We start from the raw sequence: 71,734 nt of genomic DNA, 5'->3' as shown, positions 1-71,734 counted from the left end.
ACAAGGTTATTCAATATGAAGGACACTGTCGGATAAAATCCAACAAAGGAACCGATGGTCCACAAGGGATCTGATGTGAGCATCGGTACTCAACCAGAGGAAGAAAATGCAAGGAGATCTGATTATAGAAACAACTGACTAATTCAAAGTTCAAATTCAAAAGACTTATGGTTTCCAAACCAGGGGATCAGAAGCAACGCTCTGATCAAGGATGGATAAGTTGAGTAGGCTTAGGGGTAAAATTGACAACAATTTGATTGGTCGAGATCCAGCTCATGTTTAAAATGACGTCTGAGCCGAAAGGATGAATTCTAGGATCTGATCGAGGATTGCGAGCATTCGCAATATTTTGAACCAATGGACTCAAAATGATAGTGACAAAGGCTGCCAATAAGAGTACTATACTTATGGGATTAACCATAATGCAAGTAAGCAAGAATTTCAAGAGCAATAAGCTGCTAAGGATTTTCGGAAGATCGAATATTATTTCGAAGACCTTAGTGAACACATAAACAACCGGGGATGGGCGGATACTCGGTATGTGCAAGGAATAATCCGTAGGGGTGTCCATGTGGTTAATGAACTGCAAGGCATTAGGCACAAGTATTCTCGGAACAATAGAGAGAATTTTTAGGGTATCTTGTAATAACAAGATCCATGGGATTGAAAAGGCAAGTGTATGTACTTATCAGTAATGATATAACAGTGGTAGGGAATTGCAAAAGCAATGGGCACAAAGTCTCAAAAGAGTATCGGAGAGTAACTTCAAAATCTTCTGGTGCAGTAGGCGATCATTTGTGATAAGGGGCTCTCCGGGTGAAGTATTTACGAGAACCTAGAGTTAGAGTTAGCAAAACCATTTAACCCGAATAGAAGAGAAGTTAGAATCCCAGAGTATAGGTCCAGGAGTAAAAGATTCTAATACCACCCAGATGGCGACGTGGGCCCGTAAGCCGCACAGCCATGTTAGTAAAAAGTTTTTCAATGACTAGACTCGACTCCGGCCAAGGAATTGGAAAGGGGGATTCCTACAGGCAGTCGGCTCTGATACCAACTTGTGACGCCCCCGATTTGACCGTACACTAATCATACACGCAAATGTGTACGGTCAAGATCAAGGACTCACGGGAAGATATCACAACACAACTCTAGACACAAATTAAAATAATACAAGCTTTATATTACAAGCCAGGGGCCTCGAAGGCTCGAATACAAGAGCTCGATCAAAGATGAGTCAGTGGAAGCAACAATATCTGAGTACAGACATAAGTTAAACAAGTTTGCCTTAAGAAGGCTAGCACAAACGGGGATACAGATCGAAAGAGGCGCAGGCCTCCTGCCTGGGATCCTCCTAAACTACTCCTGGTCATCGTCAGCGGGCAGCACGTAGTAGTAGGCACCTCCGGTGTAGTAGGAGTCGTCGTCAAAGGTGGCGTCTGGCTCCTGGGCTCCAACATCTGGTTGCGACAACCAGGTAGAAGGGATAGGGGGAAAAGAGGGAGAAAGCAACCGTGAGTACTCATCCAAAGTACTCGCAAGCAAGGAGCTACACTACATATGCATGGGTAAAAGTGTAAAGCACCATATCGGTGGACTGAACTGCAGAAAGCCAGAATAAGAGGGGGATAGCTAATCCTGTCGAAGACTACGCTTCTGGCCACCTCCATCTTGCAGCATTTAGAAGAGAGTAGACTGAAGTCCTCCAAGTAGCATCGCATAGCATAACCCTAACCGATGATCCTCCCCTCGTCGCCCTGTGAGAGAGCGATCACCGGTTGTATCTGGCACTTGGAAGGGTGTGTTTTATTAAGTATACGGTTCTAGTTATCATAAGGTCAAGGTACAACTCCAAGTCGTCCTGTTACCGAAGATCACGGCTATTCGAATAGATTAACTTCCCTGCAGGGGTGCACCACATATCCCAACACGCTCGATCCCATTTGGCCGGACACACTTTCCTGGGTCATGCCCGGCCTCGGAAGATCAACACGTCGCAGCCCTACCTAGGCACAACAGAGAGGTCAGCACGCCGGTCTAAATCCTATGGCGCAGGGGTCTGGGCCCATCGCCCATTGCACACCTGCATGTTGCGTACGCGGCCGGAAGCAGAACTAGCCCCCTTAATACAAGAGCAGGCTTACGGTCCAATCCGGCGCGCGCCACTCAGTCGCTGACGTCACGAAGGCTTCGGCTGATACCACGACGTCGAGTGCCCATAACTGTCCCCGCGTAGATGGTTAGTGCGTATAGGCCAATAGCCAGACTCAGATCAAATACCAAGATCTCGTTAAACGTGTTAAGTATCCGCGAACACCGACCAGGGCCAGGCCCACCTCTCTCCTAGGTGGTCTCAACCTGCCCTGTCGCTCCGCCACAAAGTAACAGTCGGGGGCCGTCGGGAACCCAGGCCCACCTCTACCGGGATGGAGCCACCTGCCCCTTCAGCCCCCATCTCCAAACAGTATCACCGGTAATGTAACAGTGTAAAGTATATAGTATATGCCGTGATCACCTCCCGAAGTGATCACGGCCCAGTAGTATAGCATGGCAGACGGACAAGAGTGTAGGGCCACTGATGGAACACTAGCATCCTATACTAAGCATTTAGGATTGTAGTTAAGGTATCAACAGTTGTAACAACAATGACAGGCTATGCATCAGAATAGGATTAACGAAAAGCAGTAACATGCTACACTACTCTAATGCAAGTAGTATAGAGAAGAGTAGGCGATATCTGGTGTTCAAGGGGGGGGGCTTGCCTGGTTGCTCTGGCAAGAGAGAGGGGTCGTCAACACCGTAGTCGTACTGGGTAGCAGCGGCGTCGATCTCGATGTCTAGCGAGAGAAGAGGGGGAAGAAACAATAAATATAATGCAAACAAATGCATGATAATGCTTGACATGACAAAGCGTGATGCTAGGTGTGCCCTAACGCGGTACGAGGTGGTACCGGTGAAGGGGAGGAACATTCAGGAAAGTATCCCCGGTGTTTCGCGTTTTCAGACAAACGAACCGGAGGGGGGAAAGTTGTGTGTTTGCTATGCTAGGGATGCGTGGCGGACGAACGGGCTGCGTATCCAGATTCGTCTCGTCGTCCTGAGCAACTTTCATGTACAAAGTTTTTCCATCCGAGCTACGGTTTAAAATATATGATTTTCTAAAGATTTTATTAATTTCTGAAATTTATTTAATTATTTAAATTAATTCAAAATTGTGTTTATGACATCAGCATGATGTCATGCTGACGTCAGCAGTCAACAGGGTTGACTGGTCAACCTGACTAGTGGGTCCCACTGGTCAGTGACACATTTTAATTAAACAATTTAATTAACCTAATTAGTATTAATTAGGGGTGGGCCCCACTGTCATTCTCTGTTAGTTAGTTAATTAACAGTAGTTAATTAGGTTAATTAATCATTAGATTAATTAATCTTAGTTAGTTAATTTAATCAGAATTAATTAAGTTAATTAATTAATTAATTAATTAATTTTATTTTTATTATTACTTAATTTTTTATTTTTATTTAATTTTTTTAAAGAAAACGTTCTGGGCGCTGGGGGCCCCCTTGTCATTGACCCATAGGGGCCAGTCGGGCGCCGCTAGCGGGCGGGGGGGGGGGGCGTTGCGGGCGCCCGAGTACAGCGGGCTTAACGGGGCAGAAGCCCATGCGGGCACGCGGCATTAGGGGCGCCGGCGAGACCCCGACGCGGGTGGAGGGGCGGCCGTGGCCACGGCGGGGCCGCCGGTGGCGTAGGGAGCAGAGGCGGGGAGGCAGCAGCGGCGCCGGAGCTGCGGGCGTCTTGAGGGGGTGACGGGGACGACATCGGTGGAGCGGGTGCAGGCCGGTGGGGAAGGGCGCCAGCGAGGTCCAGGTGGCGTGGTCCGGACGAGGTCCACCTGCGACGCGGCGACGGGGAAGCCGGCTGCCGTCAGGGGGGAGAGCAAAGGTCGGGGGGTCGCGTTGGGGTGGCGGGCTCGGGTGCCCCCGATCCAAATGGGGGGGCGAGGAGCGAGGGGAGTGGGGAGGTTGGTCCTCGATCCAGATCGGATCGGGAGAGGGAGTGGCGACATGGGGCGATGGTTAGGGTTTGGGTGTCGTGGGGGGGTTATGGAGGCGTGGGGGTGGGCCGGCCTAGTCGGCATGATGGCCAGTTGGGCCAGTTGGCCCAGTGGGGGGGGGCTCCTTTCCTCTTTTTTTGTTAGTTTTGTTTTCTATTTTTTTTGTGTTTTCTTTTCTTTTATTTATTTTCCTTTTCTGTTTTGTTTAATTTAGGGCATTTAAGTATATTCTAAACATGTGCTTTCTTCACTATAATTACCTATGTAATATTTGGCACCGTCCGAACATTTTTGTTTTAATGTTTGAAAACTTTGTTGTTTGCCATATTTTGAATTTGAATTTTGAACCAGTTTCGAACTAACGTGAGATTATCAACACTAACCGAGGTGACGTGTCATCATTTCCAGAGGGTTACTGTAGCTTAATTACCCGGGAGTCACACATACTGTGATGAAGAAGAAGACTCTGACTGCCACTGGCTGACAGTCATCTCTGGATCCCAAGAATAAATAGATTGTCGTGGAGGCTCATCTTGTGGTTCCTGTTCCGGGGCTGGTGCAGGATTCTTGTAAGCTTGGACGGCAGCCCACGTAACGAGGTAGGGTCCTACAAAATTAAACAAAGAAGGAGCAGGCAGGGTAATAGTCTCAGGATGATGTTTGTTAAAGAACAATTGACATTTAAGCTCTCCTGCCCTATTCTTAACAATAAAATCATGTGCCACCATACTTTTATGATATAGATAAACACGGGGCAGCACATTTTCTTCCTTCTCAGCATGCCTAATAGGTATTTTAAAATGTGCAGCTAGGCGTGTGGCATAGACGCCTCCAAAGATGGGCCCTTTAGTACGGTTCATATTTAACCATCTAGCAATAATACCGCCCATACTAAAACTATATAAACTGTGGTGCAAAATAATTATATCAGGGATACTAAGATTTCCACTGTTTCCGCATCCAATTAAACAACGACTAGCAAATAATGCAAAGTAACGTAAAACAGGAAAATGTATGCTAGTGATTCGTGCATCGGAAACCTTTCTAGTTTCTCCTACAGTGATAGTATCAATAAACCTAGCCACATCATCGTGATGTGGTTCTTCTGTCTTGCCCTCAAAAGGGATTAAACAAATCCGACAGAAATCATAAAGTGACATCTCCTTATGCTCATCATATAAATGAAACTCCACCGTAGGTGGCGAGTTCCTAGAATGAAAATGAAAGTTTTGCACAAAAGTATTTGTGAGTAAGAGATACTGATCGCATTGGTCGTGGAGGAAAGCGGTGAGGCCTGCATTGTGAGCCAATTCATGAAAATCTTCATAGATACCGGCTGCTCTCAAGAAATCTTCAGAAGGCCATTCACACGCCCGAATCTCCGTGGTGCGCGGCAAATTATACTTAGGCTTCGGTCCCTTTTCCTTCGAGCTTTGGCTCGACGAGCCCCTCAAAAATATCCTCATTATTTTTCTGAAACAATCTGAAATTTTTAGTAACTTCAAACAAAAATGAACCAACTTTAATAAAACTAATAGCAACTACTCTTACAAGTGCCTAGAGCCTATAACAAGCATTAGAACTACTTAGAACCATATAAATTTGACATGCAAGCTCAAGAACATGGTCACCTATGCAGCACAAATTTGCAAAGAATAAAGCACTAGAACAAAAACTAATTGGACCAATAGAGGAGTCACATACCAAGGAACAATCTCCCCAAGCAGTTTTGCGAGAGGTGCTTTGAGCAAGGAGATCGAAAATCGCAGCAAAAGTGGATGGAACTCGTGCTTGAGTTGGTTTTTCGGGTTTGTGTGAGATAGAGGAAGAAGATGGGTGCTGGGATAAGTGGAGGAGGGCCACCGTGGGCCCACGAGGCACGGGGCACGCCCTATAGGGGGGGCGCCCACCACCCTCGTGGCCAGGTGGCAGCTCCTCCCGCGATAATTTTTGCACAGTAAATCCTCAAATATTCCCGAAAAAATCATATTAAATTGGCATGGCATTCTGAGGAATTTTATTTTCGGGATATTTTTATATTGCACGGATAAGTCAGGAAACAAACAGAAAATACTATTTTTACTTTATTTAATATAAATAACAGAAAGTAAAAGTGGGGTACAGAAGTTTGTGCTTCTAGTTTCATACATCTCATGCTCATCAAAAAGAATCCACTAACAAGGTTGATCAAGTCTTGTTAACAAACTCATTCCGATAATCATGAAACCGGAGTGATTTCGAATAACACTAAGTTACCTCAATGGGGATATGCACATCCTCAATAATAAGAATATCATATTTCTTTTTGACAGTAGGAAGAGGAAATTCAAAACCTCCAAATATAATCGATGGAATTTTTCCAATAGAGTTGATACTATGAACTTGAGGTTGTTTCCTCGGAAAGTGTACCGTATGCTCATTACCATTAACATGAAAAGTGACATTGCCTTTGTTGCAATCAATAACAGCCCCTGCAGTATTAAGAAAAGGTCTTCCAAGAATAATAGACATACTATCATCCTCGGGAATATCAAGAATAACAAAGTCCGTTAAAATAGTAACGTTTGCAACCACAACAGGCGCATCCTCACAGATACTGACAGGTATAGCAGTTGATTTATCAGCCATTTGCAAAGATATTTCAGTAGGTGTCAACTTATTCAAGTCAAGTCTACGACATAAAGAGAGAGGCATAACACTAACACCGGCTCCAAGATCACATAAAGCAGTTTTAATATAATTTCTTTTAATGGAGCAAGGTATAGTAGGTATTCCGGGGTCTCCAAGTTTCTTTGGTATTCCACCCTTAAAAGTATAATTAGCAAGCATGGTGGAAATTTCAGCTTCCAGTATCTTTCTTTTATTAGTAATGATATCCTTCATATATTTAGTATAAGGATTTGTTTTGAGCACATCAGTTAATCTCATACGCAAAAAGATAGGCCTAATCATTTCAGCAAAGCGCTCACAATCCTCGTCATCCTTTTTCTTGGATGGTTTCGGAGGAAAAGGCATGGGTTTCTGAACCCAAGGTTCCCTTTCTTTAACATGTTTCCTAGCAACAAAGTCTCTTTTATCATAACGTTGATTCTTTGATTGTGGGTTATCAAGATCAACAGCAGGTTCAGTTTCTACATCATTATCATTACTAGGTTGAGCATCATCATTAACATCATCATTAATATTTTTACTAGGTTCATGTTCATTACCAGATTGTGTTTCAGCATCAGACATAGAAATATCATTTGGATTATCAGGTGGTTCAGCAATAGGTTCACTAGAAGTTTGCACAGTTCTATCATTTTTCTTCTTCTTCTTTTCAGAAGAACTAGGAACATCAATATTATTTCTTTGAGAATCTTGCTCGATTCTCTTAGGGTGGCCTTCAGGATACAAAGGTTCCTGAGTCATTCTACCAGTTCTAGTAGCCACTCTAACAGCATAATCATTTTTCTTACTATTCATTTCATCAAGCACTTCTTTTTGAGCCTTAAGTACTTGTTCTACTTGAGTGGTAACCATAGAAGCATGTTTGCTAACAAGTTTACGTTCACCTTTGATATCAGCCATATAATCACCCAAGCGTCTAATCATATAAGCATTTTCTTTTAATTGTCTACCAAAATAAGCATTGAAGTCGTCTTGCTTAAACATAAAGTTATCAAACTCATCCAAGCACTGACTAGCAATTTTAGTAGGAGGAATTTCAGCTTTATCATATCTATAGAGAGAATTTACCTTTACTACCTGTGTCGGGATATCGGGATCAGGAGGTTCTACAGTAAATAAATAATTAAGATCATGTGTTTCTTCAACAGGCGGTGAATTAAGACCATGTATTTCTTTAGTAGGAGGTAAATTCTTAACGTCTTCAGCTTTAATACCTTTTTCTTTCATATATTTCTTTGCCTCTTGCATATCTTCGGGACTGAGAAATAGAACACCCCTCTTCTTCGGAGTTGGTTTAAGAATAGGCTCAGTAATTGGAGCAAGAGCTGGCTCAGGAGCTGGCTCAGGAGGTGCCCAATTATTTTCATTTGTCAACATATTATTCAATAGAATTTCAGCTTCATCCGGTGTTCTTTCCCTGAAAAGAGAACCAGCACAACTATCCAGGTAATCTCTGGAAGCATCGGTTAGTCCATTATAAAAGATATCAAGTATTTCAGGTTTCTTAAGAGGATGATCAGGCAAAGCATTAAGTAACTTGAGAAGCCTCCCCCAAGCTTGTGGGAGACTCCCTTCTTTAATTTGCACAAAGTTGTATATTTCCCTCAAAACAGCTTGTTTCTTATGAGCAGGGAAATATTTAGCAGAGAAGTAATAAATCATATCCCGGGGACTACGCACACAACCAGGATCAAGAGAATTAAACCATACCTTTAATGAGAACGGAAATATTTTGAGTATATAAAAGTAACGCGACCTCTCATCATTAGTGAACAGGGCAGCTATATCATTTAACTTAGTAAGATGTGCCACAACAGTTTCAGATTCATAGCCATAAAATGGATCGGATTCAACCAAAGTAATTATATCAGGATCAACAGAGAATTCATAATCCTTATCAGGAACACATATAGGTGAAGTAGCAAAAGCAGGGTCGGGTTTCATTTTTTCTCTAAGTGATTCTTTGTTCCATTTAATTAATAACCTCTTAAGCTCATATCTATCTCTGCAAGCTAAAATAGCGGCAGAAGATTCTATATCAAAAAGATAACTCTCAGGAATATCAGGCATATTTTCATCATCACTATCATCATCGTATTCAGATTCAATAATTTCTTTTTCTCTAGCCCTAGCAATTTGTTCATCAAGAAATCCACTAAGGGGCACAGTAGTATCAGGCATAGAAGCAGTTTCATCATAAGTATCATGCATAGCAGAAGTGGCATCATCAATAACATGCGACATATCAGAACGAATATCAGAAGCAGATGTAGGTGTCGCAAACTTACTCATAACAGAAGGTGAATCAAGTGCAGAGCTAGATGGCAGTTCCTTACCTCCCCTCGTAGTTGAGGGATAGATCTTGGTTTTTGGATCTCTCAAGTTCTTCATAGTGTCCAGCAGATATAAATCCCAAGTGACTCAAAGAATAGAGCTATGCTCCTCGGCAACGATGCCAGAAATTAGTCTTGATAACCCACAAGTATAGGGGATCGCAATAGCTTTCGAGGGTAGAGTATTCAACCCAAATTTATTGATTCGACACAAGGGGAGCCAAAGAATATTCTCAAGTATTAGCCGTTGAGTCGTCAATTCAACCACACCTGGAAACTTAGTATCTGCAGCAAAGTGTTTAGTAGCAAAGTAATATGATAGTGGTGGTAGCGGCAACAAAAGTAAAGACAGCAAAAGTAATGTTTTTGGTATTTTGTAGTGATTGTAACAGTAGCAGCGAAAAAGTAAATAAGTGAGAACCAGTATATGGAAAACTCGTAGGCACCGGATCAGTGATGGATAATTATGCCGGATGCGGTTCATCATGTAACAGTCATAACATAGGGTGACACAGAACTAGCTCCAATTCATCAATGTAATGTAGGCATGTATTCCGTATATAGTCATACGTGCTTATGGAAAAGAACTTGCATGACATCTTTTGTCCTACCCTCCCGTGGCAGCGGGGTCCTATTGGAAACTAAGGGATATTAAGGCCTCCTTTTAATAGAGAACCGGAACAAAGCATTAGCACATAGTGAATACATGAACTCTTCAAACTATGGTCATCACCGGGAGTGGTCCCGATTATTGTCACTTCGGGGTTGCCGGATCATAACACATAGTAGGTGACTATAGACTTGCAAGATTGGATCAAGAACTCACATATATTCATGAAAACATAATAGGTTCAGATATGAAATCATGGCACTCGGGCCCTAGTGACAAGCATTAAGCATAGCAAAGTCATAGCAACATCAATCTCAGAACATAATGGATACTAGGGATCAAACCCTAACAAAGCTAACTCGAGTACATGATAAATCTCATCCAACCCATCCCCGTCCAGCAAGCCTATGATGCAATTACTCACGCACGGCGGTGAGCATCATGAAATTGGTGATGGAGGATGGTTGATGATGACGACGGCGACGAATCCCCCTCTCCGGAGTCCCGAACGGACTCCAGATCAGCCCTCCCGAGAGGTTTTAGGGCTTGGCGGCGGCTCCGTATAGTAAAACGCGATGATTTCTTCTCTCTTATTTTTTCTCTCCGAAAGCAAATATATAGAGTTGGAGTTGGCGTCGAAGGGCATCCAGGGGGCCCATGAGGTAGGGGGCGCGCCCCCCACCCTCGTGAGAAGGGTGTGGGTCCCCAGGTCTTCATATTTGGCGAGGATTTTTTATTATTTTTTCTAAGATGTTCTGTGGAGTTTCAGGTCATTCCGAGAATATTTGTTTTCTGCACATAAAACAACACCATGGCAATTCTGCTGAAAACAGCGTCAGTCCGGGTTAGTTCCATTCAAATCATACAAGTTAGAGTCCAAAACAAGGGCAACAGTATTTGGAAAAGTAGATACGACAGAGACGTATCAGGCACCTCCACGATCTGCACGCGTTCGGCTCGGTGACGTCCCACGAACTCACGATCCAGTAGAGTGTCGAGGGAGAGCTTGGTCAGCACGACGGCGTGATGACAATGATGATGATGCTACCGGAATAGGGCTTCGCCTAAGTACCGCTATGATATGACCGAGGTGGATTATGGTGGAGGGGGTACCGCACACGGCTAAGAGATCAATGATCAACTTGTGTGTCTATGGGGTGCCCCCCTCCCCCGTATATAAAGGACTGGAGGAGGGGAGGGCCGGCCCTCTACTATGGCGCGCCCTGGGGAGTCCTACTCCACCGGGAGTAGGATTCCCCCCCCCCTCCATGTAGTAGGAGTAGGAGAGAAGGAAAGGGAAGAGAGAAGAGAAGGAAAGAGGGGGCGCCGCCCCTCCCCACTAGTCCAATTCAGACTAGGCCTTGGGGGCGCGCGGCCTGCCCTAGGCAGCCCCTCCCTCTCTCCACTAAAGCCCATTAGGGCCCATATACTCCGTGGGGGGGGGGTTCCCGCAACCCCCGGCACTCCGATTAATGCCCGAACTTACCTGGAACCATTCCGTTGTCCAAACATAGTCATCCAATATATCGATCTTTATGTCTCAACCATTTCGAGACTCCTCGTCATGTCCGTGATCATATCCGGGACTCCAAGCTACCTTCAGTATATCAAAACACATAAACTCATAATACCGATCGTCACCGAACGTTAACCGTGTGGACCCTACGGGTTCGAGAACTATGTAGACATGACCGAGACATGTCTCTGGTCAATAACCAATAGCGGAACCTAGATGTTCATATTGGCTCCCACATATTCTATGAAGATCTTTATCGGTCAAACCGCCTAACGATATACGTTGTTCCCTTTGTCATCGGTATGTTACTTGTCCGAGATTTGGCCGTCTATATCTCAATACCTAGTTCAATCTAGTTACCGCCAAGTCTCTTTAATCGTTCCGTAATGCATCATCCCGCAACTAACTCATTAGTCACATTGCTTGCAAGGCTTATATTGATGTGCATTACCGAGAGGGCCCAGAGATACCTCTTCGACAATCGGAGTGACAAATCCTAATCTCGATCTATGTCAACTCAACAAACACCATCAGAGACACCTATAGAGCACCTTTATAATTACCCAGTTACATGGTGACATTTGGTAGCACACAAAGTGTTCCTCCGGTATTTGGGAGTTGCATGATCTCATAGTCATAGGAACATGTATAAGTTATGGAGAAAGCAATAGCAACAAACTAAACGATCATCGTGCTAAGCTAATGGATGGGTCAAGTCAATCACATCATTCTCTAATGATGTGATCCCGTTAATCAAATGACAACTCATGTCTATGGTTAGGAAACATAACCATCATTGATTCAACGAGCTAGTCAAGTAGAGGCATACTAGTGACATTCTGTTTGTCTATGTATTCACACATGTACTAAGTTTCCAGTTAATACAATTCAAGCATGAGTAATAAACATTTATCATGATATAAGGAAATATAAATAACAACTTTATTATTGCCTCTAGGGCATATTTCCTTCAGTCTCCCACTTGCACTAGAGTCAATAATCTAGATTACATTGTAATGAGTCTAACACCCATGGAGTCTTGGTGTTGATCATGTTTTGCTCGTGAGAGAGGCTTAGTCAACGGATTTGCAACATTCAGATCTGTATGTATGTTGCAAATCTCTATGTCTCCCTCCTTGACTTGATCGTGGATGGAATTGAAGCGTCTCTTGATGTGCTTGGTTCTCTTGTGAAATCTGGATTCCTTTGCCAAAGCAATTGCACCAGTATTGTCACAAAAGATTTTCAGTGGACCCGATGCACTAGGTACTACACCTTGATCGGAAATGAACTCCTTCATCCAGAATCCTTCATTTGCTGCTTCCGAAGTAGCTATGTATTCCTCTTCACACGTAGATCCCGCCACGACACTTTGCTTGGAACTGCACCAACTGACAGCTCCACCATTTAATAAAAACATGTATCCGATTTGTGACTTAGAGTCATCCGGATCAGTGTCAAAGCTTGCATTGATGTAACCGTATACGACGAGCTCTTTGTCACCTCCATATACGAGAAACATATCCTTAGTCCTTTTTAGGTATTTCAGGATGTTCTTGACCGCTGTCCAGTGATCCACTCCTGGATTATTTCGGTACCTCCCTGCTAAACTGATAGCAAGGCACACATCAGGTCTGGTACATAGCATTGCATACATGATAGAGCCTATGGCTGAAGCATAGGGAAAACCTTTCATTTTCTCTCTATCTTCTGCAGTGGTCGGGCATTGAGTCTGACTCAACTTCACAACTTGTAACATAGGCAAGAACCCTTTCTTTGCCTGATCCATTTTGAACTTCTTAAAAACTTTATCAAGGTAAGTGCTTTGTGAAAGTCCAATTAAGCGTATTGATCTATCCCTATAGATCTTGATGCCCAATATATAAGCAGCTTCACTGAGGTCTTTCATTGAAAAATTCTTATTCAAGTATCCTTTTATGCAATTCAGAAATTCAGTATCATTTCCGATCAACAATATGTCATCTACCTATAATATCAGAAATGCTACATAGCTCTCACTCACTTTCTTGTAAATACATGCTTCTCCAAAAGTCCGTATAAAACCATATGCTTTGATCACACTATCAAAGCGTATATTCCAACTCCAAGAGGCTTGCACCCGTCCATAAATGGATCGCTGGAGCTTGTACACTTTGTTAGCACCTTTTGGATCGACAAAACCTTCTGGTTGAATCATATACAACTCTTCTTTAAGATATCCATTAAGGAATGCAGTTTTGACATGCATTTACCAAATTTCATAATCATAAAATGCGGCAATTGCTAACATGATTCGGGCGGACTTAAGCATCGCTACAGGTGAGAAGGTATCATCGTAGTCAACTCCTTGAACTTGTCGAAAACCTTTCGCAACAAGTCGAGCTTTGTAGATAGTAATATTACCATCAGTGTCAGTCTTCTTCTTGAAGATCCATTTATTCTCTATGGCCTGCCGATCAACGGGCAAGACAACCAAAGTCCATACTTCGTTCTCATACATGGATCCCATCTCAGATTTCATGGCCTCAAGCTATTTTGCAGAATCTGGGCTCATCACCGCTTCCTCATAGTTCGTAGGTTCGTCATGGTCAAGTAACATGACTTCCAAAACAGGATTACCATACCACTCTGGTGCGGATCTCACTCTGGTTGACCTACGTGGTTCGGTAGTAACTTGATCAGAAGTTTCATGATCATTATCATCAGCTTCCTCACTTACTGGTGTAGGAATCACTTGAACTATTTTCAGTGATGAACTATTTTCCAATAAGGGAGCAGGTACAATTACCTCATCAAGTTCTACTTTCCTCCCACTCACTTCTTTCGAGAGAAACTCCTTCTCTAGGAAAGATCCATTCTTAGCAACGAATATCTTGACTTCGGATCTATGATAGAAGGTGTACCCAACAGTCTCCTTTGGGTATCCTATGAAGACACATTTCTCCGACTTGGGTTCGAGCTTATCAGGTTGAAGCTTTTTCACATAAGCATCGCAGCCCCAAACTGTAAGAAACGACAACTTGGGTTTCTTGCCATACCACAGTTCATAAGGTGTCATCTCAACGGATTTAGATGGTGCCCTATTTAACGTGAATGCAACCGTCTCTAAAGCATAACCCCAAAATGATAGCGGCAAATCAGTAAGAGACATCATAGATCACACCATATCTAGTAAAGTACGATTACGACGTTCGGACACACCATTACGTTGTGGTGTTCCAAGTGGTGGGAGTTGTGAAACTATTCCGCATTGTTTCAAATGAAGACAAAACTCGTAACTCAAATATTCTCCTCCACGATCAGATCGTAGAAACTTTATTTTCTTGTTACGATGATTTTCCACTTCAATCTGAAATTCTTTGAACTTTTCAAATGTTTCAGACTTATGTTTCATTAAGTAGATATACCCATATCTGCTCAAATCATCTGTGAAGGTGAGAAAATAACAATATCCGCCGCGAGCCTCAATGTTCATTGGACCACATACATCAGTATGTATGATTTCCAATAACTCTGTTGCTCACTCCATTGTTCCGGAGAACGGAGTTTCAGTCATCTTGCCCATGAGGCATGGTTTGCAAGTACCAAGTGATTCATAATCAAGTGATTCCAGAAGTCCATCAGAATGGAGTTTCTTCATGCGCTTTACACCAATATGACCCAAACGGTGGTGCCACAAATAAGTTGCACTACCATTATCAAGTCTGCATCTTTTGGCTTCAATACTATGAACATGTGTATCACTACTAGTAAAAATAGAGCACTCATCAAGGGTGCATGACCATAAAAGATATTACTCATATAAATAGAACAACCATTATTCTCTGATTTAAATGAATAACCATCTCGCATCAAACAAGATCCGGATATAATGTTCATGCTCAACACTGGCACCAAACAATTATTTAGGTCTAAAACTAATCCCGAAGGTAGATGTAGAGGTAGCGTGCCGACGGCGATCACATCAACTTTGGAACCATTTCCCACGCGCATCGTCACCTCGTCCTTAGCCAATCTTCACTTAATCCATAGCCCCTATTTCGAGTTGCAAATGTTAGCAACTGAACCAGTATCAAATACCCAAGCACTACTGCAAGCATTAGTAAGGTACACATCAATAACATGTATATCAAATATACCTTTCACTTTGCCATCCTTCTTCTTCGCCAAATACTTGGGGCAGTTCCGCTTCCAGTGACCAGTCCCTTTGTAGTAGAAGCACTCAGTCTCAGGCTTAGGTCCAGACTTGGGTTTCTTCACTTGAGTAGCAACTGGCTTGCTGTTCGTCTTCAAGTTCCCTTTCTTCCCTTTACCCTTTTTTCGAAACTGATGGTCTTGTTGACCATCAAAACTTGATGCTCCTTCTTGATTTCTACCTCCGCGGCTTTTAGCATTGCAAAGAGCTCGGGAATCGTCTTATCCATTCCTTGCATATTATAGTTCATCATGAAGCTCTTGTAGCTTGGTGGCAGTGATTGAAGAACTCTGTCAATGACACTATCATCTGGAAGATTAACTCCCAGCTGAGTCAAGTGGTTGTGGTACCCAGACATTCTGAGTATATGTTCATTGACAGAACTATTCTCCTCCATCTTGCAGCTGTAGAACTTATTGGAGACTTCATATCTCTCAATCCGGGCATTTGCTTGAAATATTAACTTCAACTCCTGGAACATCTCATATGCTCCATGACGTTCAAAACGTCGTTGAAGTCTCGTTTCTAAGCCGTAAAGCATGGCACACTGAACTATCGAGTAGTCATCAGCTTTGCTCTGCCAGGTGTTCACAACATCTGGCGTTGCTCCTGCAGCGGGTTTGTCACCTAGCGGTGCTTCCAGAATGTAATTCTTCTGTGCAGCAATGAGGATAATCCTCAAGTTACGGACCCAGTCCGTGTGGTTGCTACCATCATCTTTCAACCTAGCTTTCTCTAGGAATGCATTAAAATTCAACAAAACAACAGCACAGGCCATCTATCTACAACAACATAGAGATGCAAAATACTATCAGGTACTAAGTTCATGATAAATTAAAGTTCAACTAATCAAATTACTTAAGAACTCCCACTTAGATAGACATCCCTCTAATCATCTAAGTGATCACGCGATCCATATCAACTAAACCATGTCCGATCATCACGTGAGATGGAGTAGTTTTCAATGGTGAACATCGCTATGTTGATCATATCTACTATATGATTCATGCTCGACATTTCGGTCTTAGTGTTCCGAGGCCATATTTGCATATGCTAGGCTCGTCAAGTTTAACCCGAGTATTTTGCATGTGCAAAACTGGCTTGCACCCGTTGTATCTGAACGTAGAGCTTATCACACCCGATCATCACGTGGTGTCTCGGCACGACGAACTGTAGCAACGGTGCATACTCAGGGAGAACACTTATACCTTAAAATTTAGTGAGAGATCATCTTATAATGCTACTGTCGAACTAAGTAAAATAAGATGCATAAAGGATAAACATCACATGCCATCAATATAAGTGATATGATATGGCCATCATCATCTTGTGCCTTTGATCTCCATCTCCAAAGCACTGTCATGATCACCATCGTCACCGGCTTGACACATTGATCTCCATCAAAACATCATTGTCGTCTCGCCAACTATTGCTTCTACAACTATCGCTACCACTTAGTGATAAAGTAAAGCAATTACATGGCAATTGCATTTCATACAATAAAACGACAACCATATGGCTCCTGCCAGTTGCCGATAACTGTGTTTACAAAACATGATCATCTCATACAATAAAATTTAGCATCATATCTTGACCATATCACATCACAACATGCCCTGCAAAAACAAGTTAGACATCCTCTACTTTGTTGTTGCAAGTTTTATGTGGCTGCTACGGGTTGAGCAAGAATCGTTCTTACCTACGCATCAAAAACCACAACACGGTATAGTGATTGCATTTTGATCTTCAGAAATAACCCTGTTCATTGAATCCGATTCATATAAAGTTGGAGAAACTCACACCCACTAGCCACCTATGTGCGAAGCACGTCGGTAGAACCAGTCTCGCGTAATGTCGGTCTAGGTCGCTTCATCCAACAATACCGCCGAATCAAGAAACAACTAGTGACGGCAAGCAATATGTATATACCCACGCCCACAACTCCTTTGTGTTCTACTCGTGCATATAACATCTACGCATAAACTTGGCTCTGATGCCACTATTGGGGAACGCAGTAATTTCAAAAAAATTCCTACGCACACACAAGATCATGGTGATGCATAGCAATGAGAGGGGAAGAGTGTTGTCCACATACCCTCATAGACCGTAAGCAGAAGCGTTATGATAACGCGGTTGATGTAGTCGTACGTCTTCACGGTCGACCGTTCCTAGTACCGAAAGTATGGCACCTTCGCGATCTGCACACGTTCGGCTCGGTGACGTCCCACAAACTCACGATCCAGTAGAGTGTTGAGGGCTTCGTCAGCATGACGGCATGATGATGATGATGATGATGATGATGATGATGATGATGATGATGCTATCGGAACAGGGCTTCGCCTAAGCACCGCTACGATATGACCGAGGTGGATTATGGTGGAGGGGGGCACCACACACGGCTAGGAGATCAATGATCAACTTATGTGTCTATGGGGTTCCCCCTCCCCCGTATATAAAGGAGTGGAGGAGGGGAGGGCCGGACCTCTACTATGGCGCGCCCTGGGGAGTCCTACTCCCACCGGGAGTAGGATTCCCCCTTCCATGTAGTAGGAGTAGGAGAGAAGGAAAGGGAAGAGAGAAGAGAAGGAAGGAGGGGGCACCGTGAAGGAAATATGCCCTAGAGGCAATAATAAAGTTATTATTTATTTCCTTACATCATGATAAATGTTTATTATTCATGCTAGAATTGTATTAACCTGAAACATAATACATATGTGAATACATAGACAAACAGTATGTCACTAGTATGCCTCTACTTGACTAGCTCGTTGAATCAAAGATGGTTAAGTTTCCTAGCCATAGACATGAGTTGTCATTTGATTAACGGGATCACATCATTAGGAGAATGATGTGATTTACTTGACCCATTCCGTTAGCATAGCACTTGATCGTTTAGTTTGTTGCTATTGCTTTCTTCATGACTTATACATGTTCCTATGACTATGAGATTATGCAACTCCCGTTTACCAGAGGAACACTTTGTGTGCTACCAAACGTCACAGCATAACTGGGTGATTATAAAGGTGCTCTACAGGTGTCTCTGAAGGTACTTGTTGGGTTGGCGTATTTCGAGATTAGGATTTGTCACTCCGATTGTCGGAGAGGTATCTCTGGGCCCTCTCGGTAATGCACATCCCCTAAAGCCTTGCAAGCATTGCAACTAATGAGTTAGTTGCAAGATGATGTATTACGGAACGAGTAAAGAGACTTGTCGGTAACGAGATTGAACTAGGTATTGAGATACCGACGATCGAATCTCAGGCAAGTAACATACCGATGACAAAGGGAACAACGTATGTTGTTATGCGGTTTGACCGATAAAGATCTTCGTAGAATATGTGGGAGCCAATATGAGCATCCAGGTTCCGCTATTGGTTATTGACCGGAGACGTGTCTCGGTCATGTCTACATTGTTCTCGAACCCGTAGGGTCTGCACGCTTAAGGTTTCGATGACAGTTATATTATGAGTTTTGATGTACCGAAGGAGTTCGGAGTCCCGGATGAGATCGGGGACATGACGACGAGTCTCAAAATGGTCGAGATGTAAAGATCGATATATTGGACGACTATATTCGGACATCGGAAAGGTTCCGAGTGATTTGGGTATTTTTCGGAGTACCGGAGAGTTGCGGTAATTCGTCGGGGAGTATATGGGCCTTATTGGGCCATACGGGAATAGAGGAGAGAGGCCAAAATGAAGGAGGCGCGCCCCTCCTCTGGTCCGAATTGGACAAGGAGTGCAGCCCCCTTTTCCTTGTTCCCCTCCCCCTCTTTCCTTCTCTCCTACTCCAACAAGGGAAGGAGGAGTCCTACTCCCGGTGGGAGTAGGACCCCCCCCTTGGCGCGCCCTCCTCCTAGGTCGGCCGCCTCCCCCCTTGCTCCTTTATATACGGGGGCAGGGAGCACCCCATAGACACAACAATTGATCTCTTGATCTCTTAGCCGTGTGCGGTGCCCCCTCCACCATAATCCTCCTCGATCATATCGTAGCGGTGCTTAGGCGAAGCCCTGCGTTGGTAGAACATCATCATCGTCACCACGCCGTCGTGCTGACAAAACTCTCCCTCAACACTCGGCTGGATCGGAGTTTGAGGGACGTCATCGAGTTGAACGTGTGCAAAACTTGGAGGTGTCGTGCGTTCGGTACTTGATCGGTCGGATCGTGAAGACGCACGACTACATCAACCGCGTTGTTATAACGCTTCCGCTTTCGGTCTACGAGGGTACGTAGACAACACTCTCCCCTCTTGTTGCTATGCATCACCATGATCTTGCGTGTGCGTAGGAATTTTTTTGAAATTACTACGTTCCCCAACAGTGGCATCCGAGCCTAGGTTTTATGCGTTGATGTAATATGCACGAGTAGAACACAAGTGAGTTGTGGGCGATATAAGTCATACTGCTTACCAGCATGTCATACTTTGGTTCGGCGGTATTGTTGGATGAAGCGGCCTGGACCGACATTACGCGTACGCTTACACGAGACTGGTTTTACCGCCGTGCTATGCACATAGGTGACTAGCGGGTGTCAGTTTCTCCAACTTTAGTTGAACCGAGTGTGGCTACGCCCGGTCCTTGAGAAGGTTAAAATAGCACTAACTTGACAAACTATCGTTGTGGTTTTGATGCGTAGGTAAGAATGGTTCTTGCTCAGCCCATAGCAGCCACGTAAAACTTGCAACAACAAAGTAGAGGACGTCTAACTTGTTTTTGCAGGGCATGTTGTGATGTGATATGGTCAAGACATGATGAGATATAAGTTGTTGTATAAGATGATCATGTTTTGTTGAAGTTATCGGCAACTGGCAGAAGCCTTATGGTTGTCTCTTTATTGCATAAGATGCAAGCGCCAAATAATTGCTTTACAATTATCGCTATGCGATAGCAATAGTTGCAAGAGCAATAGTTGGCGAGACGACCATGTGACGACACATTGATATAGATCAAGATGATTTGTCGTGCCCAGACACCACGTGATGATCGGGTGTGATAAGCTCTACGTCCATGTACAACGGGTGCAAGCCAGTTTTGCACACGCAGAATACTCAGGTTAAACTTGACGAGCCTAGCATATGCAGATATGGCCTCGAAACACTGAGACCGAAAGGTCGAGCGTGAATCATATAGTAGATATGATCAACATAGTGATGTTCACCATTGAAAATTACTCCATTTCATGTGATGATCGGTTATGGTTTAGTTGATTTGGATCACGTGATCACTTAGAAGATTAGAGGGATGTCTTTCTAAGTGGGAGTTCTTAAGTAATATGATTAATTGAACTTTAATTTATCATGAACTTAGTCCTGATAGTATTTGCATATCTATGTTGTAGATCAATAGCTCGCGTTATTGCTTCCCTATGTTTTATATGTGTTCCTAGAGAAAACTAAGTTGAAAGATGATAGTAGCAATGATGCGGACTGGGTCCGTGATCTGAGGTTTATCCTCATTGCTGCACAGAAGAATTATGTCCTTGATGCACCGCTAGGTGACTGACCTATTGCAGGAGCAGATGCAGACGTTATGAACGTTTGGCTAGCTCAATATGATGACTACTTGATAGTTTAGTGCACCATGCTTAACAGCTTAGAACCGGGATTTCAAAGACGTTTTGAACGTCATGGACCATATGAGATGTTCCAGGAGTTGAAGTTCATATTTCAAGTAAATACCGAGTTGAGAGATATGAAGTCTCCAACAAGTTCTATAGCTAAAAGATGGAGGAGAATAGCTCAAGTAGTAAGCATGTGCTCAGATTGTCTGGGTAGTACAATCGCTTGAATCAAGTGGGAGTTAATCTTCCAGATAAAATAGTGATTGACAGAATTCTCTAGTCACCATCACCAAGTTAGTAGAACTTCGTGATGAACTATAATATGCAAGGGATAATGGAAATGATTCCAAGCTCTTCGTGATGCTGAAATCGACGAAGGTAGAAATCAAGTAAAGCATCAAGTGTTGATGGTAAAACCACTAGTTTCAAGTAAAAGGACAAAGGGAAGAAAGGGGAACTTCAAGAAGAACGGCAAACAAGTCGCTGCTCAAGTGAAAAAACCCAAGTCTAGACCTAAGCCTGAAACTGAGTGCTTCTACTGCAAAGGGACTGGTCATTGGAAGCGGAACTACCCCAAGTAATTGGCGGATAAGAAGGATGGAAAAGTGAACATAGGTATATTTGATATACATGTTATTGATGTGTACTTTACTAGTGTTTATAGCAACCCCTCGGTATTTGATACTAGTTCAGTTGCTAAGAGTAGTAACTCGAAATGGGAGTTGCAAAATAAATAGAGACTAGTTAAGGGTGAAGTGACGATGTGTGTTGGAAGTGGTTCCAAGACTGATATGATCATCATCGCACACTCCCTATACTTTCGGGATTAGTGTTGAACCTAAATAAATGTTATTTGGTGTTTGCGTTGAGCATAAATATGATTGGATCATGTTTACTGCAATACGGTTATTCATGTAAGTTAGAGAATAATTGTTATTCTGTTTACATGAATAAAACCTTCTATGGTCATACACCCAATGAAAATGGTTTGTTGGATCTCGATCGTGGTGATACACATTTTCATAATATTGAAGCCAAAAGATGCAAAGTTAATAATGATAGTGCAACTTATTTGTGGCACTGCCGTTTAGGTCATATTGGTGTAAAGCACATGAAGAAAATCCATGCTGATGGGCTTTTGGAATCATTTGATTATGAATCAGTTGATGCTTGCGAACCATGCCTCATGGGCAAGATGACTAAGACTCCGTTCTCCGGAACAATGGAGCGAGCAACAGATTTGTTGGAAATCATACATATACTGATGTATGTGGTCCGATGAATATTGAGGCTCGCAGCAGGTATCATTATTTTCTGATCTTCACAGATGATTTGAGCAGATATAAGTATATCTACTTGATGTAACACAAGTCTGAAATATTTGAAAAGTTCAAAGAATTTCAGAGTGAAGTGGAGAATCATCGTAACAAAAATAAAAGTTTCTACGATATGATCGCAGAATTAAAATATTTGAGTTACGAGTTTGCCCTTCAGTTAAAACAATGTGAAATAGTTTCCTACTCACGCCACCTGGAACACCACAGTGTAATGGTGTGTCTGAACGTCGTAACCGTGCTTTATTAGATATGGTGCGATCTATGATGTCTCTTACCGATTACCACTATCGTTTTGGGGTTATGCATTAGAGACAGCTACATTCACGTCAAATAGGGCACCATCTAAATCCATTGAGACGACACAGTATCAACTGTGGTTTGGCGAGAAACCTAAGCTGTCGTTTCTTAAAGTTTGGGACTGTGATGCTTATGTGAAAAAGTTTCAACATGATAAGCTCGAACCCAAATCGGAGAAGTAAATCTTCATAGGATACCCAAAAGAAAATGTTGGGTACACCTTCTATCACAGATCCGAAGGCAAGATATTCATTGCTGAGAATGGATCCTTTCTAGAGAAGGAGTTTCTCTCGAAAGAAGTGAGTGGGAGGAAAGTAGAACTTGATGAGGTAACTATACCTGCTCCCTTATTGGAAAGTAGTTCATCACAGAAATTTGTTCCTGTGACTACTACACCAATTAGTGAGGAAGCTAATGATGATGATCATGTAACTTCAGATCAAGTTACTACCGAACCTTGTAGGTAAACTAGAGTGAGATCCGCTCCAGAGTGGTATGGTAATCTTGTTTTGGAGGTCATGTTACTTGACGATGACGAACCTACGAACTACGAGGAAGCGATGATGAGCCCAGATTTCGCGAAATGGCTTGAGGCCATGAAATCTGAGATGAGATCCATGTATGAGAGCAAAGTATGGACTTTGATTGACTTGCCCAATGATCGGCAAGCCATTGAGATTAAATGGATCTTCAAGAGGAAGACGGACGCTGATAGTAGTGTTACCATCTACAAAGCTAGAATTTTCGCAAAAAGGTTTTCGACAAGTTCAAGGTGTTGACTACGATGAGAGTTTCTCACTCGTATCTATGCTTAAGTCTGTCCGAATCATGTTAGCAATTGCCGCTTTTTATGATTATGAAATTTGGCAGATGGATGTCAAAACTGCATTCCTGAATGGATTTCTGGAAGAAGAGTTGTATATGATGCAACCAGAAGGTTTTGTCGATCCAAAGGGAGCTAAAAAAGTGTTCAAGCTCCAGCGATCCATTTATGGACTGGTGCAAGCCTCTCGGAGTTGGAATAAACGCTTTGATAAGTTGATCAAAACATATAGTTTTATACAGACTTGCGGTGAAGCCTGTATTTACAAGAAAGTGAGTGGGAGCACTACAGCATTTCTGATAAGTATATGTGTATGACATATTGTTGATCGGAAATAATGTAGAATTATTCTGCAAAGCATAAAGGAGTGTTTGAAAGGAGTTTTTCAAAGAAAGACCTCGGTGAAGCTGCTTACATATTGAGCATCAAGATCTATAGAGATAGATCAAGATGCTTGATAAGTTTTTCAATGAGTACATACCTTGACAAGATTTTGAAGTAGTTCAAAATGGAACAGTCAAAGAAAGAGTTCTTCCCTGTGTTACAAGGTGTGAAACTGAGTAAGACTCAAAGCCCGACCACGGCAGAAGATAGAGAGAGAATGAAAGTCATTCCCTATGCCCCAGCCATAGATTCTATAAAGTATGTCATGTTGTGTACCAGACCTATTGTATACCCTGCCCTGAGTTTGGCAAAGGAGTACAGCAGTGATCTAGGAGTAGATCACTAGACATTGGTCAAAATTATCCTTAGTGGAATAAGGATATGTTTCTCGATTATGGAGGTGACAAAAGGTTCATCGTAAAGGGTTACGTCGATGCAAATTTTGACACTGATCCAGATGACTCTAAATCTCAATCTGGATAACATATTGAAAGTGGGAGCAATTAGCTAGAGTAGCTCTGTGCAGAGCATTGTTGACATAGAAATTTGCAAAATACTTATGGATCTGAATGTGGCAGACCCGTTGACTAAAATTCTCTCACAAGCAAAACATGATCACACCTCAGTACTCTTTGGGTGTTAATCACATAGCGATATGAACTAGATTATTGACTCTAGTAAACCCTTTGGGTGTTGGTCACATGTCGATGTGAACTATGGGTGTTAATCACATGGTGATGTGAACTATTGATGTTAAATCACATGGCGATGTGAACTAGATTATTGACTCTAGTGCAAGTGGGAGACTGAAGGAAATATGCCCTAGAGGCAATAATAAAGTTATTATTTATTTCCTTATACCATGATAAATGTTTATTATTCATGCTAGAATTGTATTAACCGGAAACATAATACATGTGTGAATACATAGACAAACAGTATGTCACTAGTATGCCTCTACTTGACTAGCTCGTTGAATCAAAGATTGTTAAGTTTCCTAGCCATAGACATGAGTTGTCATTTGATTAACGGGATCACATCATAAGGAGAATGATGTGATTTACTTGACCCATTCCGTTAGCATAGCACTTTATCGTTTAGTTTGTTGATATTGCTTTCTTCATGACTTATACATGTTCCTATGACTATGAGATTATGCAACTCCCGTTTACCAGAGGAACACTTTGTGTGCTACCAAACGTCACAACGTAATTGGGTGATTATAAAGGTGCTCTACAGGTGTCTCCGAAGGTACTTGTTGGGTCGGCGTATTTCAAGATTAGGATTTGTCACTCCGATTGTTGGAGAGGTATCTCTGGGCCCTCTCGGTAATGCACATCACCTAAAGCCTTGCAAGCATTGCAACTAATGAGTTAGTTGCGAGATGATGTATTACGGAACGAGTAAAGAGACTTGCCGGTAACGAGATTGAACTAGGTATTGAGATACCGACGATTGAATCTCGGGCAAGTAACATACCGATGACAAAGGGAACAACGTATGTTGTTATGCGGTTTGACTGATAAAGATCTTCGTAGAATATGTGGGAGCCAATATGAGCATCCAGGTTCCACTATTGGTTATTGACCGGAGACGTGTCTCGGTCATGTCTACATTGTTCTCGAACCCGTAGGGTCCGCACGCTTAAGGTTTCGATGACAGTTATATTATGAGTTTATGAGTTTTGATGTACCGAAGGAGTTCGGTGTCCCGGATGAGATCGGGGACATGACGAGGAGTCTCGAAATGGTTGAGATGTAAAGATCGATATATTGGATGACTATATTCGGACATCGGAAAGGTTCCGAGTGATTTGGGTATTTTTCGGAGTACCGGAGAGTTACGGGAATTCGCCGGGGAGTATATGGGCCTTATTGGGCCATACGGGAATAGAGGAGAGAGACCAAAAGGAAGGAGGAGCGCGCCCCCCCTCTGGTCCGAATTGGACAAGGGGTGCAGCCCCCTTTTCCTTGTTCCTCTCCCCCTCTTTCCTTCTCTCCTACTCCAACAAGGAAAGGAGGAGTCCTACTCCCGGTGGGAGTAGGACTCCCCCCTTGGCGTGCCCTCCTCCTAGGCCGGCCGCCTCCCCCCTTGCTCCTTTATATACGGGGGCAGGGGGCACGCCATAGACACAACAATTGATCTCTTGATCTCTTAGCCGTGTGCGGTGCCCCCCTCCACCATAATCCATCTCGATCATATCGTAGCGGTGCTTAGGCGAAGCCCTACGTCGGTAGAACATCATCATCGTCACCATGCCGTTGTGCTGACGAAACTCTCCCTCAACACTCGGCTGGATCGGAGTTCGAGGGACGTCATCGAGTTGAACGTGTGCAGAACTCGGAGGTGTCGTGCGTTCGGTACTTGATCGGTCGGATCGTGAAGACGTACGACTACATAAACCACGTTGTTATAACGCTTCCGCTTTCGGTCTACGAGGGTACGTAGACAACACTCTCCCCTCTCGTTGCTATGCATCACCATGATCTTGCGTGTGCGTAGGAATTTTTTTGAAATTACTACGTTCCCCAACACTCCGCCCCTCCCCCTAGTCCAATTCGGACTAGGCCTTTGGGGGTGCGCAGCCTGCCCTAGGCAGCCCCTCCCTCTCTCCCCTAAAGCCCATTAGGGCCCATATACTCCCAGGGGGGTTCCGGTAACCCCCGACACTCCGGTTAATGCCCGAACTTACTCGGAACCATTCCGGTGTCCAAACATAGTCATCCAATATATCGATCTTTATGTCTCGACCATTTCAAGACTCCTCGTCATGTCCGTGATCATATCCGGGACTCCGAACTACCTTCGGTACATTAAAACACAAAAACTCATAATACCGATCGTCGCCGAACGTTAAGCGTGCGGACCCTACAGGTTAGAGAACTATGTAGACATGACCGAGACATGTCTCCGGCCAATAACCAATAGCGGAACCTGGATGTTCATATTGGCTCCCACATATTCTACGAAGATCTTTATCGATCAAACCGCATAATGATATACGTTGTTCCCTTTGTCATCGGTATGTTACTTGCCCGAGATTCGATCGTCGGTATCTCAATACCTAGTTCAATCTCGTTACCGGCAAGTCTCTTTACTCGTTCCATAATGCATCATCCCGCAACTAACTCATTAGTCACATTGCTTGCAAGGCTTATATTGATGTGTATTACCGAGAGGGCCCAGATATACCTCTCCGACAATCGGAGTGACAAATCCTAATCTCGATCTATGCCAACTCAACAAACACCATTGGAGACACCTATAGAGCACCTTTATAATCACCCAGTTACATTGTGATGTTTGGTAGCACACAAAGTGTTCCTCCGGTATTCGGGAGTTGCATGATCTCACAGTCATAGGAACGTGTATAAGTTATGGAGAAAGCAATAGCAACAAACTAAACGATCATCGTGCTAAGCTAATGGATGGGTCAAGTCAATCACGTTAATCAAATGACAACTCATGTCTATGGTCAGGAAACATAACCATCATTGATTCAACGAGCTAGTCAAGTAGAGGCATACTAGTGACATTCTGTTTGTCTATGTATTTACACATGTACTAAGTTTCCGGTTAATACAATTCTAGCATGAATAATAAACATTTATCATGATATAAGGAAATATAAGTAACAACTTTATTATTGCCTCTAGGGCATATTTCCTTCGTACTAAGCCCCTGACACTACGACAACAAGAAGCTTTTCGGCACAATCTTAACTTAGACAAGTTGTGGTTGAAAGGGCATGTTGAAATACATATGCATTTCATGTGTGTACCACAACGTTTGTTAAGACAGTTGTTATAATCTGGTCACGAAGTTGTACATATTTGATCCTATCTCTTGTATAGCCGTCGTAGGGATCAAGTACTGGTACACAACCCGAACCGACCCTTGTAATCCCATCTATTATATATACATGCACGAGTCTCATCACGTGACACATGTGATAAACAGTTCAAACTATTCAAAAAATATATACGCATGAGTCCTTGGTACCGGAATAGCAAACACTTCCACCATCATAAATATTACATCCAGGAGCAGCCTCGTCTCAGGAACATCATCCGACCATCCAACTCGTTGACTGTTGGCCGCTAACAGCACAAACTCGAACTTGAAGACTCGGAATGCAGTCCTCCGTTAGTCGATGTAGATATACTTCACGATGACGCTGAGGAAGCCGGAAAAGTGATGGCCACACGGCTTCACTGGAGCTCTTCGGGCGGGCTTCATCAGCTAATTGGAGAGGGCTCAAGGTCAGGGACCTTTGGGGGTGCTCTGTGGTGGAAGAAATTCAACCCTGACACCGCGCATAGTTGTTACAGTTGCAACACTGCTTCCTCTTCGAGGGTGCCTAACATTGGGTCCGAACTCTGGCGCTTGTTGCAACACCTAGGTGACGTCACGACAACAGGTTGGGCAGGCGTGGGGCGGGGGAGCAGAGGCCAGCACGCATGAAGACCGTGTGAAGGTGCCACCCGTTCCTGGTCGCTGGTGTCGCACAGGGGGGGAGAGGGGTTGGTTAGGCGTCGGGATGGAAGGGACTAGGTGAGGGTTCGGGGAGGATGGTGGGAAAATGAGCGCGGGAGGAAGGGGGGCTAGGTGTATATGCCAAGGTGACGTGGCTACCAAGTTGGTTGCTGACTAGCTGTAGGCGGTCAACTCTCCAAAACCGATAAAAACAGCCTGGTGCCCACGAAATTGGCTTGAGGAGAGGAAATTGATATATGTTTGGTTTTGTGAGTTTGTAAAATAGAAGGTTTTGAAGTTTGGTGCTTGTTTCTTAGACTTAGTGACAATTCAAGGTTGAAATATGGACTTCTCCAAAACCTAAAGTTAAGCCAAATTTACAAGGTTGAACTGAATCTCTGCCAAATCTAAGATACACCTGTGACCTGTGATATGAACGGAGATTCTGCGTTTCTGCTTGCTGCTTGAACTCAGACCACTTCGAGGACCGCACCTTTCTACAGGCCCAACTGAAGGGAACCGTTTGGGAATTATTTCCCTCCTCTCATACGCGATAAGAAAGCCACCACGGCGAAAAAGTGGCGGGTAGATAAGCAGCCATTCTCGAACCATTCGCGCCTATTCCGTTACCATCTCCTGATCTCCGTTCGCATCTCCTGATCTCCGTTCGCATCTCCGATGCCTTCCATGGGCATGGCGTCCACTTCCCTTCTCGCCCCCACCTCCTTCGCCCCGGCCGCCGTCGCCGCCACGGCTCGCCGCCACGGCTCGCCGCAGCTTCTTCAGCCACCGCGGCCCACCTTCCAGTCTCCCCGCGGTCCGCCTCCGCCTCCCCCGCACGTCCTCGCTCGTCGTCTCCGCCTCGGCTTCCCCGCCGCGGTCGCTCGACGCCCTGATCTTCGACTGCGACGGCGTCATACTGGAGTCGGAGCACCTCCACCGGCAGGCCTACAACGACGCCTTCGCGCACTTCGGGGTCCGCTGCCCGCCCGCGGCCGACGCCGACGCGCCGCTGTTCTGGGACGAGGCCTTCTATGACGACCTCCAGAACCGCATCGGCGGCGGGAAGCCCAAGATGCGATGGTACGTCACGCCCGCAAGCTCGAGGCTTCCTTTCGCCTTTCGCGTGTGGCAGTCTGCCTTTTGCGCAATTCCTTCGTGTGCCCTGTGATTGCTTGCTTGGTATTTTGCCTCAGTAATTGCGCTGTGATTGAGTGTTGCTGGCATTTCGATTTCACAATCTGAATTCTTGCTTATCTGCATTGTACGCAGGATGCAGTTGGTCATTAGAATGGTGTGCAAAGTTTAATGTGGCAAGTAGTTACCATTCGAAAAAAAAATGGGGCAAGTAGTCTGAATGGGAATAACTGATTTTGCAGGGCAGGGCATGCTAGGGTCCACATGCTGTTTAAGTAGTTGATGATTAGCGTGTGGATATTGGTTCTGAATTGGTTTGAATCTGTTACAGGTACTTTGGAGAAAATGGGTGGCCTTCTTCAAAGATATTGGAGACAGCACCTTCAAGCGACGAAGACAAGGAGAAGTTAGTTGACGTTATTCAGGTCAGATTCTTTATGTCCTTGGTTCTAAATCAAATGCATTAGCTCCTTATTATCCTTTTTCAAGAGGTACAAATGCTTCGAACCATGTCTAAGAATCCATGAATTTTACAGAAGTACTCTTTTGCAGGACTGGAAAACAGAGAGGTACAAAGCAATAATCAAATCTGGAACTGTAAGTGAAATGTATACATTGAGAAATTCTTACTCATCATCTCATACTGATTTTCAGCTCTGTATGCTAGGTGGAGCCTAGACCTGGTGTTTTGCGGCTGATGGACGAAGTTAAGGGTGCGGTAATACTTATTGCAAGATCTATTTTGCTTTGTGCTAGTGTTTTCCTCATACTGTAAACTGATTTCCAACATAGTATATTTCATTTAATCCTTTTTGTAATGTACACTAGGTGAATTCTTATTTAATGTTCCTATTGAATTACAATAGTATGGGGCTATTTTGAAAGAAATGGGGTGACTTTGGTATATTGGTGTAGGGCATCAAGCTTGCAGTTTGCTCTGCGGCAACTAAAAGTTCAGTGGTGTTGTGTCTTGAAAATCTTCTTGGACTTGTAAGTTGCATTTGACTTAAGGTTGTGTTTCTTATATTTCTGACATGAATTTTATTTCCTCGGTTGAGATTCCATTTCTTTACCATTGTATGGTTTTATAGGAAAGATTCAATGGTCTGGACTGCTTCCTCGCTGGTATAGTTCTGGTTGTTTTTGCTTCTTTCTGATCATGTTTACCATGGCTGTTTTGGGGTTAACTGGCAACAATCACCAAAATGTAAATCAGCGTGCAGGATTGTCCTTACAAAGTTTTCGTACCAGTCATCCTAGTTGTTTTCTTGTTTTATAATTGTGCATTAGTAAAAGTAAAATATGGGTGTGGCTAGGTGTCAGTCGACTGAGACTTAACCAAGTCTCAGTCAAGTGGCATAACATGTAAGAAAGAAAGAATTTTTTTTTTTGCATGGATCTCAATTCAAGATCTCAGGAATATAGCATCGATTGAGGCATAACCAAGTCTCGGTCGACTGAGATCTAGCAAGACTGATAAAATATTACAATGGCTAGTGACAAGATCAAGAAAAAGAAGAAATCAGTGAAATGAATAATATGAAGTCTAGTAACAAGTTGAGATGTGTTTTAGCTTACGTTTTTCACCCGGCTAAGGCCAGATCCTATTTAAATGCACTTGCAATTATTTGTTGTTTGGTAGGTGGTTATATTCTGAAAGCTATGATAAGTGATTCCACGGCATTCAAAATTCTTGATCGTTTCATGTTGCAGGCGATGATGTTAAAATGAAAAAACCCGATCCATCGATATATATTACAGCAGCAAAGGTAGTGAGCACAATTGGAGCAGATCATGTCAAACTTTACTTGAGAATTATTTATTTTTTAAATTCGTTGTGTTAAAGACTTAATTGTTCGATGCAGAAATTAGGATTGGAAAGCAAGAACTGCCTTGTGGTAGAAGACAGTGTCATTGGACTACAGGTAGGTCTTCCAAGTTTTTATTTATCAACTAAACTTATACTCCCTCCGTACTAAAATATAAGACTTTTTTGTAGTTCAATTTGAACTGCAAAAATGTCTTATATTTTGGTACAGAGGTACTAGTACTTTTGAACTCGAGAGATGACTTTCTTTTGACAGGCAGCAAAAGGAGCAGGGATGTCATGTATAATAACATACACACCTTCAACTTCTAACCAAGTAAGATAGAGCTTAGCTACAAAATATTGTTCAGTCTAACAGTCCACATGCTGATCTTCTGAATTTTCTGTAGGATTTCAAGGATGCAATTGCAACCTATCCTGATCTCAGTAATGTGAGGTATGTAATGTCTTATAGTACATTTTAGTTTGTTTCATCTGGTAAAAAAAAAAAACCACACCTGTTAATTCTTTACAGGCTTGAGGACCTGAAGCTACTGCTCCAAGAATCTCTCGTCACTGGATAGTGGAATTTCCTGCTACCTGTTAAACAACACCTGTTAATTCAATCCACCCAGGGGTTGGGTGATCCCCACCCCTCACCTAATCCCCACTAATTCCTTCACCCCCACAATCCCTCTACTAAATCACTGCTCGGTTAAACCTCTTGCCCCTCGGGGAGATTTGAATTGTGCATTGCTGTCACAGTGTAGCGGCAACGGTGAAACATTTGGAGTTACAACAACGGCATGCCCAACTGAATTTACAGTAGAACACATGTACTGAACAGGGGCACATATTCAGCATTTCATACACAGAGAAGCGATTTGAAAAGGAGAAGTGTGAAAACGTAACATTCCAGCTGATTACAGTGATACTGTTGCAGTGAATTATGATCAATTTGATTTGTTCGAAGGAAGCATCAACAAAGCACAATGTTAAGCCTGTTGTCACGCAACTACTATCATTCTCAGCAGTCATTTTCCACTACGGGACGCATCAGCGGAGCAACCGGCGAGCATGCGGGTGCGAAACGCTGACGAGCGAGACGTCGTCAACGACGGGCCCGCAGAGCGTGCCGCTGCTGTCGGACGTGGTGTGGTAGCCGGTGCTGTAGAACACCACCCGGGTGCTGTTCCCCTCGGCCTTGAAGTCGAGCTTGTCGCGCACGAACCCGCCGGTGCCGCGGGACTCGTACGAGACGCGCTTGCCCCCGTACGCCGTGGCCACCTGCACGCTCATGGGCGACGCCGCGCACCTGTTTCCCGCGTCGCCCACCGAGAACTGCAGCCTGTAGGACCTGCCGGGCACGGTGGCCACCTCCTGCACCAGCGCCACCTCCACGCCGGCCACCAGCTCCACGGCGCGGGAGCCGTGCGGCACCCGGAAGTGCGCCGCGTCGATGTACTTGACCACCTTGGAGTAGGACATGATCGCCCACCCCGGCAGCGGCGACGTGGCGTCCTCGTCCATGGGCGGCACCAGCACCCCCCACGGCGACCCCGGCGTCATGTACGGCCCCTCCTCGAAGTCCCCGTTGATCAGCATGTTCTCTGCAGCACAGGTGCAGAGTAGAGTAAGAACTCCGTAACGTGATGAGATTTCGTGGGCGCGGTTAACGACGAGATCGTGTGTGTCTTACGGTGGGTGGCGTGGGGAGGGTTGAGCGTTCTAATGGCGACGGCGTCGACGATGGGGCCGCAGGCGGGGTCGTCCACCTGGTCGTCGCCGTGGTGGATGACGAGCGACACCACGCCCTGCCGGGCCTTGAAGGCCCAGGCGTACGAGTCCCAGCCGCTGCTCGTGTACACCGTCTGGACGGGGAGCTCGCCGCTGGAGGCGTCGCCGGGGACGATGGACACGCTCAGCCTCTCGGACTGGGCGCAGGTGCGCGCCGCGCTGAAGGTGACGGAGTAGTACTTGCCCCGCGTCACGCTGAGCTGGTGCTCGATGGAGGAGTCGGTGCCCAGCCGCACGGCGTGCCTGCCCTCCGGCACCACGAGGACCATGTGGTCCTGCTTCGCCCCGCACTCGATGTACTCCACGAACCCGGTGGCCTTCCAGTGCGGGATCGCGTACTTCCCCGTCACCCTCGAGCCGTTCATCTGGGACCTGTTCGGCGCCTGCTCGAAGTTGCCGTTCAGCAGCGGGCCTGCAGCTTGCATGACAGCACGTATGTCAGGTTAGACGACAATGTAGTAGCTAGCGAGATCCGTAAGAAGATCAAGGAGTAACAATGGCTCTCACCGTCTCCGCCGGAAGCGGCAGCTCGAGCAGCCGCGCAGACGAGCAAGAACAGAACGCCGTTGAGCACCATCTCTCCAGCTGCGAGCCTAACCGGCGTACAGCTCTCTTCTCGGCTACGGGGCAGGTGCTCTCGATCACGGAGTTGCTTAACCGGGAAGGTGCCATCTGGCTCCACTTATAGGCCGACCGTTGAGGCTTCCGGTCAGTTGGGCTGGCGCCGCGAAATGCGGCGGAGCACGAGCGGAGGGGGCTTCGCCTCGCTGGTCCGTCGGCGACGCGCGTGGTGAAATCTGCAGCTGCGGCGGCATTCCCCCTACGTGCGACCACGTGGACTTGAGCGGCGTCTGTGATGATGTTCTGGTTGCCGCGATCACTGCCGCATATGGACGTCGGAGCGGAAGGTTCCGTTTATTCGCTTGGTCGGCCGGCCGGTGCACGCTGGCTCGCCCACGCGCAAGATCGAGGAGGCTGTCAGTGGTGTGGCGCTGCCGCGGGCATCTTGCCAGAGGCGAAACGGGGCGACCGATGCAGCTCGTTCTGTGGGCAGGATCTCAACTGGGAACCATGGCGACTGGGGAGGGCACACCTGCGTGGACTCTGCTCACATGGCCATTCCGTTCCTTTGTCAACGCTCCTCCGTGCCGCGTGTCGGACAGGGTCGGCCGGGGATCAGCCTCAACTGGCTGGTGGCTACTATTTTTTTTTTTGAGAAAAGGAAACAAATAACCCTAAACAAGCACAGTTTACATTGTGGTGATGATAGCCGCCAAGCCGCCAACTGCTTCTTGAGTAATGTCTTCGTTTACAGGGTCGGACGAGATCAGGCTCAGAGAAGGCCGGCTTCCTTCTTTCTTTAAGTCAAAGAGAGGCCGATTTCATAAAAATTAAGGAAAAATTGAAATACGTACAGTGGTTATCTACAAAGAAAAAGAAACAATTAATAAATAGCCCTAAACAAGACACGCTTCAGATTGGGGTGCTAGCCACCGGCCGCTTTTTGAGTAATGTCTTCTTTCACCCATGAAAGCAACATTCAAATATAGGAGTTTTGAAAATGGGGTGGTTTCTAATCCACATTTTGATCTGGATATCAGACTCATCGGACCCTAGAAAGATTTTCTTTTTCAAAATGGAGGCAATTTTTTCAAAATGGGCCCATGGCAACAAAGACAGATCGATGAACGCTCCCAATACACTAGGTCTCAACATCGCAGAGGTAGCCCCATTGGTTGGCTACAATGGTCTTCTTTGGTTTAGAGGAATTTCATAGGAAATCTATAGGATAGGAATTTCGTAGGAAAAATTCTTTTGGAGTCCTTTGATTTGTAGGAATGGATTCTTATTCCTATAGGATATGAATCCATCCCTCACATTTCAAATGAAACAAAATGGCCTAGACTCAATGGAAAAATTCCTAGCATATGCATCAAATGTCGTCTCTTTCTTTATAGGAATTGAGATACATGTCATCTCAGGCCTCTTTTGGTTCATAGGATAGGATTATCGTAGGAATAGGAAATTTGTAGGAAATGAGATTACGGTCTTCTTTGGTTTAGAGGAATCTTGTAGGAATTTCATAGGATATGATTTATATAGGGGCTCATTCAGTTTGGAGGAAATCTAAACGTAGGAATTTGAAGTAGTATAGGAATTTGACAGGATGACACTTGCCACCCTAAGAAATTGACTTGCCTCGTTCCTACGCATAAAATGAGCTTTGAGTGGATGTGCAGTTTCCTCCAAAAGCATAGGAAATGAATAGTATTCCTACGAAATTCCTTTACGCATTTCCTACAAACCGAATGCATATATAGGAAATTTTCCTCTGGAATCCTTGTTCCCATGTTTTTCCTATAAAAATCCTCCAAACTGAATGAGGCCCGGAAAAATTCCTTTAGGCCTCTTTTGGTTCATAGGATAGGATTATCATAAGAATAGGAATCTTGTAGGAAATGGGATGACATGTATGTCAAATCCTATGAGTAGGAATAGGAAACAAGATGTCATTTGGTTGACACCAAAGGAATTTTTCCATTGAGTCTAGGCTCTTTTTTATTTTCCTATGAAATCTGGAGGATAGGAACTAATCCTATGTAGGAATAGGAATCCATTCCTATGAACCAAAGGGGTCTAAAGGAAAAAATCCTATAAGAATCCTATCCTCTAGAATTTCTATGAAATTCCTCTAAACCAAAGGAGGCCTTAGAGCCCTTTGGTTTGTAGGAATGGAATCCTATTCCTGTGGAGGAATTCTTCCTATCCTCCACATTTCATAGGAAAATAGGGCTCTTTTGATTCAAAGGATTTGCATAGGAATTTTGGAGGATTAAAATCCTTAGGAATTTTTCATATGTTGGTTGTTTGATTCATAGGTTTGAATCCTATAGGAATTTTTCCTAAGGAATTTTTTGTACTACTTCCCATAAGATTTCTAGCATCCACTCAAACCTCTTTGAAAGAATCTTTTGTTTTTCCTGTGATGCAATCAAACAACCGAAAATCATATAGGATTGAGATGAGCATGACATTCCAATCCTATACCTTCTTTGGTTCATAGGATAGGAATTTTATATGAATAGGAAAATCATAGGAAGTGAGATGACATGCATGTCAATTCCTATAGAGAAAGAGATGTCATTTGGCGCATAGGATAGGATTTTTTTTTTCATTGAGTCTAGGCTAATGTTTTTTTCCTCCAAAATGTGAAGGATTGATTCCTATCCTACATAGAAATAGGAATCCATTCCTACAAACCAAAGGGCTTCAAAGGAATTTTTCCTATGCAAATCCTATCCTATAGAATTCCTACAAAAATCCTACAAACCAAAGGAGGCCCTATATTTTTCATATTCCCATGTTTTTACAATCCCACGAATCAAAGAGGCCTCAATGGAAAAAAAATTATGATGTGAATCAAAGAGCATCTCCTTTCCTATTCCTACTCATAGGATTTGAGATAGATGTCATATCATTTCCTATGATTTTCCTACACTATGAACCAAAAGAGGCCTATATGTATCTCAAATCCTATGAGTAGGAATAGAAAACAAGATGTCATTTGATTCACACCAAAGAAATTTTTTCATTGAGTCTAGGCTCATTTTTATTTTCCTATGAAATGTGGAGGATAGGAACCAATCCTATATAGGAATAGGAATCCATTCTTATGAACTAAAGGGCTCTTAAGGAAAAAAATCCTATGAGAATCCTATCCTCTAGAATTCTTATGAAATTCCTCCAAACCAAAGGAAGCCTCACTTCCTATGATTGTCCTATTCCTACGATATTCCTCTCCTATGAACCAAAGGAGGCCATAGAAAGAAAAGAAAAAAAAAGTAGTACAAGATTACATGCTATCTTGATCAAACAAGATTAAATGCATTCGCTGAAATATCAAATGAGTTCTAATTCTATGAAAATGCACATCCCCTCCCGAAATCCCTTGTAACTTGTTCATCAGAAGTCCTATTGACCCCTGACCCGCGCTGACCGGCCTACACGCTTTGACCACAGCCACGTCGATAGGGGGCCCACTAAGGCGTAATGGCCGGACGTGCATCTTTGCAAAAGAAAAGAAAACAGCAAAGCTGCTACACACCAGAGTAAACAAAAATGTTTTGCCCCTTATTATTATTTTGCTCTTATAAACGAAGCTGGGCAATATGCCAAAGGGTGAAAGGGACTATTTCTTTTGAGCGTATGTATTGGTAGTCGTGACAAATGAGCTAGCTAGAGAGTGTAGGCGACGATTGCTGGTATCGGTTGAGGTCATCCCAGACCAAGTGCTCGACCTCCTCCCACGACGTTGCATTCCTCAGCTCCTTCCACAGGCCAAATATAGCTGCCAAGACGTTGTCGTCGTGCAGTATGCAGTAGCACCTGTAAGCAAGCAGCGCACATCAGAACCAACACACATGTTTCTCCCTTGGACACTCACAACCCAACAAGGATCGATCACAGCTCGCATTGCTTATCATTGTTTGTTTATGTATGTACTTACATCGCGCGATATGATGCGGTGCTGAATTTCGAATTTTGCACCGACTTGTAGATGTCGTCGTTTGATTTCCCTCTGAGGAAAGGAAGCTGATAGCTTCCAAGGTACTCCCTCAGAAGATCAATATCACCACGGAAAACATCCAACTGCAGCGGAATTAGGTCGCACAGAGGATCCCCTGTTACGATAAACAATATTTGATCGCAATCAAATAAATAGATATAAACTCTTTCTAACAATCTTACATACTCCCTCCGTTCTGAATTACTTGTCTTACATTTGTCTAGATACGAAGGTATCTAGCACTAAAATGAGTCTAGATACATCCGTATCTAGACAAATCCAAGACAAGTAATTCGGAACGGAGGGAGTAGCTTCTAAGACTGCAAACCGGTAGATTTGAGCAGCTCAACTTAAGCATTTTTAAAGATAGTTATCCCATCTCCGATTCAGATGTCAGTGATACATACAAAATTGGTATTTTGTTAAATGTTCACATGACAATAACTTGAACAATGTCAGATTTCCAGGAAACAAAGTAAACCGGCTGCTTACCAATGGACAGATCACTGAAGTCAATAATATGGATTTCATTCAGTTTCTCCAGATCTCCGTCACCAGTGCTTTTGGTATCAGTGAGGGAACCCATTTCGGGAGCCCTCTGAGTAAGAATGTTATCGTCCATAATATCTGAATGTATCCAAGAAGGGAATGTGTACACCGAGTCACCGTCGCCATCCTAATTGTTCAATCATACCATTAAACACAATGCTCGACCAAGATGCATACAAAGTAGATGAGATTGAAAAATTACCTTAACAAACTTGATTAGAGAACTCATATCAGGAGGGAGATATTCTTCAGCCTTCTCAATTAAAACTGTTGGTACGGTACCACCCCTTCACAAATATGCAAGCAATGTTGAGGTATCAGGCAGTGTATGGAATTTTGTATCAATATAATATAGAACAGGTCAATACCAAATCAATGTATAGTCATTGCAATTTATATTTTGATTATGTTGAAATGTTAGAATATTAAAGAATGTAATGGTTATTTATTGAATGCCTGCCTCTGCAATGTTTTTGGAACCTAAGTACACTTTCGTAGAGGATTTTAAGTTGCAACTCTATAAGACAATATTCTTCTTAGTCACGTCACATGATTGCAGACACAAAATTGACTTGCAAACTCACAATGTTTCTGGATAAAATAAACTGAGCAACAATGTCCTGTTTTAGTAAAACTTCAAAAATCTGTGCCGAACAAACCTGCTTTAGAAAAAAAATCACTTACCAGTTAGCTAGGTGCTTCTTTATATTATTCTTTCTTCTGTTTAGAGTAGAAATTACTTGTTTCCATTCAGGTGGATCACTGTCTTTCACATTATTGTCCTCTGGTTCGGGTAATGATTCCTCATGTGGAAGGGGTAATAAATGGATATTTCGCATTTGAACTCCCAAGGATGATGCAAGATTCAATAGGTCAGCCTTGGACAATGTATCACGGCTAAGAAAAATGAAGAGTAGAGTAAGCACGTATTTACATAATTAATCAAGTAATTATTCTCATTTTCACCTGAGAAATGAATAAAACTTACACGTGAGCAAAGATATCCCCTTTGCATTTTCTGGTAACCATGTAAGGCCAAATAGGTCTGTTTGAAGATTCAGCTGAACCATCCATTCCAAACTGTTGTTTGCTCCATAACCCAAGAGGAAAACAGCTGTTTGCATAAGAAAGCTCCAGAGGATAGTATTTAGCCAAAACATCTGGCATTCCTTTTCCATTCCATGGGACTGTTCTGTAGACGCCATCTTCGTACACAAGAAAGCCACTTGCAATGATCTCAGGGATGTGGTTGACCAAAGGCGAGCCAACTTTTCGCAGAAGATCATAGAACTCAAGCTGCATCAAGAAAGGGATCAAAATCGTGAGTGTTGCACTCAATTTTATTAAGTTGCAGAACCAATGCAACAATACCTCTGTGCCTAAACCATGGGCAGAATAACCCAAGCCTCCTTCAGCATTGATTTTAATCACATTGTCAGAGACAATGAAGACCTGAAAATTGTGGTGCATGTTATATTCACATACCATGCAGCGATGAGTGTATATGAACTGCAATTTGACACTAACTGGCATCACAGAATACATCTTAGAATCTCAGATATGTTTAATGTCTTGGGGATTGGCGCATAGCAGTGAGCAATTATGTATACAGTAACAAGTAAACCAAGATATTCTGTATGAATCAGTTTCTGTGAGTGATATTTATGGAGTAAGTATTTCGAACCAACACGAATTACATGATACTAACATGCCAGAATTGTTTATCGACAGTTCTAAATCTGAGACAGCTAGTAAAAGTAAGTGTATACTTACTGGGTTGCTACCTGTCCCAACAGGAAGCTTCTCATCCTCTGACGGTGCCGGTAAACTATGGCATGCCCTTATTTCCTCTAAGCATGCATACCATTTGTCCACATTTATTGCTAGGCATGCACCCTACACAAATAAACATATATATTGGCAGAAGGAACAGACCATTATCAAGAAATAGATACATAAACCACATGGTAATTTCATAAAAAAGATTGACATAGTAAAATTTTATGTAAATGATGGAACAAAGCTCACCTTCCATATTAGTCCTCTCAGTTCAGGTTTAAGAACCCATAGCCTACGCAGCCATTCTCTTGCTTCTCTCTGGCCAATTGGATTAGTAGGACTCCAGACAGAAGTATAGTGATCTTTTTCTTTCTCAAGGAATTGAGATAAGAAACCTATATCATATGAGAAAACTTGGTTCTCCAAACTTTTGTCGACGTCTGAGAACTCAAATGAAGAACACTGACTTTCACTGTTTGAATCTCTTACAGACCCTGAACCTTTCAGTCTTTCTTCTGTACAGGTCATGTCATTGTGGTTCGATGTAATTGTTCCAGGTGGATGATTTTCTATATCTCTAACAGATTTTCCCGGAACAGCAAGTAAGCCAGCACGACAAACTCCTTTGTGACAGTGACCAGGTGCCATGTCTAGACATACATGCTCAAAATTTGATTGATTGACAAAATTCTGTGTAACTGCAACTGTCGTCTCAAGGTTTAAAACACAATGCCACCATCCACTAGGAACAAATATAGTCTCTCCTGGCAATTGTGTGCATTCCAGTGGCTTCTCATGTTCGGCAAGATGAGGATAGATATCAAGCCACCACTGCAAAGGATCAAAATAATGTGAAACGATATGGGGTAAAGTTTGGAGAAAAGCAAAAACAGTAATAAGTTCATTACCTGCAAAGATGTTGGAGTCTCAATGTCAACATCACCATCTTCAGCACTTACATGTACTGTGACACCACCAGGCACTCTTCCTGGAGGGTACAGTGCCCATCTATGAAATAAGGTGGAAATCATTAGTGGAAACACAAATTCTTGCTCCTTCCAAATTTTCAGCATTGTACAACATAGGACAGTCAGCTTTAACAAGTCAAGAGGAGTACAAGTTAAGGTTGTATAGCATATCCTCGCACAGTTCACAGTATAGGTCTATGGTTCTAAAGTTCCAATTCAAAATACAAAGCATGCACCCAAGTTGAATCACATCTCTCTATTGCCCTTGGTTATCTTCCGTCTCTGTTCAACATATATGACATGATTCTCTCTCACTCCCAAGACATAACTATGGGCATCCTGACTAAATTTGTCAATCGTTAATTCAACTCGCCCAGTTGGCTGATTATTTCTGCACGACTGTTTTTTCACATCTGACTTTAAAATAAGCAACACACAGAACAGCACCCAGTCACCCACAAGCTGCACCAAAATAGAAGCACTGCAATGACCGTAAGGATCCAATAGGCCAGAAATGTTGCACAAGATCCATGCACATTTGTTTAACTGCTACTAGATTTCAAATATACAACTACGTGGTGAGTACCACAGCTTGAGTGCACTATCGAGTAACACCTACGCACACGTATATAAAACAAACGGTCCAACCTTTTTCGGCCACAAAGAAGAGTATTCCACGCACTGGTTAATCCTGGATCAACATGCCAAGAGGCACCTGATCTTTCTGGTCCAATGATGAACCATCTGAAAGCTGGTCTTTGTTCATAATCCAAGACATCAAAAAGATCTTCTTGAAATAAATGAGGGACTCTGTAATCTTCCAATAGTGCTGGTGCTGACTCTCCAAACTGTAACAATTTTCTGAACTAAGTTTCTTCTTTATTTTCATAACTTCAGTAGTAAATGAAATGAAGTGATGATTACCTTATCATCAAATATGTAAAGAGGGTCTTCATCATGCTGGAGTTCCATGTAAGAAACGTAGTCTTTCAGTTTCATTATTATCTTCTTAGGGCTTCTTTGTGATATCCTAAATGTAACTTCACCATAATCATGTACCAGTTGCTGCATCGACCATTTCGTTCTCGCTGGCCAGGATTCAGCCAGCTTACCAAGCAAAACCTAGTTGTGCAATACCACCAATATATTTCAGATAAAAATCATTGCAAAACAATAATGTAGAAAATCCACATGTTATAAATCTGAATTAAAAGCAAAAGCTAACTCAATTCTTACTGGGCCTTTTCCATCATACTGAGAACGGAAATGATCCAAAGAAAGATCATCCTTTCTTTCCACATGGCCATTGTCAAAGGAATAACTACTCAAAGTAGTAAAACATCTATACCATCTCCTGTATAAGTACAATGAGTTGAATCCTGCATGAAAATAAGTATGAATAGGGAAATAAAAAAGGCAAACACAACAAACATAAAGTAGATGTACCATACCATCAAAATGACGAGCCTTCTGCTCAAGCTCACTATTTTCGGAGCAAAGATTAAGCCTGAAAATGAAGCAATCCAACCTTTTCAGTGGTAATCATTGGTCAACTTAGGATTGTTTTCAAAATACAGAAGGTTACACGACAGATAGAATGGTGATATACCTAGACAACGTTGTTTTCTTCCAAGAACCTTTGTACTCAAAATGACCACCAACGGAAAGATATTTACTCATCCAGAGAGGTTCCTCGTTGCAAAGTATGTACATGACACTGCAAAGTGCAAAATGATTTCAGATACTGCGTCATCCTACCACCGTTTTAAGGTAGAAACACAGACATGATGTCTTAGCTCATGATCTCTAGATAATGACAATGTCAAACATCAGGAACTACCCTCTGGTCCCCTAAAACCTGTTGTTTTGGACACGGACACGGTCTTTAAAATACAGTTTTGACCTTTAGTGTCTTTAAAGTACATCCATAAAATCCAAAAGAATCATACATCATGGAAATACTTCTCAAGATCAATTCAGTGATGTTCAGGTATCTAATATAAATATTCATGAAGATATTGGCAGCCAAAATTTCCGAAAAATTGGCTCTACCTTTGTCTAAAACGTCCGCTTTTACAGGACCGCAGGAGTACGATTCTGTGCTCGTCCAGTCTAAAATAGGTGACTGTTTAGTGTCCTGCACACAGAAACATGAAAGAAATGTGTGCTTCATGATTTCTGTCTATCTAGCCGTATACTCTCTCCGTTCCTAAATATTTGTCTTTTTAGAAATTTCAAATGGACTACCACATACGGATGTATATAGACATATTTTAGAGTGTAGATTCACTCATTTTGCTCCGTATGTAGGGCCTGTTTGGTTCACACCTAGGTCAGCCCCGCCAAAATCGGGCTCGCCAAATTATTGGCAAAGGATTTCGCCGCCTCCGTCTCGCCAGCGTGCAGGCATTAAAGTTGAACGAATGACCCAAAAATTGGCGTGGGCAGGAAACTTTCGCTACGAACCAAACGGACACCGTTACTTATGGTCAACGCCAAAAGTTTGGTAAGGCAGCCTCGGGCTGCAATCCAAACAGCCCCGTAGTCACTTCTTGAAATCTCTAGAAAGACAAATATTTAGGAACGGAGGGAGTAGTTATGTTTTAACTGCTACTACCAGTCTAGTATAAACGATTACTAATACCAATAAGCATTTAGCATAAACATGTGGTGGATTGTTATTTGATAAGAAAAGGAAGCATTTGAGAAACAAAACAACTTGCTAACATCTACTTCGGCCCAGAGACAATACTCTGTCTCTGGTAGTAGCTTCAATTTCCACTCGAGTTGAGTGACCACCATTAAAATCAAAAATCAAACCTCAGCACCCACATTCTTAACTAATACATGGAGCTAACTGCAAAACAGAGGAGAAATGAACAGAACAGAGAGAGAGAGAGAGAGAGAGAGAGAGAGAGAGAGAGGGAGACGCGGCGACCTGCTGACGCATGCGAGGCGGCCGATGTCGGTGGGCTGGAGGAGGTCGACGACGGCGCAGAGCAGCTCGTCGGGGAGCACCGCCAGGCCCCCCAGCGCGGCGCCCCTCCGGTCGTTCCCCGCCGATTCCATTGCCGCGCCGGCGACCGGGCCGGGTCGGTGGGCCTGCTTTGCTGGCTATGGGTGCGTGCCGGGGTCAGAATAGTAGTATCATCGGTGGGATGCGGTGGGCTGGAAGAATTCGTTTATTTATAGTGGCGAGCTTTTTTGAAAAGCGTGGACGCGTATTGGATTCGCCGATACGGCCTGTCGACCCCATCATTTTGGGTCGCGTAACACAGAAATCCTGTAAACTGGGCGGGAAAGCATGGTTCATCTGAGGCGTGCGCCGGCACCGTACGCGTGTCCCGAGTGACATGCAATTGATGCTCCGATCCTATTCCGTTTTATTCAGCTTATTTTATTTTCTTTTGGTTAGTGACCGCCGAATCTTGCACCACTTTGCATTCTATTCTTTTCACACGCACGAAAAATGTCATATGCAGCTACGGACGAAGGCATGGGTAGAAGAACGTTTTTTCTATTACACCATTCCATGATTAAACTAGCACAATAGCTAAATGTAAGTCGCCTGAAAATAAAATTTAGGTCGGTCATGATAGATCACTGGATCGGTTAGGGTTAGGAATTCTCCGGTAGACCTACCTTCTGCTTGAGTTGACGAGCTCGATCCAGCGCCGGCCATGATGAAGTAGGCAAGGTGACGATGTGGACAGGGAGTGGATGGCGGCGGTGGCGGAGCTTCCCGTGAGCGCCGCGCTAACCCTAAATCAGAAGGGATTGTCGATGGGGGTTGTGGCAGCGATTAACCTCGTAAGTCGTGCCCCGGCCCTCACCTCTGTTTATATAGCATGGGTCACAGGGGCCCACCAACCATGGTTTGGTTGGGCGCCCCCGATCAGGGCGCGAGTCAAGGGCCCGTTCGACCCGTTGGGTTCAAACGGGATAGAGATCAACCTAACATTCTCCCCCTTGATCTCAACTTTACTTTTAACTTTATACTTTCTAGTTTATTTGATTCATCACATATTGGTACATAGAGCATGTTTCATCGTCACAGCTTAATTGCCGTTAGAATCATACAGCTACAACATATGTTATGTTCAGAAGCAAATTCTGTTCCTTTTGGGCCTATCCAGAAATCATAAGACTTTCCCTTAAACCCATGCCGGCTAAGTGTTTCTTGAACACATTGGGTGGTAAGCCTTTCGTTAGCAGATCCGCAAGCATATTCTTTGTCCTTATATGCTCGAGACTTATAGTTTGATCCTGCATTTTATCTTTCACAACATAATACCTTATCTCTTAGAAAGGCTCGCCGGTGATCTATTAGGGTGGCAGGCTCGCCGGCGATCTGTATATTTTAGGGTCGCAAGCTCGCCGACGATCCATCTTAGGGGGGTGGGTGGGTGCAGGTTTGCCGGAAAATTTTGATCATGACCGGGATTAGAGGAATGGTTGGGGACGGCGGCAGCATGACAATACGGGGCAGTTGAGGGGAGGGCGTGATGGCGAAGCTGGTGCGGGAGCGCTGCCGCCGCGGGCGTCGGCAGGCGGTTTGGCCGGGGGTACGTCGGGCGGATTAGGGAAGAAGATGAACAAGAGGTTTGGCAGGAGGTTGGAAAAAAAATCATCTGGCCTTCATTTTGCATCTGACGGCTTTCAATCGACTGACCCAAAAACCATTTTCAGCTACTGTCATCTTGCATCCCTCCGCATAAGTAAACCCGTTCCTAAAACTTTTTCGATAAAGGGAAACCCGTTCCTAAAAAAATAAGTAACGAATAAAATGTGTAGTGGTACAATTGCCAAGCCAGCACGGCCACGGATGATACACTGTGTTCCAGACGCAATGTAACAGCCGTGTCAGCCTCGGGAACGAACGAACGCATCAGCGAAGCAACCGGCGGGCAGGCGTCGGCGGAACGCAGACGAGCGAGGCGTCGTCGACGACGGGCCCGCAGCGGGTGCCGCTGCTGTCGGACTTGGTGTGGTAGCTGGAGCCGGAGAACACCACCTTGGTCCGGCTATGGATCGCCGTGAACTCGAGCGAGGCGCGCGTGGTGCCCCCGCCGTAGCCGTCGGAGCGGTGCACCACGGTCTTGCTCCCGCCCGCCGTGGAGACCAGCACGCGCATGGGCTGTTCGTCGCTCGACTCGCACCGGTTGCCGGCGTTCCCGACCGAGAACTCCAGCCTGCACGCGCTCCCCGGCACGGTCTCCACCTCCTGCACCAGCGCGGCCTCCCCGCCGGACACCAGCTCCACGGCGTAGGAGCCGTGCGGCACCGCGTAGTGCGGCGAGTCCACGTACTTGATGACCTTGGAGTAGGACATGATCATCCACCCCGAGATCGGCGAGATGTGGGTCTCGTCCCTGTTGGGCACCAGCACCCCGAATGGTGACCCCGGCGCGATGTACGGCCCCTGCTCGAAGTCCCCGTTCCTCAGCAAGTTATCTGGACAAAATCGCACAGAGAGAGTCAGGTAAATGGCTGATCTGACATCTCGAAAGTTCATGCATGAGATTGTGTCTTACCGCCGGTGGCCTGAGGAGGGTAGAGCGTCTTGATGGCGACGGAGTCGATCATGGGGCCGCAGGCGGGGTCGTCCTCGTGGACGGGGTTGTGGATGGTGAGCGTCATGACGTCGTTCGTGGCCTGGAAAGCCCAGCAGTAGGAGTCCCAGCCGCTGCTGGTGTACACCGTCTGGATGGAGATCTCGTCGGACGCGTCGCCGGGGACGACCGACACGGTCAGCTTCTCGTACTGGGCGCACGTGCGCGCCGCGCTGAAGGTGACGGAGTACTGCGTGCCCGGCGCCACGCTGAGCTGCTGGTGGATGGAGCCGTCCTCGCCCAGCCGCACGGCGTGCGAGCCCTCCGGCACCGTCAGGATCATGTCGCCCTGCGTCTGCCCGGACTCGATGTACTCAACGTGCCCGGTGATCTTCCACTGTGGGATGGCGTTCGCCCCCGTCACCCTCGAGCCGTCCATTTGGAACCTGTCCGGCGAGTCCTCGAAGTTGCCGTTCGGGAGTGGGCCTGTAGCGTAACATGACAGTGTTAGAGACAGAAGCTTGTGCTGCATGTAAGGGCATCTCCATCCGCGTCCCAGGAAGGCCTCCCAGTCGTTTTTTTCTGCGCCGGCGTCGAAAAATCGGCCCAGTCGCGTCCAGGAGCTCGATTTTCGCCGGCTTGAGCCGAAAACAGCGCCGGCGGATTCAGGCTGAACCCGGCGCGCTGGGGGGTGCCCGGGGGCGCCGGGGCGAACTGTTTTGGCGCGGAACAGCCGCGGGCTCGCCGCGTCAGCGACTCTACCCTCTTCTCGCCCCTTCGTCGTCCTCATCGCCTCGTTTCCCGCGGCGAATCAATGCCAAAGCTGCCGCGCTGCCGCGCCGGTCAGCCTGCGCCATTGATGTCTCACGGGTGGCGCAGTGAAGACCGGATGACGCGCGTTCCTCGCCCTCCCTCGCCCGCCACGCGTACTCACGGCGGCTCGCGCACGGGCGGCGCCTCGGCCTATATAAGACGCGCCCCAGCACACTCGGTGACTCGCACTCTCTCGCCGTCGTCGTTCCTCCCTCTCCTCTCTCTCGCCGTCTTCAGTTCATCACACCCATGGCCGAGCGCTTCCCAGGCGACGGCGCGGCGGCGAACGGCTTCGACCGCCGCCATCTTCACGAGAACGAGGCTCGCCTCCTTTTCGAGGCCGAGTACCCGGTCCCGCCGGACATGCGGGTGCCCGGGGCGTGGAGGATCAGCGCCGGCGGCGTGCCGGTGCCCCCGATACCCACCGGCGCGGCGCGGCGTGCGGAGATCGCACGCATCCGCTCGTCCCTGCCGCGTGCGGCGAGGGAGGGGCCACTGTACGTTCCCGACATCCCGCTCTGGGAGCCTTATTTCCGTCGCCGTCACGCCGAGCAGCTCGAGGCCACCAACGGCGTCGAGCCCTCCGGCAGGCTCAACGCTGTCGGCCGGCGTCGGTGGTGGGGCGTGCCCGGGCGCACGTTGGAGGCCGTCCTCGAGTACATCGACGGCGGCAACATGCCGCGCCTCGAGTACCCCGCTCCCCCGTCCTTCCCACGCCGCCGGGGAAGCTCCTGGACCCCGAGGCGCATGGAGACCGGGGGGTCCTCCTCCTCGTCCGGCGGCTCCCCCTGCCTCCACCTCCGCCCCGTCAAGCCGGAGCCCCAGGGCACGTCTGTCAGCGCGCGCACCCGCAGCTCCGGCGTCCGCATCGGCGACAACGCCTCCCCCACCGACCGCTTCGTCCTCGTCGAGCCCAAGCCGGAGCCCGGCCTCCCCGTGGAGTACGAGGAGATAGCCCGGCGTGGCTTCTCCGACGAGGACGCCCTGCGGTGGGCGCGGGACGACTATCTCCGCGACGAGATGGTCCGGCAGCGCTGGGCCCTGGAGGAGATCACCGCCCGCAAGCGTGGGCGCGAGGACGAGCACGGCGTCGTGGTCCTCGACAGCGACGACGACGACGACGACGCCCCCGGACCGTCCAACCCGCCGCGCCAACCGGGGGAGGGATGCAGCAGGGACGGCAGAGGCGTCGGCGGGGGCGACGACGACGACGACGACGATGACGACGGCGATGACTACACGCGGTTCTACAGCCTCCTGGGCATGTAGAACCGCGTGGGCGGGCGGCGAGGCGGCCGGCGAGGAAGACGACGGGGGTAGCCCGCGGTAGTTTTTCCTTTTTTTATAAAATATGTTTAAATTTGAACGAACTCGAACATGTTTGCGTTGTGTTTGCGCCGAATTTAAACACTTTAAAAACCCATGGAGGGCCGCGACTGGGGGGCATCGCCCCCAGTGCGCGATTTAGCGCCGGTGCATTCCCAGGAGGCTATTTTTTACCCCTCCTCGAGGGCCAACGGCTGGAGATGCCCTAAGAAAACTACTAGTATAACATAAACAGTCAACGCCAGCATTTTGGGAGAAGCCACGCTCTGTCTTCTAGCGTAGCTGATGCTTAAAAAGTTCGCTAATCTTAGTAGCCCCTCTAAATCTAAGCTGAGCGATTACACGTTTCTACGTAACAAATTATAGTGACACTACTCCTGTGCAATCGCGCGACAATTAACACTAAACTTTCTTACAGTGAGTTAACCGACACTAGTTTCATTGACAACCTAGCTAGCAGGCTGGCATGATCATTAGTACTCACTAAGAACATCGAGAAGACGACAACAATGACAAGTTAGCAAATTAGACTCCCAGTATGAATCCGGCAGTCCATTCCACTCCACTAAATTATGAACCAAGCTACTAGTAGCATGCATGGAACATGTAAGTAACTTTTGTGCGTGTGGCTCTCACCATCGCCGGCAGAAGCAGCTCGAGCAGCCGCGCAGACGACCAAGAACAGCAGCGCGCCCTTGATCGCCATCTTCTCCCGCTCTTCACCTCCTAGATCGGCTAATGTACCTCGCAATCTTCCTTCCTCGCGCTTTGGAGTAGTTCTCTCGAGCTTCTACGTGTCGGGGAGAGAGCTTATCTGGGAAGTCACCGTTGCACTTGCGGTCCACTTATAGGGGGCGCGACGAGGAGGAATAATAACGGGCCGATCGATCGGCTGGGCGCCGCGGAACGCGCCGGGGTCGTCGCGCGCTGCACGAGGCCACGAGAAGGGCACCGCCCTCCTCTCCACCTGGCCACTGATTCGATCCGTCGGATGCGGCCACGGGCGGTGAAAAATGGCCTCGATCGCCGGCCGGCGCTTATTATCAGTTGGTGGTACGACGTAGTACGTGTGGCTGCAGGCGCAACGGCGTGCGTTCACGTGGACTTGTGCGGCATCTGCAGGCCGATGGAATGGAAGGATCCCGCTGTCTCCTCGATCGATCGATCGATTGGCTGGGCGCCAGGTATCCGGGCGATCACGTAGCGTTCATGTGGATTTTGATCTGCAGCGGTGGCATCATTTACGAGTCGTCGCAGCTTGAGCTCCCTCCAAGGACAGCTTATAAGATGCTTGACGCTGGAGTCAACTTTGCGCCCTGTCAGAAGGGCGCGTGCATATCTGAATCGAAACAGTACGCACTGATGGTCCACTAGTATCATTTAAAAACAAGGACCATAATAATATTACCACCGTTCCAAAATTAAAGGACTTGGATTTGCCTAAATATGAATGCATCTTCTTTTTTGCAATGGAATTGGAAGCTTTATTAGTGAAGGATCGTAAGGTTACAGTCTGCCCGTAGGCTAGATAAAAGGAAATCTAGGCTTGCATCAAGCCAGCTCTCAGTGCCATCAGGTGAACAAGCAAAGCGAGCATACTGATGGGCTGGAACATTTGAATCCCTACCAACATAAGTAACCGTGAGAGAAGCAAAACTAGCACCGATCTTCTCTAATTCCTTCAAGACAAACGCCCCAATTCACCATGAATTATTGTGTGATTTTCATAGATTGACTAACTCCAAGCAGTCAATCTCCAAGATCACATGTGAGAAGCCACGAAGTTGAGCAAAGATCATTCCTTCACGAAGGGCGAGAAGTTCAGCAGTAAAAGGATCAGTAACACCCTGCAATGGTTTACTCCAGGCTCATAGGAACGCCAAGTGTGAGCGAGCCACACCTCCGGCCCCTCCTTTTCATGGCTTCGACACTCATGGCCCCATTAGTGTTTATAGTTACCCAACCTACTTCGCGTGGTCGCCAGCACTGAGCAGCCGCTGCTATCTTGTGCTATGGAGGAAGATCCAGAATCGCCAATGTCTCATGAACCCATTTTATAGCTTGTGCTGGGTCATAACCTTCACAATCGCGAGTCCAACAATTACGTGATGTCCAAATGTTGTGCATGATCGTGATAACTTTGCAGCGCTCATCTTCTGTTAACAAAGAGTCCAGCAAGATGTCTCGCGCCCATGTATCTGGATGCAGATGAGGCGAGTGGAGCAGAAATATGTCCCTTGTTGCTATCCAAAACTTTTTTGCATGAGTGCAATGTATCATCACATGTTGCATGTTCTCGTTGAGGGAGTCCTGGATTAGGGGGTCTCCGAACAGCCGGACTATATCCTTTGGCCGAACTATTGGACTATAAAGATACAAGATTGAAGACTTCGTCCCGTGTCCGGATGGGACTCTACTTGACGTGAAAGGCAAACTAGGCAATACGGATATGCATATCTCCTCCTTTGTAACCGACCTTGTGTAACCCTAGCCCCCTCCGGTGTCTATATAAACCAGAGGGTTTTAGTCCCTAGGACAATATACAATCATACCATAGGCTAGCTTCTAGGATTTAGCCTCTCTGATCTCGTGGTAGATCAACTCTTGTAATACTCGTATCATCAAGAACAATCAAGCAGGACGTAGGGTTTTACCTCCATCAAGAGGGCCCGAACCTGGGTAAACATCGTGTCCCCTGCCTCCTGTTACCATCCGTCTTAGACGCACAGTTCGGGACCCCCTACCCGAGATCCGCCAGTTTTGACACCGACATTGGTGCTTTCATTGAGAGTTCCACTGTGTCGTCACCATAAGGCTTGATGGCTCCTTAGATCATCGCTAGCGATGCGGTCCAGGGTGAGGCTTTCCTCCCCGGACAGATCTTCATATTCGGCGGCTTTGCACTGTGGGCCAATTCGCTTGGCCATCTGGAGCAGATTGAGAGCTACGCCCCTGGCCATCAGGTCAGATTTGAAAACTTGAACTACACGGCCGACATCCGTGAAGACTTGATCTTCGACGATTTCGGGCCCATGTCGGACACGCCGTACAGTCCCGACGAGCATAACGTAACTCTGTCGTCGGATAGTGTTCGGGAGATCACGTCCGCAGCTACTCCGTCCATCAATCCGGAGCAAGTCGCGCCATCCGAGAGCAGAGGGATGGACCCTGCCATGGAGGCCACACTCTCAGTGGCGATAGAGCCGGATACTGACTTCACCCCTTACGAGAGCCGTGTCGCCGAACCACTGGATTCATCTCCGGCCATGGACTCCGAGCTGCTCATATCCGTGCCCGTCGAGTCCGACTGGGCGCCGATCATGGAGTTCACCTCCGCGGACATCTTTCAGCACTCACCCTTCGGGGATGTGCTAAACTCATTAAGGTCTCTCTCCCTGTCAGGAGAACCTTGGCCGAACTATGTCCGGCTAGAATGGGATGCGGACGACGAAGAAATTCGCGGCCCACCCACCACCCACTTAGTAGCCACTGTCGACGACTTAACCGACATGCTCGACTTCGGCTCCGAAGACTTCGACGGTATGGACGATGAAGCCAGAGACGAACAGGATCCACCGCCCTCGGGGCACTGGACCACCACCTCATCATATGATATATACATGGTGGGCACCCCCAAAGAAGCCAACGGCGACAAGACAGCGGAGGATGACCCCTCCAAGAAGCAACTCAAGCGCCGACGTCAGCGGCGCCGCTCTAAGTCCCGCCACAGCAAGAGCAGTGATACCGGCACAGGAGATAATAACACTCCGGATAGCGCCGAAGACAACAACAATCCCCTCCAGCACGATGCAGAGCTAGAGGACGAACAAGCTAGCCCTCCAGAGCAGGCAACAAATGGAGAACCGGAGGGGGACAATTACATGCCTCTCTCTGAAGACGAGGCGAGCCTCGGCGACGATGAGTTTATCGTGCCCGAGGACCCCGTCGAACAAGAGCGCTTCAAGCGCCGGCTTATGGCCACGGCAAGTAGCCTAAAAAAGAAACAGCAACAACTTCAAGCTGATCAAGACTTGCTAGCAGACAGATGGACCGAAGTCCTTGCGGTCAAGGAGCATGAACTCGAGCGCCCGTCCAAAAGTTACCCAAAACGCAGGTTGCTACCTCACCTCGAGGAGGAAGTATTAAAACCTCATTCACCAGTGTACGATGCGGCTGACCTGCCACTACGCGGCCGAGCCAAAGAGGCGTTTCAGCCTAAAGTTCAGACCGCACCTCGTCGCCACTCAGTCAAAAATACTAAGGCCTGGGGCAACACAGAGGACCTGCGAGACATCTTGGATAGTAAGGCAAAAATCGCAAGGTCAATATACGGGACACGAGCATGTGCGCCCACACGGGATGATGATCGTCGCGTCGGATACACCAAGAGTAAATCCGGCCGGGCCGAATACAACAGACAAGACTCATACGAACTACGTCGGGATATAGCCTGGCACAGAGGCGGCACACACCCCCTATGCTTCACTGATGAAGTTATGAATCATGAATTCCCAGAGGGTTTCAAACCCGTGAATATCGAATCATACGACGGCACAACAGATCCCGCTGTATGGATTGAGGATTTCCTCCTTCACATCCACATGGCTCGCGGTGACGATCTACATGCCATCAAGTACCTCCCACTAAAACTCAAAGGACCAGCTCGGCATTGGCTGAATAGCTTGCTAGCAGATTCCGTTGGCAGTTGGGAGGATTTGGAAGATGCATTTCTTGAAAACTTCCAGGGCACTTATGTGCGGCCACCGGATGCTGATGACTTGAGCCACATAACCCAGCAGCCAGGTGAATCGGCCAGACAATTCTAGACACGGTTCCTGACTAAGAAAAATCAAATTGTAGACTGTTCGGATGCAGAAGCTCTAGCGGCATTCAAGCATAACATCCGCGACGAGTGGCTCGCCCGCCACCTCGGCTAGGAGAAGCCGAAATCTCTGTCAGCCCTCACAACACTCATGACCCGCTTTTGCGCGGGCGAGGACAGCTGGCTGGTTCGTAGCAACAACACATCTAGGAATCCGGATACCTCGGATACCAAAGACGTTAACGGTAGGTAGCGTCGTAATAGATCAAAGCGCCGCAATAATGGCGATAACACCAAAGATACGGCAGTCAATTCCGGATTCAGAGGCTCTAGATCCGGTCAGCGGAAAAAGCCATTCAAAAGAAATACTCCGGCTCCGTCCAGTCTGGATCGCATACTGGATCGCTCGTGTCAAATCCACGGCACCCCTGACAAGCCAGCCAATCACACCAATAGAGAATGCTGGGTGTTCAAGCAGGCCGACAAGTTAAATGCCGAAAACAAGGACAAGGGGCTGCATAGTGATGACGAGGAGGAGCCCCGGCCGTCGAACCCAGGAGGACAGAAGGGGTTTCCCCCACAAGTGAAGACAGTGAACATGATATATGCAACCCACATTCCCAAGAGGGAGGAGAAGCGTGCACTAAGGGACGTCTACGCGATGGAGCCCGTCATCCCGAAGTTCAACTCATGGTCCGCTTGTCCGATCACCTTCGATCGCAGGGACCACCCCACTAGCATCCGTCATGGCGGATCCGCCGCACTGGTCCTAGACCCCATCATTGACGGATTTCACCTCACTCGAGTCCTTATGGACGGCGGCATCAGCCTGAACCTGCTTTATCAGGATACAATGTGAAAAATGGGTATCGATCCCTCAAGGATAAAACCCAGCAAAACCACCTTTAAGGGCGTCATCCCAGGTGTAGAGGCCCATTATACAGGCTCAATCACACTGGAAGTGGTGTTCGGATCACCGGATAACTTCCGAAGCGAAGAGTTAATCTTCGACATCGTCCCGTTTCGCAGTGGCTATCATGCACTGCTCGGACGTACAACATTTGCAAAATTCAATGTAGTGCCGCATTACGCATACCTCAAGCTCAAGATACCAGGACCCCGCGGGGTCATAACAGTAAATGGAAACACAGACCGCTCGCTCCGTACGGAAGAGCACACTGCGGCCCTTGCAACAGAGGCACAAAGCAGCCTGTTCAGGCAGACCACTCGGCGTTACAGCCCCCGGACACCTTCAAGCGAGTCCGAAACAATCTGCAACAGGATCGCCTGGTGCGACCAGCGCTCGCCTAGCAATCCGGCCCCCGTCCCAGTCCTAGTGCAGCGACGAAATTCGTGCCACGCGTACATAGCTACGCATTGAAAATACCATGGACATAGGCGGGGGCACAATCAGGACACACCCCGCATTGTGGCTTAACCACACCAGGGGCTGTGTACCTTTGACATTCATTTTCTCTTTCAGGGCCTAACTCTTCGGAAGCCCTTTCTGGCAGTCCGATTGCCGGACACATTCCGGAAGCAACAACCAAGGCGGCAAGAAGCTAAGATGAACACGGGAACCGCCAGGTGGTCTCTAGTAATACTTGATATACCCGCTTTTCATTTTTTATGCGTAGCTTGCCTTGGGATAGGACATTTCGAATTGTCCTACTTTATGCTTATTGCACTACTTGTACCGGTACACTTCGACGTATTATTCAAATAACAATGCATATTATTAATCTGTCATTGCATTATTTAAGTTTTTCTCTTTCTCTTATATGTCCATTTATGACATTCCGCACACGCACACTCGGGTACGGTCAGTACGCCAGGGGCTCTCGTTTACCCCATAATACGGCGCAAGAAGTCCGAACACTTTCGACAGTGCGGCACCCCAAACTTATAGCATTATATGCATCAGCTCCGAATCATGTCTTGGGTCAAATGTTGGGTTGCCCGGCTCCCATGCTTTGGTACCTTACGTTCCGCTATATCGGCTAAGGTAGCGGTGGGAGAACTACTGCGATTGTGTCCCGGTTCTTCCGGACGAGCACCTCAGTAGAGAAAGCCAAAAACTGACTGTCATGATAAGGCGAGAGACTGGTCGCTGTTCGAGAGGTCTCAAGTCCTTAAAGACTTTTTCCACTTCGGGCGAGGAGTCGGCCTTGTCCGGCTTAGGCGTGTATAGTGCCCCAAATTCGGCCCTCCAAATACAAGGGGCTTCGCCAAAAATTTAAAATCAGAGACTTCTATGGCTAAGTGAGAGTGATAAAGCATTATAGTCTGATTGCCTGGTTCGTTGCGCTGAACACCTCCCTTGAAGGACCCAAAATTTGGGTAAAGAGTGTTCAGATTTACCCCGAACACCCCAGTACTAGTTACATGGGGGCAGAAGCCGATGACTGGCCAACTCTCAGATTTTATAAACGGCCGCACAGAAGGTAATATTTTAAATTAAGAAAGCGCCGCATGGCGCAAAAGAACTCGTTCCATATTACAGGATCACATGGGCATGTTCATTCAAAAATTACATCCTTGGCACACTCATCTGCCACTAAGCGGGAACCCTTCAGGATGCTCTCATAGTAATTCTCGGGGTAGCGATGCTCCTTGCCCTCAGGTGGCCCCTCCTTCACAAGCTTCACGGCGTCTAGCTTCACCCAGTGCACTTTCACCCGGGCAAAAGCTCTGCGTGCACCTTTGATGCAGACGGATCGCTTGCTGACTTCAAGCCGTGGGCAGGCTTCCACCAGCCGCCTCACTAGACTGAAGTAGCTGCCGGACAGGGGCTCGCCAGGCCACATCTGGACTATAAGGCCCCTCATGGCATGTTCGGCCGCCTTGTGAAGTTCGACCAACTGCTTCAGCTGGTCGCTCAAGGACATGGGGTGTTCGGTCCCGGCATACTGAGACCAGAACAAATTCTCCCTTGAGCTCCCCTCCTCAGCCCGGTAAAACTCCATGGCATCCAGCACACTGCGGGGAAGATCTGCTGTAACGCCCCGAGACCGTTGCGCCAGGTGTCTTCTAGTTATTCGCTGTTGGTGCCTTGTCATTTGCTTGCGTGTCGCATCTTGTCATGTCATCATCCGCATTGCATCTGCATGTTTTCAAAACTTGCATTCGTCCCGGTCTCCTCGTTCTCTCCGTTGTCCGTTCTGAGCCCAACCACACTCGCATGCGCCCGCGGCACGTCCAAAATATTATTTTATAAGTGGCCAGAAAATGTTCTCGGATTGGGTTGAAAGTTGGCGTGTGGTCTTATTATAGTGTAGATAGACCGCCTATCAAGTTTCATCGCATTCGGAGTTTGTTTGATAGCCCAACCGTTAAACTATAGCGGCAGTATAGCCGGTCTAGCGTCGGACGTTTTCGGTCTCCGGAAACTGCCGTCGGGCCCTCTCTCTCTCTTATCTCCTCTCAGCCTCGCCACAGTCCACCTAGGCCCATGCCTACCCCTCTTTGCACAGTGCATCGGCCCCTCTCGCGCATCTGAAAGTTGTCCCGAACCCGACCCGGACTGTCGCCACCGTTGTGTCCGGATCATCCCCAAACATCTACAAAACGTCTCTGTTTTCTTATTTGGGCTCCCTAGCCTATTTTTCCCGAGCGTCCAATTACGATCGGAGGGACCGAGGTAGCCCCTAACCTAATCTATGAGGTATATATAGTCCACCCTTAGTCATTTTGGACAAACCCTAAAATCTAGGAGATGTGTCTCGTCGCCCACCGCCGTTTTCCAAATCCTCCTCGGGATCTCCCCTGTCTGATCCACCCAACCAACCTCCTCCTTTTCCCCGATCCAGCGCGCCCGAGCTCCACCTTGAGTGCCCTCCTCCTCGTCCTTCTGGCCGCAGCAGACGAACAGGAGGCCTCGCGCCTGCCTCCTCCTTGTTGCCTCGCTCGAGCCCAACAGGAGAGGAGCCCCGGCCACCGAAGCTCTCACCGCTGACGAGCCTTGCCAATCCCCCCGCCAGGTCAAGTGCTCCCCGTCGCTCCTCTTACTCGCCTGTTTCTTCTCCCTCCATTTCTCCCTCTCTCTGCTCCTCACCAGTGACGCCGCCCTACAGGAACCACCGCCGCCATGGGAGTTCGCCGGAGTGGAGCTCCTTCCTCGACGCCGAGCTCTCCAAGCCCCGCCGCTAGGGACCTCCTCCGCGCCCTGTTGACCCACGCCCATCCGCCTCGAATCCAACCTCCTCTGCATCTGCATCACGCACGAACCACTCGAAACTCCAAGCTCCCCTGCCGGTGCATCCCGCCTCCATTCCGGCGCCAAGAATGGAACCCCCGCCGTCGGATCCGCACCCGCGCCCTGTTCCTGGTCGCCTCCACCTGGATCCGCCCCATCCTCGTCGCCGGGAGACGCCAGTGCCAGGTCCTCTGCTGCCTGCATCCTCTGCTTCCAGGACGAGAGCAGCGTGCCTCGTCCCGCCCGCGTTGACCGTGCCTCCAGGCCGGCATGCCCTTCGCGGCCTGCCTCCTCCACTGAACTAGGCCGTGGCCCATGTGAGCAGCCACCCCCAAACCCTCTGTGCTCTGTTGGGCCAATAGAGACGGCCCGTTTCATGTTTTTTCCATATAATGTTTTTTCCTATTTTCCAGAGACAACAGTTTTTACAGAAAAACCCTCCTGTTTCATGCATTTAATATCTCACAAACTAAGCATCACATGTAAAAACTTTGTATATGAAACTTGCTTAAAATTATGTGTAGATTAATAGTATGCCACTTTCTTGCCATGTTTAAAAAGTTTAAAATGCTGTTTGTTTAAATTTGCTCAAATAATATGCTAAAATGATTTAATTCATAACTAAATAACCATAGCTCCAAACATAACAAACTTCATATGTAAATGGGGTGGAAAAATGTCTAGTTTAACATGGTGGCATCACTTTGCATGTTTAAAAACCCTAAAATTGTGTCTAGGGCAGGGCAGTACTAAACCTTAAAACATGTACATGGGGATTTACCGAAATTGTTGTTCGTTGTTTCCGGCCTCATTTAAACTTGCCTAGATAGGTATTTTTACTTTGCTTCACCCCTTGCCATGCTAAACAACATTTAATATTGTTGAGTTCATAAACGAGATCGAACTAAATAAGTCATGTGGTGTTTCGTCAATATGCAACTCGTTGCATATTGAGCTCCACTTAATTTGTAGGATTGCTTGTGCACTTTGCCATGCCATGCTTCATTAAACCGGACATGCATAATACTTGATTGTGCATCATGCCATGTTCATGTGGTGGTTGTTTACTATGTGTTTTGCTTCTTTCCGGTGTTGCTTCTTCGGGTTGGTTCCGATAACGTCGCGTTTGTGAGGATTCGTTCGACTACGTCTGTTTGTCTTCTTCATGGACTCGTTCTTCTTCCTTGCGGGATCTCAGGCAAGATGACCATACCCTCGAAATCACTTCTATCTTTGCTTGCTAGTTGCTCGCTTTATTGCTATGCCTATGCTACGATACCTACCACTTGCTTATCATGCCTCCCATATTGCCATGAGCCTCTAACCCACCTTGTCCTAGAAAACCATTGTTTGGCTATGTTACCGCTTTGTTCAGCCCCTCTTATAGCGTTGCTAGTTGCAGGTGAAGATTGAAGTTTGTTCCTTGTTGGAACATGGATATTTTGTTGGGATATCACAATATCTCTTATTTAATTAATGCACCTATATACTTGGTAAAGGGTGGAAGGCTCGGCCTTATGCCTGGTGTTTTGTTCCACTCTTGCCGCCCTAGTTTCCGTCATACTGGTGTTATGTCCCTTGATTTTGCGTTCCTTACACGGTCGGGTTATAATGGGAACCCCTTGACAGTTTGCTTTGAATAAAACTCCTCCAGCAAGGCCCAACCTTGGTTTTACCATTTGCACTAACAACCTACCACCTTCCCTTGGGTTCTGCAGACTCACGGGTCATCTTATTTTAACCCCCCTGGGCTAGTGCTTGTCCAAGTGTTGGTCCGAACTAGAGTCCTTTGCAGCGCCACCTCGGGGAGACTCGAGGGATGGTTTTAGTTGTACGGAGCACTCATCCGGTGTTGCCCTGAGAACGAGATATGTGCAGCTCCTATCAGGATGTCGGCACATCGGGCGGCTTTGCTGGTTTAGTTTTACCATTGTCGAGATGTCTTGTAACCGGGATTCCGAGTCTGATCGGGTTGTCTTGGGAGAAGGAATATCCTTCGTTGACCGCAAGAGCTTGTGATGGGCTAAGTTGGGACACCCCTGCAGGGTTTTGAACTTTCGAAAGCCGTGCCCGCGGTTATGGGCAGATGGGAATTTTTTAATGTCCGGTTGTAGAAAACCTGAAACTTAACTTAATTAAAATGCATCAACCGCGTGTGTAGCCATGATGGTCTCTTTCCGGCGGAGTTCGGGAAGTGAACACGATGTTGGAGTTATGCTTGACGTAGGTTGTTCTAGGATCACTTCTTGATCATAGTTTCTCGACCGTGCCTTGCCTTCTCTTCTCACTCTCATTTGTGTATGTTAGCCACCATATATGCTAGTGCTTACTGTAGCTGCACCTCATACCTTTTACCTACCCATAAGCTTAAATAGTCTTGATCGCGAGGGTGTGAGATTGCTGAGTCCCCGTGACTCACATATACTTCCAAAACCAGTTTGCAGGTGCCGATGATATCGTGCAGGTGACGCAACCGAGCTCAAGGAGGAGCTTGATGAAGATCATGTTTGTTATGTTGTTCCGTTTCCAGTTGATCAGTAGTGGAGCCCAGTTGGGACGATCGGGGATCTGTAGCTTTTGAGGTAGTCTTCTTTTATTTTGGTTCCGTAGTCGGACCTTGATTGTATCTGGATGATGTAATGCTTTATTCATGTATTGTGTGAAGTGGCGATTGTAAGCCAACTATGTACCCTTTCCTTATTCATTACATGGGTTGTGTGAAGATTACCTCTCTTGCGACATTGCTTACAATGCGGTTATGCCTCTAAGTCGTGCTTCGACACGTGGGAGATATAGCCGCATCGTGGGTGTTACATCTGCAAACACTCCTGGAGAGCTCCGAACTCGGGTAAGAAAAAGGAAAGTCTCCTTCACATGCTTGCTTTGCATATTGAATGCCTTACCCACTGCTATCTTCTTCGCCGCATCAATCTCCTGGAGGGCCTTGTGGGCTTCGGCCTTGGCGCTCCGGACGCTTTCAAGCGCCTGCGCGAACTCGGACTCTCGCCTCTTGGAGTCAAGCTCCAAGGACTCGTGCTTTTTGGCGAGAGCCTCGAGCTCTTGCTGCACCTCGCCCACTCGGGCTTCTTGTTTCTCCCGTTCAATGCGTTCTTTGGCCGCTTTGTCTTCGGCCGCGGACAACGCCTTCCTCAGGGTCTCCACCTTGGTCGTGGCCCCTGACAAATTCATGATGATCCTATTACTTTACACGGAACTTCTTTTTAACTATATGAACTGGGGTATATCTTACCTTTGCTCTCTTCGAGCTGCCCCTTGGTAAGGCCGAGCTCGTCCTCGGACCGCTTCAGGGCCTGCTTCAGCGCAGAGACCTCTGCAGTACGTGCGACAGTGGCCAGCAGGGAAGCCTGCACATACACATAGACATACTCTAATTAGACTCCTGAGTTATCATTTGATACTCTATTCGGCTTTTCTTCACGAACGCCGAACAGAGCATCAGGGGCTACTATCTATGCGGTAATACTTTATATTTTGAATGCTTACCTCAAAGCCTGTTAGGAGGCTGGCGCAAGCTTCGGTCAGTCCGTTTTTGGCGGACTGAACCTTCCTGACCACCGCACTCATGATAGTGTGGTGTTCTCAACAAGTTGTCCGGTGCCTCTGGTTGTACAGAGGACACTGGCACGGATGGTTGGCCCTCCTTAATGGGGGACCGCCTGCCGGAGTCTGGAACCATTGAAGGTTCCGGCGCAGTGTCCGGCTGGGGCCCGAACTCGAAGCCCGTAGGAGCCTCACTCCCTTGGAACCCAGGGTCCGGGAGGTCGCCGTGAGGTGCCCCCAGGATCGCCTCCCCTTGGGTCGGTGCCTTTTGAGACACCACCTCGGCGTTGTCTGTAGGGCGAGGGGTGGAAGCCGTCGGACGAGCCTAAAGAGCCACTCGACGAGGGTATGTCGAGACGAGCTCGGGCCGGACTGCGTAATCAGGTTCGGCATGAGCAAAGGCAGTACAATAAAACATACCATGAAGTACTATGGTGTCCGGACACTTACGACTTCGCCATGGGCTTGTCCCTGAGTAGCCACTCGTCGATGCTGTCGGCGGCTGTCGTGGCACAGTCCGAAGGGAGGGTCTTTCCCTTCTTGGACCCTTCGGCCTCCCCGGATGGGTCGGCCTTCCCTTTCTTGTCTCCTCGGCTGGGGGGGGGGGGACTTTTCTCCTCCTCCTCGTTTCCGTGGGAGGAGTGCACGTCGGACTCATCGGATGATGAGTCCGATAGAACCTTGCACCGGAGACCCTTTCGGGTCCCCGCGGCCTTCTTCTTGGCCGTCTTTTCTGGCACCTCGTAAGGTGTCGGAGTTAGCAACTTCGTTAGAAGGGCGTTTGCAGGATCTTCGGGCAGGGGGGCTGGGCAATCTAGCTGCTCTGCTATCTTTATCCAGTCCTGTTAATGACATGAAAGCTTAGATCCAGCACATAACTAAACCAGGGCACATAAATACCCTGAGAGATATAAAAGCCTACCGGATGGGCGCGGCGCTTTGCGCTGAGTCCGCGGTCCTCAGTGAGGGAGGGAGGCATCTCGACGCCCTTGAACAGCACCCTCCAGACGTCCTCGTGCGTCGTGTCATAGAGCTCTCGCAGCGTCTGGTGCTGGGCCGAGTCGAACTCCCATAAAACAAATGCCCGTTGTTGGCACAGAAGGATCCGGCGGAAGAGCATAACCTGGACCACGTTGACGAGCTTGATTTTCTTGTTCATCATGTTCTGGATGCAGGTTTGGAGTCCGGTCAGCTCTACCGAAGAACCCTAGGACATGCCCTTCTTTTTACAGGAGGTGAGCCGCGTGGGGATTCCGGATCAAAATTTGGGGGCCACCGCCCAGTTGGAGTAGCGCGGCTCGGTGATGTAGAACCACCCCGATTGCCACCCCTTTATGGTATCCACGTAGGTACCCTCGAGCCAGGTTACATTAGGCATCTTGCCCACCATGGCGCCTCCGCATTCTGCTTGCTGACCTCCCACCACCTTTGGTTTGACATTGAAGGTTTTCAGCCATAAGCAGAAGTGGGGCCTGATGCAGAGGAAGGCCTCACACACGATGATAAACGCCGAGATGTTGAGGATGAAGTTGTGGGCCAGATCATGAAAGTCCAACCCGTAGTAGAACTTGAGCCCGCGAACAAACGGGTGGAGAGGAAATCCCAGTCCGCGGACGAAATGGGTAAGAAAAACTACCCTCTCATGGGGTTTGGGCGTTGGGACGATCTGCCCCGCATTCGGCAGCTGGTGCGCGATATTCGCAGGTAGGTATCCGACCTCCCATAACTTTTTGATGTTTTCCTCTGTGACGGAGGAAACCATCCACTTGCCTCCTGCTCTAGACATGCTTGGAGTGGTTTGAGAAGAAGAACGCAAGCTTGGGCGCTTGAGCTCGAGTGTGCGGGAATGGGTAAGCGAGAAGGAAGAAGGCGTGGGTGAAAAAGTAAATCTTTGTCCCTTTATAAGGGCAGAGGAGGCGATGAGTCTCCCCACTTTCCTGGCAAAACCGCTTATTCCCCAGGCACCGTAATTGATGGAGCGGTTGGGTTACCCACGTCTGTATTGATGAGAATCCCGTGATAAGGGGAACACGATCTCTGCTTTGACAAGACGTATCAAGAAAACCGCCTCGTGATATGTGCGGAGCTGGTTGAGAAAAGCGGTTCGAATAATAACCGGGTCATGAAGTGATGTCATACTATCGAAACGTGTCAGCAGATTAGATTTGTGGAAGTATTATTCTCTCTACGGTGGTATGTGGAACTTATTTTGTAGGGTCGGACACTATCCTTGTATTCAAACTCTTCCGTGGTGTATTCGGAGGAGGAACCCGCCTTGCAATGCCGAAGACAACACTGCACGCCGGACTCGTCATCATTGAAGCCTGGTTCAGGGGATACTGAGGGAGTCCTGGATTAGGGGGTCTCCGGATAGCCGGACTATATCCTTTGGCCGGACTGTTGGACTATGAACATACAAGATTGAAGACTTCGTCCCGTGTCCGGATGGGACTCTACTTGGCGTGGAAGGCAAGCTAGGCAATACAGATATGCATATCTCCTTCTTTGTAACCGACCTTGTGTAACCCTAGCCCCCTCCGGTGTCTATATAAACCGGAGGGTTTTAGTCCATAGGACAACATACAGTCATACCATAGGCTAGCTTCTAGGGTTTAGCCTCTCTGATCTCGTGGTAGATCAACTCTTGTAATACTCATATCATCAAGAACAATCAAGCAGGACGTAGGGTTTTACCTCCATCAAGAGGGCCCAAACCTGGGTAAACATCGTGTCCCCTGCCTCCTGTTCCATCCGCCTTAGACGCACAGTTCGGGACCCCCTACCCGAGATCCGCCGGTTTTGACACCGACACTCGTCCATAGCCTTGTAGATCTCACACCGACTGAGAGGTTTAATGTGTCAATGTTGCAAGTTGATAGAGTTGGGAAGGATCCCCCGAAGAACTCTCCAAACACTCGAACCTTGAGAACAATGGATGTATCTGACACTAAAATGTGACATACATCTGTATCTACACAAATCTAAAACAAGAATTTTGGAACGGAGAAAATATGTAGGAAACGTCAGATGTTTGGCATCTTCGCAAGTTGCAACGAACGAACCGTTCGCCAGCAGACGGTCGTCCCATCATCAAACAAAAAGTTTTGATATTTTTTCAAGTGGAACAAAAGTTTCAATCTAGGGGGCGAGTTGGAATGGACGATTCTTGGGAGCAACTAGTTAATGAGCGCTCCTTCAGAGTGCTCGTAACGAGCGGTTCGGGAGCGCTCCGCGCATGACACTCATGCGCGGAGCACTCCCGCAAGGGAAAACCAGTTGTGTGGTTGGTTTCCGGTTTTCCCTTTCCAGTTTGTGGTTTGGTGTGTTTTGTAGTTTGACCTTCGTACTATCAGAATTTTCCATTTTCCCTTTCCACGCGAAAACACAAAAAATACCAGCTCACGCGGTTGGTTCCCTGTTTCCCTTTCCCGTTTCCCTTTTTGTTCCCATTATATTTCTGGGTAATGGAGATTTATGGGGTAGTTACAGGCGGGGACTACCAACACTATCAAATGTCACCTTTCAAGTAAAGAAAAAAACAACTTTTTAATGTAAAACAACAGTCTCCAGAATCATTCAATCGTGTGACTTCTTTATAGGCACAACTGAACACTAGGAGAGGCACGGGTGTATAATAACTTTACTAAATTGAAGAAAAGCACCTCCGGCTCGCCTTCGGCTCGTTAAATTTTTCATAAACATCTTGAAGGGGGGGCATAGGTCGAAGTGTGTGTTGGTCATGCGGTGTGTTGGTCGTGCGGCGTGCTGGTTCGTGCGACGCGTTGTACGTTGTCATGTGACACGGCGCCTCCGGCGCGAGGGAACCGCCGGCTCGCCTTCGGCTTGTTTAATTTTCATAAACATCTTGAGGGGGGGGGCATAGGTCGAAGTGTGTGTTGGTCGTGTGGCGTGCTGGTTCGTGCGACGCTTTGTACGTCGTCGTGTGACACAGCGCCTCCGGCGCGAGGGAACCTCCGGCTTGCCTTCGGCTCGTTTAATTTTCATAAACATCTTGAAGGGGGGGGGGGCATAGGTCGAAGTGTGTGTTGGTCGTACGGTGTGTTGGTCGTGCTGCGTGCTGGTTCATGCGGCGCGTTGTACGCCGTCGTGTGGCACGACACCTCCGGCGTGAGGGAACCTCTGGCTCGCCTTTGGCTCGTTCAATTTTTCATAAACATCTTGAAGGGGGGGCATAGGTCAAAGTGTGTGTTGGTCGTGGTGTGGCACGGCGCCTCCGGCGCAAGGGAACCTGCTTGTTTAATTTTTATATAGCAGGTTGTGCTGAAGGCACGGGTTTGAAGCATGTGCTGAAGGCACGGGTTTGAAGTAATTGCTGTCACATCTGTTTACGAGCTAGGTTTGTGCGTGCATTCACATGTGTGTATACTACGAAGGCATTGGTATGTTGCCTGCGGAGGCACGGGTTTGAAGCATGTGAAGTCACGTGTGCGTAGGAGCTAGCCACAGTTGAGGCGTTCTTGGTATGTGTGTGTGTGGATATTGCCCGGAGGCATGGTGACCCAGGGTTTGGTGGCACAAAGGCCATTTCACCTCTGAAGGCATGGGTGGGTGGTCTCCAGAGTCATGCGTAAGGCTATGTGTGTGTGTGGATATTGCCCGGGGGCATGGTGACCCAGGGTTTGGTGGCACAAAGGCCTTGTGACCTCTGGAGGCACGGGAGGGTGGTCTCCAGAGTCATGCGTAAGGGTTCGTTTTGGGAGTTAGTGTTGTCGTACAAATAAGAAGAGGCATTGTTGTTTATAGTTTACTGGCACTCTCTGATGATGTAAGAGGCATTGTTGTCGAAATATTTCTCTTTTCAACATGAACACGCAATTTCTAACTACATTACATAGAAATGTGAGTTATTGATAATTTTTTTGTCACGTCTAGATAGAATTAGCCTCGTGGTCTAAATCAAAAGTTTTAGTCTTCATTTTTTCTCAAGATCTTGCTAATCTCGTCACCCATTTCACTAGCTTTGACTTGATTCATCTCGCTACTTAAGAGAATGTACATTGCCTCTGCCCTCCAATCTTCGACCTCATCCTGTGAAATTTTGCCGAGAAGAGAAGTATATTATTAGAGTTTGTGCATATAAGTTGTTTATAAGTAAATCTATATAAACTTACTGTCAAATCTTCCAGGTCTTGGACAAACTTTTCACCATTGTAGATGAATGCAAGCTTTAAAACAGCAAATGTTGATTCTCCCTTTTCTACCACTGGAACATCTTGCACGGTATGAATCTGCCATCTTGTACCCTTGGGAGTCATTGTTTGTCCTAGTATGGTGTTGAAGACTTCTTTAAACCTAGGTACCTGGGAATATTGTATTTTGTACTTAATTGTTTTTATATTGCAACTTGTAAAACTGAAAAAATTGTTATGTATAAATGCTTATGATTGCCAACTTATGAACATGATATTCCTGAAACTGTCTTTCTCTTTCTTTTTCAGCATCTTCATTTTCCTAAAGAACTCAACTTGCTTCTTTTTCATCCAATTTATCTACGTCTATCTTTTCTTTCTCAAATTCCTCTGGAGTCGTTTCTCGAGGATCAATAATGTGAACTTTGTTTTTGTATTTGTCTAACACATATAGTACATAGCGGTCATCCTTCTCCATTGGAATGAATATCTGCGTACAAAATACTTGTTGCTTAGATGACAGTTTAATATAAAGTAATTTAATAGAACACATATTTTGAGATTTTGTCATGGAGGAAAGGGTTGTTACCATGTTTGCTATTGAGAGCTTTTTCCGTTGATTTTCCTTGAGATACATGGGAACCAGCTGATTCTTTTTTTTTTGCAATTCATTCTTAAAATTTTTAATACCAGTTTTGTGATGCTTTAAATCCAATATATGCTGCAAACAATAATTACGATGAAAAAAACTGTTAGAAAAAAGAGCTGTGTAACAATATAAAAAGAGTAGGTGTTGCAATATAGACAAGATTTTGCTTTTTAAAATTTTATCTCTGCAAAGTTTGGGCCTAATATTACTCTGTCACTCTGTTTTGAATCTTGTCTGCTTTCCCAGATTTCTGCTATGTCATCGAGGACCCTCTTTTCCATATGATGTGGTATGTTCGTCTGTGCTGGTCTTGGACCAAATACTGCCTTCAGTTGGGCTCCAGTAAGTTGCGTGCTTTCACTGTCCCTGCGGATGCGCCTAAATATAGTTTTGCTGCGACAGGGAGAATAAATAATTTTGGAGGTCACGGTCAGTGAGAAACAGATTTTTACATTATTTTTGGCCTATGTCCAACTATTTTTGAGGTGCAATAGAAAACAACTCACTTTTTGTATTCTTCCTGCCAGCTGTCGCTCATGACTAGATGGAAGAGGTCGGACGCCTCCGTTGTGTGTTGGAAGTAATGAGAATGTTTTGGGTATGGACTGGTGCTTCGTCTTTTGTCCCTTTTAGTTTCATCTGTTTCTGTCAGCGGAAGTAGATATGTAATATGTAAGCTCTTGTGATACGAAAGACATTGGTGAACCGTGGGATGGGTAGGTTATTACAAAAAAAGATAAGTAGAAATGATTTTCTTACCTTTGTTGGTGTAAAAGAACTTCGAAGTTTCTGGTTTGAATTCTTTGATTCTTCCAGGTAACTAGATCCTCGCACTTTACTTGGTTTGTTTCACCAAATATGCCTGTAAAAAGGAACTATGGTTTCCACTCGGCATCTATGTTTCTTTGCTGCATGGAGGTCATTGGATATTCTTTTATTTTTCTTTCATGAGATAATTGAAGTATTCAAGTAGTGGTGCTTATAAAAATTAAAATTATTGCTCTCGTACTATTCACTTACATCGAAATCCTCATCATCTTTTATGAGATCAATGTCATTCCAGTATTTTGCAAATTGAACCATGAAGTGTCCGCATTGGGTACCCTGCTGTTTTGGCATGCAAACTCTATTAGGTGTTTCTGCTATCCTCGACCAGTTCGGTTCGCTGTTGGCTCGTAGCTCCGCTTCGCCGTAATGCTTCTTCATGAGTGCGCGCATCTTTTTAATCTATGATTACGGTTTGGTGCTATTGTTGTGTTTTGGCATTAAACAAGGGAATGCAGGAATTGGAAAACCAATTAGAAAACAAGGTTGAATTGACGTACCAGTTCTGGATGATCCTTATGGTGTGTTTTCCATGTATTCTTTTCGTCTCCGTTTCTGTAATTCAATGAGTCAAGTATGTCGATGGAGCTCGTGTACTTGTTGAGCACGTACAGTGTGTAGTGTTTATCTGTGTTGTGAGGTATCATAATCTGCGGGGTTTGGAGACAGAGTGAGTTAAAGTTCATTCTTGTCAGGAGAATTAAATGGCATGTAAATGTGCAATCTGTAGGAAAAATGAATTATGTTTGTATATTTCTATTAACTTACCAGCTTTTTCTTTAAAAGTTCCTTCCCTGTTACAAGGGGTGCAAACTATTTTAATGCTTCGTCCTCATTGAATTCTGCTTGTCCTCCTTTCTCTCCAATTTTAACACCGAGCATGATCTGCGACCAAAAAGTTTTCTAATTTTTAGTTCAATCTTTGTAAACACTGAAATGATGCAAGTGTTTTTGTCAAATTGGAGTTCATACATTTGCAAATTCTGCAGGAAGTATGACTTTATCGGTGGTGTTGTATTGTTGCTGCACTATCCATTCTTCGAACAATGCGTTTGCGATGGAGATCTCCATCTGTCCATCATCTCCTTTCTGTAGCTGTTCCATTATTTGTTTTCCTATAATCCAATTGGGTCGCTTCGAGCTAATATATACGTTTACACTGCAAGCAGAAAAAGTTTATACATTAGTTAGGTTGGTTAAAAAGGGGCAACATTTCTTTGTTTTTTTGTTGTGACAAGCGAAAATACTTACTCTCCGCATTTGTCCTATCCTTCTTTGCTGAATAGGTATTCATGAAGTGCTCTGGCTTTGTTCATAAATTTGAAATCTCCTCGGACAAAAGTAGGAATCATGATTTTTCCATGGAGCCTGCTTGAAGGCTTTACCGGTCTCTTCTTGACCGAGATTTTCTTGTCTGAGCTGTTCTCAGATGATTGACCCATCGAATGTTCTCCTGATTCTTGCTGCAAGCTTATCAGATACGGCGTGGCATTTTTGTTGAACTCAAAGTCTTCCTGGTAAATCATTGCTGTTTTGATTTCATCGAATGTCTGCCCCATCTGTTTAAGCATATCGTATTGCTTTAGTTGGTCTGGGTCAAGGTTTGAAATAAATTCATCAACTTCTTCATGCTTTTTCGTTGTTTTGTATTTTAGGAAGTCTAAAGAGATGGTGCTGGAGGTGCCTTCCTGATTTCTTGTCGAGCCTGTTTCTTCTTGAAGAAGAACATGTTGTTTTTTCTGCTCGGAAACCTGTTCTTGTGTATTTGGTACGTCATTGCTTCTGTCATCCTCTTTTAAATCAGTTCCTGTTTGTTCAGGTTGCTCTGTGCTCGGGATATTGCTGTTAATATTTTGCTCGTCCATTTCCTCTTCAGCATGGTGTGGTATCTTGTCGTCTGGTGGTGGTTGATTTGGTTCTATTGGTGGATCCTTTTCTTCGTGGTCTGTGCAAGATTCTTGGGCGATAGCGTGGCTGTTGACATCCATAACCTCTTTGTGTTTACTGGATATATCAATAACTTCATGCTCTTTTGTGGTTGTCGCACGCATAATACGTTCTTTTTGCTCGGAATTTGGCGGAAACTCTTCTAGTATGCAACATTTTGTCTGTTGCATTTCTTTATCTCCCATATCGACTTCATACTTCAGCATATCTGTTAGAATCAAATAATAAATTTTTTTAAAAAGAATATTACTTCTTCTAGTGTGACAAAATTGTAAGATTTAGTTTCTGAAAAGACTAACCTGTTGTACACTTGATTAATGACAGTTTGGTATTCCCTCTGTGTTGACTGGTTAGTTGATATAGAATTTTTTTTCCTCAACTCTGGTACTGGTTCCGGCTTTAAGGTTGCTGCTGTTCCATCATTGGAGTAGTGCTTCAGGTTCATGTACATATAGAATGTGCAGTCCGTTCTGCATGTAGAGGAATGTTACTAGTAAGATTGTTGTATTCAAGAAATAGAAAAAAGAGAAATGTTGGAGCAATGGTAGTGGTAATTGTTGCATTGAAAAGACAAAACACGAGAATTATTTCAGTAATTTCAGTAGTGAAACTTGTATTGAAAAAATCAAAGAAGTGGAATGTTGGAAGTGCTTACATTTCTTCTCCTTGAAGTGGCACCTGCAGTTTGACCCTTTTGAAATGGTCGATGCTTTTTTGTGAAAGTTGTAGCTCTGTGCTTACGTGCTTCCATATTTTCATTAGTTTGCTGGTTACATTGTGGAAGAATTCTATTGTGCCTGGATATGCAGTTGAAGAGTCAAGGAGTTCAAAGTGTTGTTTTTGCATGTTAACTGTAATGGTGAAGTAATGACTTGTATTTTCGTCTTGCTCAAACCCGCGCAACGAACATGGTAGAAGGAACTGCAAAACAAAAAATAAAAAGAAAATATTTGGAAATCTTCTTATATTTAGAAACATAAAATAAAAAGATAACTTTTCATAACATATACACAAGCTGATCTGCTTACCATGTTATAATCTTGCAATTTTTCGTCTTCTTGCATGTTGAAAAATGATGTAAGCCTGGGAGGTAGTAATTTTTTTTCTAATGTGTTCTTGATCATTATTTTTGTAGCACATTGGATCTTCGTCGTCGGCTTCCTTTATCGAGTGCTGCTTGTTTTGTCACAGATACACAAAGGGAATTTGTAAGTTCAGTTATAAAGTCATATATATTGTTTTAAACGTGATTCTTTTGCCGTGATCTTTACTTACAGTGTTGCTTAACGACAGAATCTTTCTCCCTGTGCCATTTAGTTGTTTTCTCAAGATTGTTAGCATGGGCTCGATTGCTTCGGTGTGTACTGAATTACCGACCTTGAAACTTTCGGCGACATGGCCTAGATTGACATCAAACTTGTTCGTTGTAATGAAAAGCTCATCCCTGCAAAGTATATTTATAAAAATGTTTTAGTTTACACATGATACAATCAAAATGATCGTGTGTAATAATGTGTTTTGTGTTAGTTTCATGAACTTACATTTCTCTCTGTGTCCATGGCTTGCATACATCGTTGTACATGTCTTCGATGGCTTTGTTGGCGGAATCACTATCTTTGTCCCCTTTCTCCATTGTGCCTGCAATGATTTTGAATTTAATATAAATAACTCCAAGTCACAAGATCACAAGATAGCAATTAAGTTTATATTGTCTTGCCTGCTTCGATGCTAGAAGATATGTCCTATCCAGTGTTGTTCCTTTCTTGTTCTCCTTCTGCTTGTTGCGGCATATTATGTTCTTCTTTTTGCATTGTACCCTTTTGTTCAGTTTTTTCTGCATCCTCATATGAGTCGTCTGTGTCTTTCTTAGCATCATGTTTTTCCTTGTCAACCGTCGTGTCTTGCTGGTGGTCTTTTCCGTCTTGTTTTTTAGTCTCGACCTGGTTGGCACTGACCTCTCTGCCAGGGGAATTGGCATCGTACGACGGTGTAGGGTTTTCTTTGATGGTTTCTTCTTCTTTCTCTAGAACAAT

General features: G+C 46.0%; 3 protein-coding genes and 1 pseudogene across 3 annotated transcripts; 1 reads left to right on the top strand and 3 right to left on the bottom strand.

Annotated features, from left to right (window-relative positions):
- Nucleotides 1–28,800: 28,800 nt before the first annotated feature.
- Nucleotides 28,801–32,074, top strand: LOC123189638 (haloacid dehalogenase-like hydrolase domain-containing protein At4g39970; annotated as a pseudogene).
- LOC123189637 (uncharacterized) lies at nt 31,910–33,859 on the bottom strand. The gene is made up of 3 exons (XM_044602098.1): nt 33,506–33,859; nt 32,901–33,410; nt 31,910–32,811 (listed from the first exon to the last, which is right to left on the bottom strand). The coding sequence occupies exons 1-3, from the start codon at nt 33,573–33,575 to the stop codon at nt 32,258–32,260; spliced, it is 1,134 nt and encodes a 377-aa protein (XP_044458033.1). The 5' UTR covers nt 33,576–33,859; the 3' UTR covers nt 31,910–32,257.
- A 3,004-nt stretch (nt 33,860–36,863) lies between these two features.
- On the bottom strand, nt 36,864–44,035 carry LOC123189635 (F-box protein At1g78280). Its single transcript, XM_044602097.1, has 16 exons — nt 43,800–44,035; nt 42,471–42,578; nt 42,313–42,368; nt 42,098–42,240; nt 41,786–41,983; nt 41,510–41,709; nt 40,802–40,901; nt 40,143–40,724; nt 39,888–40,010; nt 39,486–39,566; nt 39,103–39,410; nt 38,799–39,011; nt 38,317–38,401; nt 38,058–38,241; nt 37,506–37,680; nt 36,864–37,384 (listed from the first exon to the last, which is right to left on the bottom strand). Exons 1-16 carry the CDS (start codon nt 43,928–43,930, stop codon nt 37,231–37,233), a joined length of 2,841 nt encoding a protein of 946 aa, XP_044458032.1. The 5' UTR covers nt 43,931–44,035; the 3' UTR covers nt 36,864–37,230.
- A 1,441-nt stretch (nt 44,036–45,476) lies between these two features.
- LOC123185655 (uncharacterized) lies at nt 45,477–49,380 on the bottom strand. The gene is made up of 3 exons (XM_044597503.1): nt 49,189–49,380; nt 46,396–46,899; nt 45,477–46,315 (listed from the first exon to the last, which is right to left on the bottom strand). Exons 1-3 carry the CDS (start codon nt 49,256–49,258, stop codon nt 45,750–45,752), a joined length of 1,140 nt encoding a protein of 379 aa, XP_044453438.1. The 5' UTR covers nt 49,259–49,380; the 3' UTR covers nt 45,477–45,749.
- Nucleotides 49,381–71,734: the final 22,354 nt, after the last annotated feature.

Source organism: Triticum aestivum, chromosome 2A, assembly GCF_018294505.1.
Source record: "Triticum aestivum cultivar Chinese Spring chromosome 2A, IWGSC CS RefSeq v2.1, whole genome shotgun sequence".
In the NCBI taxonomy this organism is placed as follows: Eukaryota; Viridiplantae; Streptophyta; class Magnoliopsida; order Poales; family Poaceae; genus Triticum; species Triticum aestivum.
This window is presented reverse-complemented; position numbering and strand designations above follow the sequence as displayed.

Coding starts and splice junctions, on each gene's coding strand:
- LOC123185655 (XM_044597503.1), bottom strand. CDS start 49,258: ATGGCGATCAAGGGCGCGCTGCTGTTCTTGGTCGTCTGCGCGGCTGCT. Junction 46,900..49,188: donor AGCTGCTTCTGCCGGCGATG/GTGAGAGCCACA, acceptor GTTACGCTACAG/GCCCACTCCCGAACGGCAAC. Junction 46,316..46,395: donor CCCTCCTCAGGCCACCGGCG/GTAAGACACAAT, acceptor GATTTTGTCCAG/ATAACTTGCTGAGGAACGGG.
- LOC123189637 (XM_044602098.1), bottom strand. CDS start 33,575: ATGGTGCTCAACGGCGTTCTGTTCTTGCTCGTCTGCGCGGCTGCTCGA. Junction 33,411..33,505: donor TGCCGCTTCCGGCGGAGACG/GTGAGAGCCATT, acceptor TGCAAGCTGCAG/GCCCGCTGCTGAACGGCAAC. Junction 32,812..32,900: donor CCCTCCCCACGCCACCCACC/GTAAGACACACA, acceptor CCTGTGCTGCAG/AGAACATGCTGATCAACGGG.
- LOC123189635 (XM_044602097.1), bottom strand. CDS start 43,930: ATGGAATCGGCGGGGAACGACCGGAGGGGCGCCGCGCTGGGGGGCCTG. Junction 41,984..42,097: donor AGTATGATGGAAAAGGCCCA/GTAAGAATTGAG, acceptor TTGCACAACTAG/GTTTTGCTTGGTAAGCTGGC. Junction 37,385..37,505: donor ACCGCATCATATCGCGCGAT/GTAAGTACATAC, acceptor GCTTGCTTACAG/GTGCTACTGCATACTGCACG.